This window comes from Numida meleagris, chromosome 7, assembly GCF_002078875.1.
Source record: "Numida meleagris isolate 19003 breed g44 Domestic line chromosome 7, NumMel1.0, whole genome shotgun sequence".
NCBI classification, from domain to species: Eukaryota; Metazoa; Chordata; class Aves; order Galliformes; family Numididae; genus Numida; species Numida meleagris.
In genome coordinates, this window is record NC_034415.1 from 29,779,728 (window position 1) to 29,847,736 (window position 68,009).

At 46.7% G+C, this 68,009-nt stretch overlaps 1 protein-coding gene and 2 long non-coding RNA genes across 3 annotated transcripts in view; 2 read left to right on the plus strand and 1 right to left on the minus strand.

The window, feature by feature from the left end:
- On the minus strand, window positions 19,829–25,413 carry LOC110402964. Its single transcript, XR_002441424.1, has 3 exons — window positions 24,438–25,413; window positions 22,065–22,165; window positions 19,829–20,320 (listed from the first exon to the last, which is right to left on the minus strand). It is a non-coding gene; the product is annotated as an uncharacterized LOC110402964 (long non-coding RNA).
- Window positions 21,237–23,743, plus strand: LOC110402963. Its single transcript, XR_002441423.1, has 2 exons — window positions 21,237–21,287; window positions 22,411–23,743. It is a non-coding gene; the product is annotated as an uncharacterized LOC110402963 (long non-coding RNA).
- The window catches only part of FPGT (fucose-1-phosphate guanylyltransferase), a 6,650-nt gene continuing 4,499 nt past the window's right edge, over window positions 65,859–68,009 (plus strand). The window contains exon 1 of the mRNA XM_021405041.1: window positions 65,859–65,927. Within this exon, the coding sequence (XP_021260716.1) occupies window positions 65,859–65,927 (69 nt within the window). The remainder of the gene's footprint in view (window positions 65,928–68,009) is intronic.

Genomic DNA, 68,009 nt, shown 5'->3' on the forward strand with positions numbered 1-68,009 from the left:
TGGGGTGGGATAGGACAAAAAGGGACAGGACATGACAGAATGGGATGGGATGTGTCAGGATGGGGTGGGTCAGGATGGAATAGGCTCACAGTGGGGAGCCACATGGGTGGGACTGGGGACCTCCTGGCAGATTTCTTCATTTGGAAATGTCATGGCTTCCATTCTTCTCGCTTCTTCTGCGTGGTTGGTATTTCCACCACCTCGTAAGATAAAAGAGAACTACAAAATCTCATTGTTCCGAGAGATATGGGTATATTGTGCCTTTCATATGGTCCTCCTTAAGAGCTAGCCCCTATTTAGCAAGCCTTTTTGGTTATCCCATGTCATTTAAGACTTTCTGGTTCCATTTTGTGTGCCATATCTTTATCCTAGCTGTTTGCAAGAGAAGAAAATGCATTCAGTGTCTAGGCCTCAGGTGTGATTTAAAAGCAATTCTGAAGCATGCAATGAGTCATTAATATTAAGGAAAATGTTTTTCCTCTCAGAGGTATGGTTTGTGCATGCATATCTCAAATATTTATCCCATGTTTATTTGATAATCTCTTGACTTCATAAATTGCAGATGAGGCAGTTGGTTCTATTGCAGTTTTGTTCTTTAATCATGACAAATTTGGCTTCTTTTCTAACAATATTATCATTCTCTTGTCATTATTTCAGTGTCTTCTCTCTCTGCTGCTGATAAATGAAACTTAATTGAACTAATATTGTAAACTGTAACAGCAAGCCCATTAGCTTGCCTGAACTACTTGAACTGTGTTCACTGGTAAAAATTAACCAACCAGATAACAAAGATGTTTAGAGCTTAGCTGCTGACTCAGTAGACTGAGACCAAGGTCTCATCCACATTTTTTTAGCCACCTCCAGCTGCAGGATATGAAGTTGTCAATGCTGGAATTTTATCCGTGTAATAAATTGAGCCCTGTCACTGTAAGCAAATAAAGAAATCTTATTATTCACCGTTAATGAGATATTTTGTTTCCTGTTGTCAAGCACTAAAGTGCCATGAAGATTTCTGCAGACTGATGAATAGGTATGAAGCAAAAGGGACGTGATGAGTTTGGATTTTGTGCAATTGCTGGGACATAAACCTTCTGCTCCAGGTGCACGTTACCTTTGCCTGGGAGATCAAGTTTTCAAGAGGGTGGAGACAGGGAATCTATTTCCAGCTTTGCCCACAGTACTTGCAGTCTGCAACGTCTCCACGGAGAAGCTGGAGCTGCTGTGATGCACGGAAACTGAAGATCTGCTAATTTTTTTAGACGGAGAGTCTCTTTTGAAATGTTATCTTGAAAGGAGTCCGCTCCTGCTTGAAAACAAGGCTTTTGATTTCTGCTTTTATTCATGAGTTGGACAGTGTTGGCACATACTGGGGTACTTCACAGTAAAATCCTACGGAAGGAGCACTGTTTCTTGCAAGTCATGCTCAGTCTCAATTAGAATAGAATTTGGGTGGAGTGTTTTGCATGTGAAATTTCAAGGGAGGAGAAAAAGGTGTTGAAATACAGAGCTAAAGTGTGTTTGGTCTTCCAGCATAAATTACACAGTTGCTTAATATTATTTACCAGCGTAAAAAAATGTGCTTATAACATTCAGGCAAATAGAGCAAACATCGAAATGCACATATTTGATAGATCTCACTGAGAAAACAAGGTATGTACTGGTATCCAAGACAACAAAGCCACCGAGATGCACGGGTATAGGAGAAAGATACCATTTAGGATTATGTCAATTTTACAGCAACTGATACTGTTAAAGGCAGAGCTTTACATGCCTGTGTATTACGTTTACTACTCATCCCCACCTGGTGTCTCGGTGGCCAAGCTCTGGGAGCACCATCAGAGCAGAGGGCTCTGCAGAGCACAGCAAGCCCCGGGGACGCCCATGGGAATCAGCTCTGGCTCCAGCCCCTGCCCACACCAGGGGCTCATATTCACAAGTACTAAGGGAGCTCTTCAGGCATAACGGCTGCAAGAAAAACTCTACAGGAGTTTCTCAGCCCTCCTGTGAAGCTGTCCCTGTCAAAAAGTGGCTTTCAAAAAGACACAACGCTGTGGATGTTTTCTTTGCTTGCTGCAGAGGAGGATGGCCAGCTGACACAGCCGAGCGGTGGCCAGCTGTGAAAGTGGAGATGGCATCTGGCAGGAGCAGCCCTGTCCAGTGCCAGAGCAGCATGAAGAGATCTGCTTGTCTGAGTGCAAGGTGCGTGTCTGGGCCCTGTAAGGAAAGATGGGTCTACAAGCCGGGTGGTCTCAGAAGAGTCACACTCAGTATAAATCCAGCCTCATTATGCTGGTGTTCATGTCCTGTTCTGTGAGGCTGACATCCAGTATAACCGCTTAAGGAAAAGCACATTCAGGTTTTCTTCCCCGACTTCAGCAGGAAGAACCCTCGTGTGTGCAGGCAGCGAGGGCAGCAGTGACTGCAGAGCCCCAGCACCGTGCCACCAGTGGCAGGGCCATCCCCAGCACCACGCAGCAGCAGCCGTACTCTGTGCTCCACACCAGGCTCTGCTGGAGCAGCCTGGGATAGACGGGATGGGATGGGATGGGATGGGATGGGATGGGATGGGATGGGATGGGATGGGATGGCATGGCATGGCATGGCATGGCATGGCATGGCATGGCATGGCATGGCATGGCATGGCATGGCATGGCATGGCATGGCATGGGGTGGAATGGCATGGCATGGCATGGGGTGGGGTGGGGTGGGAAGGCATGGCATGGCATGGGGTGGGAAGGCATGGGATGGCAAAGGATGGCACAGGATGGCATGGGATGAGATGGCACAGGATGGGAAACATGAAATCCCACAGTGCCTGCACACAGAGTACAGCTGCAGGAAAGTTGATGTCAACCTCAGCCAACGCCTGGACATGCTCTGCATCAGCCAGGGGAAGGCTCAACAGGCAGGGTGCATGCCATCTGTTGCTCAACCACGGGAGTTTAAATGCTGCAGAATTTATTTTTAGAGTAAACAGGTCACCTTATTGCCTCAGTTTCATAGCTCTTCATTTCTGACATAGCTAATTCTCCGGAGCAAAAGTGAGTAGAAAATGGGTAACTCTGGGGCTGGAATTATGATGAGGGTCACTAGATAATGCACATGACGTGGCCATGATTCCAGTTTCTCTCTGAAAGGTTTTGGTGTTTTTTTATTTCCTGAGAAGCAGGCTGTGTGAACCCAGAGTTCCCACTGAACAATCTGCTGCTATATTTATGAGCTCTACAAGTGGCCACATTCTGTGACACGGGTAGCAATTTAGCGAAGGAACAAAAGGAAAACAATTTATGCCCGGGTGAAAACCATGCACGCAAAATGTCAGCTCGGGGCAACTTTTCACAGATAATATATAGTAATTATAACTCCCGAAAACAAACAAGTTCATAATGGAACCACTGGCACGACCTCAGCAGCAGCGATACCAGCGAGGCTCGGCCGTGGCTGCTGTGCGTGCCCAAGGGGCTGGGGAGCGGGGTGCAGCACAAGCCCGGTCCCGGTTGCACCTTTCTCCCAGCGCACTGTGCTCACCAGGATTCAGTTCTCGTGCATATTTCTTCTTCTGTCGTTGTGCGGCGAGCGAGGTAAATCAGCCGCCCTGCAGACTTGCACTGGTTCAGCTCGCACACCCTTTTCTTTTGTATCAAGTGGGGCTGGAAATTTTCAGCGCGGCATAAATTAATGTAGCCTGCAGTAGTAAAGTGTATGACGGCGATGATTATATTCCTGTACTAAAGTGTATGCACCTTAATAAAAAAAAAACACAACCAAACTGCGTACGGAAAGGGTAACGCTGTAGATTTATCTTTCTTTCTGCATTCCTTTATAGCCTCCATTTGCTTTTGTTCTCTTTTTGTACCCTTCTTGCTTTTATGTTTGCAAGTGATAAATTTTTCCATGTTTTACATTTTATATTTAGTTTATCTCTTTATTTGGTACTCATTTTGCATTGAAAATGGAATGAGTCTTTAGAATAATACAGCTGATATTGAATTTTTTAAATTGCTGTTGGGTATATACCGCATAAGGTGGTTATCTGATCTCTAACTTAATCATGTGAAAATATTGCTATGGGGAATGCTGGCTCGGTAACAATGAGACCCCTATGCTTTCATAAAATTTATTTAACTATAAACCCATTATAAAGCATTAATATAGAATTCTCTTACTTTCTGTCACATTCAGGTCAGATTTATCGTACACCATTGCTGAATTCACACAAAAATTGAATTCACAAACTTCCAGGCTCTATGCCGTACGCTCCTTAAGCTTATCAAGATACACTACTGTGCTGAGGATTTCCTAGCTACAAAAGTCTGTAAAAATAAACAAAATGGAGGGGTTTTGTAGTTCAAAAGTCGAGATTCAGGGGTGACACAGAGCGTTATGTATTTATTCTACCAGGGCTAGCAGCTGGCTACAGCATGTGGAAAAAAGGCAGATTAACACCCTGACCACTTCCATCGCCTTGGAAAGCAATTCACACAGCACTGGAATTTACCAGTGCCACAATCACATCTCATGCGTGTCTACCATAGCTGGGAACATAACAGCACTTTTCCCAGCAATCACCTAATGCCAGGACACCGTTAGGATGGTTTCAGTGCTCCGTGTAAATTCTGGTTGCGTGTTCTGTAACGGTCTCACGTTCTTTGTGGCAATACTGCAACGTTAATTTAACTCAGCACTGTGCCGTGTGTGGTCTCCCTTGGCAAAGCCAGCACTCCTGCAGATGGGGACATTCCACTCGGCATCAGCCTGTGCAGAGCAGCCCAGCCCAGGCCAGCACAGCACAGCACAGCACAGCACAGCACAGCACAGCACAACACAGCACAGCACAGCACAGCACAGCACAGCACAACACAGCCCAGCACAGCCCAGCTCAGCCCAGCCCAGCACAGTACAGCCCAGCCCAGCCCAGCCCAGCACAGCCCAGCACAGCACAGGAGCAGCACAGCATTGCGGCTGCAGTGTGCTGCTCTGCCAGCAGCCCTCCTTGCTGCCACAGCCCGGCCAGGTTCCTCCAGTGCTGGATCTGAAACCCAAGTGCTGAGCGGTGACTGGCATGAGGGAAATCCAGAGCAACTCTGCTGGTGATTTGGCATTAATCTGTGCTCACATGGGGTGACTGGACACAGCACTTTGTCCTGTCAGCTGAACTCACACTCCCCCAGTTTGGCCACAGTTGGAGCTCATGGGAGCACTGGGTCTGTCACGGTGCATCCGAGCACAGCTCCGCTCTGCCCTTGCCTTAACGCACAACACGGCCATGTGGAATCACACGCCGTGGATTTGGCACCTGTCGCTCACCCAGACTGGCTGCCTGCTCGAGATTTGATGTCAGCAGGACTGCATTTCCCTGTATCACTTTAGCCATCTGATAGCGATGGCAAGACTTGATGAGGCACGTTGCCCTTGCTGAGCATCTGCAGGTGTGGGCATTTCACGGGAGGCTTGAAAGCTGCATCCTTGTAAAGTTCCCTGTAACACAAATGGATTTTTATTGCTACTTTAATTCAAACCGTTCAGGGCTTCTAAGTGAAATTATTTCTCCCAGAATTTTTACTAAACGTAGTATTGAAGATAATGTAGAATGATCACAGTGTCGAATTGTAATCTCCATAACAGGTGACCCTTGGAGTAACATCCAGGTCGTACTGTCTGCAGAGGATCCTGCCAAAACCAAAACCTGGTGACTTTGGCCTCGTCTGGCTCCAGTGAAAGTGGAAGAAATGCAACCGCTTCTATTGGTGAGCCCCCGGGTGGACCAACCCAACTGCGTACACAAACAGAGGAAAGGAGAGGTAGCGTGAAAGTAAAGTCTCTTTTGAGATATTATGTTGATTTCTCTTTACATTATTTAATGTGAGACATTATGCCCTAAAGATGCTACATACGAAGTTAGAGAATAACATTAAAATAATGTGAATCTAGAAAGTGCGTTTTCCCATTCTTAGCCCACCCCGAAATGAGTTTTAGAGGCATTTATGTAGGACTGTGAAGCAAACAGGGAATCTTTATTTTCTGTGCAACCTAATCACTCTATTTTTAGCAAGTTTATCTCCACAGGACCATCAGAATTTCTATGCTGTATAAGCAAGTCCAATGCATCTGCTGCAGCTCCCCTTCCTCAGAAGGCCAACATCAGAGGTTTTCCAAGGAAGATGATAAAACCTCTAAGCTGATAGTTAACAAATACAAGTCACACAGCAGAGCTTCTGTCATGCAATAATTCTGCTCCGAAGCTTCTAGATCATAGAATTAAATATTAAATATTTTCTGTATTTTCCACAGCAACACTATGTGGACGTTCTTGCTATTTATTGGTAATACTGGCTGTAGATCACGACTCAAACAGCAGCTTTCAGCACTGAATCAATGGTTATTTATTCTTGAAGTGAAGTAGGAGTGGTTTTAAGTAGGTTACCTTCTCATTCATGCAGTGTAAACTTGTGATAGACCCCAGCTTGAATCCTTGCAGCTATTACCCTAACTAAAGGGAAGGTGGAAACTTCTCTTCCATCTGATATTTGCGGTCATTACATTTGCCAGCACAAGTTGTTATACCTCTGAAACCAAAGTCAACCACAGCATAAATCAGTGGGTGGATCTGGACCATTAGTTTCTTCATGTATCAAGGGGGAGTAGATATCATGTTTGATTTTTCATGTGGTTGATTTCAGAGGCATTTCTCTGGTGTAAAAGCAGGCTAACAGAGCAGAGAATTAGTCTGAATACAGCATAGCTTTCAGTATACTGATGTGGAGTACAACTGTTTCAGAAGAGAGCAAAGGGTTAAAATGGTAAGATGTTGAAGAAAGTAAGATGAACACTTAAACAAGAAGCAAGTATAGCAGAATACCTTGAATGTTAACTTCCTTTTTAGTGTATTTTATCTTCCATTATGGAAATGGTTAATATAAAAGCATTTCTTGTCTGTTTTTCCAAAAAAAATTTGCTTCAAGAACATTGCATATTCCCTACAGAGAAAAGCAATATCATACAATTGATGGAAGCACTGCACGTTGATGAAAGCGTGGCTTATTCAAGTCTCTGCAATTGTGATACATATTAGGATTTTCTGCATCTTATTTCCCTGTGTGACGTGAGATATGAAGCTGAAGTTAGCCACTGAATTCCTAGCTGGCAGTGAGCTGAGCTAGTTGTACTGATCATAGCTACTATAGCCAGCTGTACTTGAAACTGTATTAGATCTTAAAGTTTGCACCTTCAGCCTGTATCCAGTGCAGCTGATTTCCCTTAGCACTACAGGAGGATTTGGTCCTTCTTATTAATTGTAAAGTGGTAGTTCCCAGTTGAGTGGTAAGGATCATCAAGTCATTCTTGAGGGGTACAGTCATGAAATCCAAAACCACATGATCAGGAATCTCAGTCAGAACTGAAGACATCTATCTAACACTCACATACCTGAACTTTAAAATAATATCTATGTATTGACTCGATCTCCTGTTTACTTCATCTCCAGAGTTTACTGGGATTTCAAACAGTAGGCCACTCAACACAAGGTAGTATTGTCATTCATCAGAAGAAACACAATTCCTCAAAGCCCTGACTCGTGGCTTTGGAAAGCACGTGTGTTCCCCTCGATAACAGCAGTCTGAAGTGCAGGTGCAGCAAGTACTGACAGCTTCCATTGCCATCTGAAATGCTGCCTGCCTGTACAGTTTCTTAAAAATCAAGAATTATTTATTTTTAAAAGTGCATCTTAACTGTTGATGGGATAGAAGGAAAGAACTTCCCCAATTTTCAGTCAACTTAAAACTTAGGACTTTGATACAGATCTCATGGCCCAGCTCAGAGAAGAGGAGGCTGAGGGGAGGCTTCATATTGGCCCTACAGCTCCTCATGGCCCTACAGCTCCTCATGGCAGCCCTACAGCTCCTCGTGTTGGCCATACAGCTCCTCGTGTTGTCCATACAACTCCTCATGTTGGCCCTACAGCTCTCTGCAGCAGCCCTGCAGCTCCTCATGGCCCCACAGCTCCTCATGTTGGCCCCACAGCTCCTCATGTTGGCCCCACAGCTCCTCATGTTGGCCCTACAGCTCCTCATGGCAGCCCACAGCTCCTCATGGCAGTGTGGGGCCGGGGTTTGGACTCGATGGTCCTTGTGCACCCCCTCCAACTCAGGATATTTTGTGGTCCTATGATTCTAGCCCACCCAAGCCCAGCCATGCTCTCAGCAGCCTTGAAGCATCACAGCAGGACTCCAGCCCGGCCCCACATTCACTGTGAGGTCCTGCTCTGCCACCACACCGAGCACCCAGCTGCTGACCAGAAGGCTCCCTGCAGGCCCTTAGTGCCTGCTCTGGAGTCTGAGCATTGTCGCCTGGATGCTAGCACGTGGATCCTGTCCAGCTGTATGCACGGGGTCATCTCTTAGAGGCTGGCTATGCTATGGGCAGACACTGATGCACTGCTTCTGCCCCGCTCCGTGGGACGGATCTAAGGGCAGCCACACCTCTAGCTGAGGAGGGATAGGGATTTCTCAGAGCCTGCGGTCAGATGTCTTGAAGTAAATCACACGAGGCTGGAATTATGTGCTTTATGTCAATGAATCTAGTGAGATGCAAATTGAAACATAAGATTTTTCTCTGTAATGTACAATAAAAATTCAATGGTTAGCAGCTGATACAAAGCATATAAATATGTTTTCAAATAAGTACAACAGCTATGAAATCAGGAATCAGTAAGTCATCATGCATTTCAGCACAATGCTGATGAACCCATTTTTCTGGCACATATGAAATAACTAGCTCATTTTAATTCTTCATAAATAGCAGATAACAGCTTGAGAGGCATGCTCCATGCAATTCATTTTTATGACTGTCTCCTCCGCACTCGATGCTCCCATGACACTGGGGTCGGGAGGAGAGGGCGTGTTATTCATTCTTGCTTGCTTTCCTTCTCTTCATTGCTTTGTCATGGGGCTATCTTCCAATAAATAAATAAATAAAAAGAAAGAATGAAACGAGAAAAAGCAGCAGTTTAGCGCATCGGGATACCACTTGACTGAGGTGGGCCGAGATCATGTCGTTAGTAACTTTTTCTGTCATTTATTTCATTTATCCATGCTTCATATCTGTGCTGTTGCTTTCTAATCATCGCTCCCACCAGGCATTGTTTTCCTATCAAGGCAGCAACTAAATGAGCTGCGAATTAGATCTATATTACATCAGCAGTGGGCATTGCAGATATTACCCACGCATTTAGAGAGAAATTCAAATGAAACAAACAAGAACGTGTTCTTTCCTATTTCCGAAATTGATCCTGATCCCACACTTTGGTGGCTGAAAAGCGTTCCGGAGAAAAAGATGATTTTTGTCACAAGCGAGCTATTAGATGAGATCATTAACTGAAACAAGATTACTGCTACTCTGTAATTTCATTCTTCTTTGTTCTTAGAAGATTGACTAGAATAGAAAAGGAGTGATCCTCTGCAGTGGTAACAGTCCAAGGCTCTAAAGTTTAAAAGTCTGTTTTACCAAGGGATTACACTTCTGCATATAAGGAAGGCCAGCAAACAAAACCGGAGCCCCGCAGCTGATGGAGACGGTCAGTGTTTGCCTGGAGCCAAAACGCCGCGTGTGCCCCAGCCATCGCTGGGCAGCGTGCAGGATGCAGCCATCCTCCAGCCCCATGGGAAGGCAACAGAGCACAGGGGAGTCAGCGCCAAGCGGCCTGAAGACATCCACGTTGGCACTTCTGTGTTTTCCTCCGTTGCATACCACCAACACATCGTGGCCTTCCGCCCAGCCTGCGGTGCAATGGCATTTTTCAGAAAGGCCGTATTCCTGCAGAATCCTTTCTCCACAACCAAAGGAGCAGAACCACGTGGCTGCAGTTAAACCCGGTGCCCCGCACCTCCTTCGGCTCGCTGCCGCCAGCTGACGGCGTGCCCGTGCTCCATCACTGTAATTCTGGAAATGTGGAAGGGCTGCAAACCAAAATCCCTGCAAATATTTGTTTTAATGTTTAATGAATTTGCTTCAGCTGTGTTTACCCTGCTTTTGTGCTCGCTTTCTCCCAACATTCATGCATGGAAATCTTGCAAATATGATCCAAGGCTGAAGAAGAAGGCTCACTATGGTTCCTGCAGCTCACAAACAGGAACACTTGGTGCACATGTCCCTGCATAGGAAGAGGAGAGGAGGCACGGGGTGGCTGCTGGTGGCATTGCCAGGCATGCCGTCCCAAGGGCTGCAGAGCAGCCGCTGCTTGCAGAGCAAGTTCCTGTGCATTGGTGTCATCGCCGTGGGATGGGGACAGGCAGGTACCACAGCCTGCATTGCCTACCCTGCGCTGAGCTCCCTGCTCACTGCACCCATCCCGAGGGCTCACAGCATCCTCCCAACACGTGCTAACCCACGAGGCACTGAACTACGTGGATAACACAGTCTGTGTCACAATTAATCCGACTTCATGTTACAAAAGAATCTCTTCTGAAGTAAGAGGTCAAATGCATATTTCTTGTGTGAATGGCAGCACCGGGAGTAAAGTTGTCTGAAGCGGGTGTTTCACCTGCTCCATATATTTCTTTCAGGAGAGAATTAAATGGAACAACATTCTTAACTCTAGGGATGCAAAAAAAATGTATGCACGTATGGTGTGGATTGGTACGTCGGGACGAAATAGAAATCAATGACTTTCCAGGTATATTCAAGAACAAATGTGTCTCATTACAACAAAGATGTCTGCTATTCTTCCAGAAAGAGATGACTGCAGCTCCGTTGCCGTGTTTCTGGGAACGATGGAGACATGCTGTATATTACTTTTATTCACCTTTACTTTCTCCTACCCCCTATAATCAGTGTTAAAATTCAAATCAGTAGCACTGTTTATACGCCTTGAGTTTTGTACATGAAGGTCATCCACGAATTAGGCTCTAGCAGTGTAATCATAACGCTTCAGGAACGAAATAAACGTTAAAGCAGAACCATCTGACCTCACCATGCTTGTTATAGCAAGCAATACTTGGTGTCTATGAACACTGTGAAGACAAAAATAAAGTCTGCCCATAACGGGATATTTGTATTCATTGTGCAGCTGGATCAAGACAGGGTATCTGTCAGTTTCTGTGGCCCAGATGAGCACGTACAAGGCACTCCCCTCCCCCTCAGTTCCTCGTACTTGGATCTCTTTGTTTTATACGCGATACTAAAAAGTTTGATCCATGCTTTCCCTTAGTGTTTATACATTATTTCTCTTAATAGAGGAAATAAAATGTGAGTGGGTACTGTGTCTTAAGATAGATTCATTGCCAAGTTAACATTAGATGTTATTTTAAAGTCTCATAACACTGACAAGTAGCATGGCCTGATGAGTTGTAATAAAGCAATTTTGTTTGCTTTGAACAGCAGTCAGAAGGAATGGTTATGTCTTCAGACTTACAGCAAAAAAATGTTTTTGATGTATTTTATAACTTGTACAAAGAGAGAGAACAGCAGTACATGGTGAGGCCAGCTGCCTGGAGAGTGAAGCCAGAATGCAGCAGTTCGGACTGGGGCTGGGTGGTTGTGTTTCAGTGAACACCTCATGTGCATGGGCAGGACTGAAAGCTTATTGCAAAGAAGGGGTGAAAGGTAAAACTGCCGTGTGAGACAGGCATGCTGGTGCTGAAGAAACACAAAAGGTGCCATGACGGGCACAGCGCTCACTGGGAAAGCTCTGCAGTTGAGCTCAATGCTGATAGTCGGCCGGTATTTTATGTAATGGGGGAAAAAGAAAACCTGACCTTCCCTTTGACTGCCTTCAGCTGGCCCGTCCTGGTGGTGCAGAACAGCTTCAGAGTGCTCAGCATCCCGCTGCACCCTGTGCTGCACACAGGCAGGAATTTGAAGCAAGGTTAACCTTCATGGCCAACGCTCTGTTTCATTAAAGGGGAGAGGCGGAGAAAAAATGCTAACAGCAGTCAGTTTCAAAGTATTTTTATCTATTTTAAAGCTAAGACAACACAGAATGGATGCGACCAACCTGCCCTCCAGAGCTCCACGCTCCTGCTGGCTGTGCAGGAGGCAGGTGCACAGCAAGGCAAGCTCCTACCAGCCACCACGCTGCTGCGGTCTGCAGGGTGGGAATAAAGCACGCGTGCACCTTCTTCAAATGTGAAATAAACACTGCTTCTGTTTTCTTTACAAAAGGAACTTTTCCTGTAAGTGCAATGCAATGAGGAACAGCAGTTCAGTCTCTGTGGTCCTGTGCCACATCCCTGGTGCCACTCCTGCCCATCCCCGCACCAGGGGCTGCACCCCGGGCATTAACACGCGGGGTGCTCTGAGGAACAGCCGCATATGTGCACTGAGGAACAGATGTACGCGTTTGTATGCAACTCGCATCTGACCGATGGGATGAAATACAGAAGAAAATGGAAATGCAGTGGGGAAAAGCACAGCTGAGCCTCGGTTCATGGCATGTACATCCCAGCTGCAGCAGAGAACAGAGCAGACACGAAGGCCTGTGAAGCTGAAAGCTGCTTTAGTAGCCTTTGTGCCGTATTTCAAGTGCAGGCAGCCCGCACACCAGCACTTCAAGGAAGAAACAATTCCTGCTCATAAGAGGAGGGAGGTCAGCATTTTACATTTGCAAGGGCAAACATAACAAGGAAAAAAACGCTCTTTGTGCAGCAGCTCTGTGGTCAGCTCTGAGCCGCCTGCCCCCGAGGTTGGGGGCAGGAGGGCAATGGCAGCGTGGGACCCATGTCCCCATCACCGCGCCGTGTCCGGCGCTGAGCAGCCGGTCTGCTGCGGGCTGCCTGCATGGAGGCACTGTGCCCCCACAGCCCCACTCCTCTGCTCTGCTTTGCCCCGAGAGGGCCCTCAGCGCGTGGGGAAGCACAGCACCGGGCCCAGCACAAACACGGCTCCGTGCTGGCGTCACTCCACGGGGAGGAACAGGGAGGGCCTTCCTGAGACAAGCGCTCACGGTGCGAAGCTGCGGTGGTTCCATGAAATAGAGTCAGAGAAACGCCGCCAAGTTTTGTGAGTGCGTGACAGAGCATTCAGGAGAGTGAGACAAGCATTTACATACGTTCTCTCCTTTACAGGGGTAATGCTTCCAACACCCAAGGCTTGAATGCGATTTTTGGTGTTTTGCGTGTGATTTTTTTGCAAAGACTTTGCCCAGTAGGTACCAGGGGGATCGCACGTGGACGGGACGTGGTCACTGCGTGGTTCGTGGACCCGCCGAGCCCTCCAAGCTGTGCCCCACTGTGCATCGTCACCCCCAGGCAGCTGGCAGGGTGCACACACACGCTCTTGCTTTTCAGATTAATTCCAGCAGCATCAGCATATTGCCGATCCAATTAGCTAATTTCTTACCGTCTTTGTTTTCTTTTAAAATATCGGCGGTCGCAGTTGTTAGCTCTGTAGTTATGAAAAATGCCAGAACCTATTTCAATTATTATTACTTTTAAAGCCCAAATGACACTTCTAATATCCTCCTGCATGCTTATTGCCATAGGAAATTGCCACGGAAATCCAGTAACATCTCTTTCTATAGCTGATATTTATGATCTGCTTTGGCCTCTCCCAGCACTCACACCCATCCCCCTGCTACAAGGCAATGACAAGAGCGAGGTTTTCCTACAGGACTGAGTGTGTGACAAACGGTGAAAAAACACTGGAAAGTTTTCAGGATGGAGGATGTTGATGAAGCCGTGGAGTAATGGCTGATGGGATCCAGAGCTGATCCCAGCTTCCCCTGGGCCACAAAGAGAGCGGCCCTTTTTCCCTCATTCCATCCTTCCTTCCTACCCTACGACACAGGGACTGAGGTGATTACTCTGGAAAGTTTGGTGATATAAATCCCCGCCTAATTCCTGCATATGTATCCAGATCCAGAAGCAGAACTCTGCATGCACTGAGCAGAACAGCAGAGAGAATCCTCCCCTCTGTTTTCTCCTTCAGGGTGGTGCTGAACACCAACTTTGGTGATATTGCCCAGAATTTCATTTCACATCGTCGGCAGTTCCTAGGAATTATGTGCCACAAACATGTGGAGCATGCAGCTGCCCACATCAAGGAAGGCAGCACGAGTGCCTTCCTGGAGGAGGTACCATGATTCTGAGCACGATGTGCCCATGGGTGCTGGGTTTGGAGAGCGATGATGAAAGGAGCAAAGGGTGTGGGCGCCTTGTATGAGGCCACTGCCACGAACCTGAGGTTCTGCACTGGCTTCTCCCAGAAGCATGGGGCTGGGGCAGCAGGGAACGCTCAGCAGCACCCCATCAGCACAGGTCTGACAGCTGGAGCACAGCCCTAGGGCAGGAGCTGAAAGCCAGACCCACAGCCAAGGTAAGAATAAAATACGAAATAACACACTGAAGAAAGGCATTAAAAAGACCCATTTACAAATGTACCTTTCCTATCTACATCTGCGTTGGCAGTGCTGGGCAGATAGCTGCTTGGCATTTTGGCCATTCATTTTGTGAACAGAAATGAGAAGAGTGGAGTTCAGTGCCCATGTTATGGATACGCTGCTCGTCCCGCATTTCTCACCTCACTTCCCAAATTGCTTTCTAAGGACCCAATCCAAAGCCTACTGAAATAAACAAGAGCTTTACAATTAGCTGCAGCAGAATTTGGATGGGGCCCTGCCTTCTGACTGAGTCACTGCTGCATAGGAACTGTGTCGTATCTTTATGCACTGGCTCAGTACTCTTCACAGTCTGAGACATCCAAGTGCTATGCACGGAAGATTATTTGTATGTGATTTTAACTATAAGCCTCAGCATCTATGGAAAGAAACGTCCTCCTTCTGCCCCATCCCACGGGCACACGTCCATCCCTCCTGTGATGCCAGAGGCAGCACCAGCTCGCACAGACTCATCTTCCCTGCTCCCCATTTATTGCCCCTCTGGCTGCTGGGGCCACATCTCGGTGTGCTCCGTGCAGTGTAGATCCAGAGGGACAAGCGCTGTGGTTCCCTTCCAGCAGCCCCCAGCCAGGGCTCTGGGGCCGTGGGCTGCAGCCATGGTGCCATGGCCCGCACAGCACTCACAGCACCCCTCTTGTTGTCTGTGGGAAATAGTGGATGTTTCGTCCGTTTTCCAGAAGCATTTTCCTTTGCCTGATCTTTGAATACAGCCCTGCCAGCAGAGCAGCTGGTGCGCATCAAGAAAAGTCAAAGCATTGTCGAGCTGAGCTCAATAATTAAACAAGTGAGACAGTGCAAAAAGAAACGCACTTTAAGCGGCACCAGCCTAGGTTCAGTGCCAGAATGCCAGTTTGAAAGCATAAGGCCAAAACCCGCATTCTAGAAGGCCTTACAGCATCAAGATGCCCCTCTGAATTCCTGCGGAGGGGATCAGCTTTCTACTTAAACTTCGTCACATCCTCCTCTCAGGAGAGCCTCTTTTAACTTGCAGATGTCTCTGATTTCCACTGTAAATTACTGCAACTGCACAGCCCAAAGCAGTGCGCAGTGCCGGGCTCTGGCACTGCAAATCCTTGCACCAGGCACTGGCAGCGCTCACTCCTCTGGCTGAGTACGCTGAGTGCGTTCATCACAAAATTAATTGTGCAGATAAACAGCAACCAGAGCTGCTACCTGACTGTGGGATGTATTGGCAGGCCAGTGTAATGCAGTCAGCTTCATAGGCTGCAATCCATGGCATCCATCTGAATCCCAGCAGCCGTGCATGTGCAGAAGGACACCCACTGCTCCCAGGTCAGTTGTCCTTAGTGAGTCTCTTTGTGAGGCCAAGTGGAAAGCTCCCGGTTAAGTATGCAACAACGATGAGGTGGGAGCAAGAAGGAAAAAGAGGCACCCCAATCTCACTCCGGAAAAACTGAAACTGCAAGAGAAATACTTAATCCCAGATAATTCGTATTTAACTAGGAGTTAGACTCATAAGAACAGACATTTCACTTGAGATTAGATGCAAACAAGCAGACAGCGAAAGGCTTGTCACAGCTTTCTCCTCAGTAAGGCAGAAAATTAGCTCCAGGTTTTGCTGTCCTTACGAAGGGTACTGTGCTGACTGCAGAGCTCACCTCACCCTGTGATGCTTTGGCTGTAAGCAACCCAAGCTCCATGCCCTCATGTGCTGCTGGGAGAGGCTCCAGCACCCTCCTCCTGTCCTGGGGACACCCCCCGTGGGCCTAGGGGCCCAGAAGGGTTCCATGAGAGGGGCTCTGGGGATGTGGCTTTCCGTCACCTCGATGGGTGGGCACCGTTAGCTTCCCATTTCCTGAGTTAGCAGCAAACCTCATGGTGAGAAAATCCTCCCCACGTGCCTTGTGGGAAGTCAAGAGCCGCCCTGCTCAGCCAGGGGACAGGTCCTCAGCATCCCATCTGTCACAGCTTCTCCCATTCTGCAGTGTCTTGGCAGAGACTAAAATAGCCAAAATCCATTACTTAATTGTCACTTTCTCCAGAAAATGGATGTTTGTTTGCATGAGTCATAGTAGTCACCATTCATTATGATGGTGTTCTTGTGCTTCTAACTTTAAATAAACAGCAATGTTTTGATAAAGTTTGCAAAAGCATAATTAGTCCTACGGGCACAATACTTTCAGACTTCAAATGCTCATTCTCCAGATGTACTCTTTGGGTTTATAGATTTTTAGATTTATAATTTCAAAGGATCTGATTGCAGTCTCTGCTGAAGCTCAGGATTTGGAGGTTTGGGGTTTACTCGCATTCAAGATTTCATTATAGTATATGCACACTGAGAGACGTGGTACACATTTCTCCATTTTCTTTGTTATATGCACCTGTCACAATCCAAAAACATGAAAAAGAAGTCTGTCCTCAGCGCTAATTCCGCTGGGATTCAGCAGCACACAATCTTTTGCATATTCATACGTCTCTTATTCCTTTGGTGTGCCAGAACACAGCCAAAGGAGTGAGCATCTCTCTAAAAAGCTGAAAGCATTGCAGTGAGGTGACGGGGCAGCACAGGAGGAGGTGCCCACACAGGTGCCTGGGCAGGCAGATCAGCTCCAGTGCTTGGGCATCCCATTCCCTGCCCGTCCCATGCCTGTCCCACGTCCATTGCATCGGGTGCACCGTGCAGGCTGGGTCTGCTGCGTCCAGCACCGACCGCATGGGAGCCAGGGGCTGTCTGCTCAGACAGTGGTGCCTGGACACCCCGTGATCCCAGTTCTCATCGGTCTGCTACAGAGAAATGGAGTGCTGCAGCGTGCCCCTCACCGACCAGTTCAGCATGCTGCTGGTTAGCCTGACTTTTAGGTTTATTTCCCGAGTGACTAGCTCTTAAGAGCTTTCCCTGCACTAGAGTGACCGCCGTTCTTCAACTTTAGGAGCAGCACACGTTCTGCTTGGGCTGCAGTGAAAGGCTGAGCATTTTTTTGTTTATTTTGCCCTCGGAAAATGTCAGGATGTAATACGGCCTCAGTGCCCACTGCTGGCCTCAGCTGGGTGATCCTTAGTCCGTGTGAGCTGCTGGTTTCCACAGCAAACAGTGGTCTGTGTTCTTCAGCATTTTGACCAGATTTTCTTCCTGTGAAGCTAGAGTAAACAGCAATTGCTTCTGAAAACCATGTATTTGCTTGTACTTGTATTTGCATGGGAAACCCACAGCCATTCTCTCCCTGCCCACCACCAGACCATGCCAAGGAGGTCAGTGCTCGGGGAAGGCAGAGATCCAGCCCATGGGCGCTGCACTTGGGCACCAGCAGCGTGTGCAGGAGGAGCAGAAGCAGCATGCGCTGCGGGGCAGCAGCACCCACACCTGGGAAGGAAGCAGTGCGGCACTGCAACCCACAGCAGCTCGGAGCAGGCAGCAGCCTCACAACATTGCCGTGAGCCAGAAGCTGAATGGGTGCAGGCTGGAAAACCCAGACGTTCTCTTCTTTAGGTTTCATCCACCCCAAAACTAAAACAAAGTAAATAAAATACAACATTACCGCTTTCTCCACAAATATCGCAGTCATGTGCTAATGTGCTGGTGAGGATGACATGGAAGACTTACTTGTTGTTTTTACTCATCATTAAGGTTTTACCTAACACATATCACCATTTCTGTGCTATGAATTCCAATAGTATGGGAGCAGTTTACCGAACTGCAGCAGAAATGGAGAGAATGAATGGCTCGGAACAAAAAGCCTTAACAAACCACACAGATTCCAAAGCAGGCTGTGTTAGAGGTTAGTTACGCTCCTTCATTTGCTATAGCAACGGACAGTTTCGCTGCAGTGTGTACAGTGTCGCACCATTTGCAGCTGTTTTTTTCCTGTAACCTCTTGGATGGCCTGGAAGTCTGTAGGCATCTCCTAATAGACTCCTGTTACGAAAATCCCTTTGTGGGAAGTATCTAGAGATAAAAATCTTTCACGCAAGAAAAAAAAAAAAGAAAGGAATGGGCTTTCTCTGGTGCCATTGAAAAGAAATTTGGCATAAATTTCTCTGCAAGCAAGAAAACACTCTGTTCCTATTTATTTTTTTGACTAATGAAGAAGGATCTGGTATATGCATTCTGTAGTGCAAGCTTCTCAAAAAGCAAAACCATGCAAATATTTTAGCAGACATGGCAGAAAAAGCAAAGGTCATTGCGATGACTTTCATTTCCCCAGACGTGCTCTCCACAACAAGACGTGCTTATCTGGGGTTTGTGTTTTCACAAAGCTCTCACTGGGGCTCTCTGGGCCTTTTGGGGAGGCCACAAACCATGTCCCTGTGTGCCACCAGGGCCAGCCCTGCAGACAGAGGCTGGTGGCAGCAGGCAGTGCTCCCATTGGGTGGCATTGCTCTAGCACAGTGTGGGAGCCTTCCAATGCAGGCGGCCTGCAGAGGGACTGTGCTTCCCAGTACCAATGGGCGATGCTGCTGAGAAACACCAACAGCATCAGCTGCTGTAAAACAGCTGCTGGAGAGGAGAAGGCTCCGGGGAGACCTCATTGTGGTACTTGAGAGGAGCTGATAAACAGAAGGGAGAGTGACTTACACAGGCAGGTGGTGATAGGACAAGGGGAATGGCTTAAAGCTAAAAGAAGGGAGATCTAGGTTAGATGTGAGGAGGAAATTCTTCACCCAGAGGCAGTGAGGCCCTGGCACTGCTGCCCAGAGCTGTGGGTGCCCCATCCCTGAAGGTGCCCGAGGCGATGGGTGGGCCCTGGGCAGTCAGAGCTGGGGGGGGAAGGGGGCACACAGCCCACAGCAGGGTTGGGGCTGGGGGGGCCATGAGGTCCCTTCCAACACAACCATGCTGTGGTTCTATGAAATCCAGGGCGATGGCAGCATGCTCCACCCACACCACCAGCCAGTGCCTATGAAGCTCTGCTGACTCCTGTGCACCATTCAGCACTGCAGCAAGCCACTGGGATGCACAGGATGCAGAGCACAGCACTCCGGGGGACACAGAGCTCACGGGCTGCAGCTGCAGGAAGGGCAACGTGGGCACCAGCTGCACCCAGCACCATGCACTGGTATCCTGGCACAGGACCTGGCCATTAGCTTTTATGAGAATTGCCTTGTAAACGGGGGTTTGTTGAGCCACTTATTGGCAGCAATTATTTAAATGAAGGAATAAAGCTGGTAAACCTGGTTCTTCTGAAAATGCGTACTGAGTTGCAGCATTAATAGATACAAATACTGAATAGCCACTCAAATACAATTTGAAATTCCTTTTTCCCATTTTTCATTGTTCATTGGCTTGACATTCTTCTAAAACATAATTTGCAATATCGTGGAAAATCATTTTTTAACTTCCCTCCTCCTGACATCCATTCTATATAAACATATAAGGTTTAGACATGGAGACATATCATAGACTCCCAAATCAAGAGAAAGGAAGATAAAAAATGAGGTTCATAAAAACTGATTTTCAGGAGATCAAATTATCCGGCTGAATTGAAAAATATGTTTTAAAATGTGTAAGGTTGACTTGAAACAAAAGTACTCAGTATTGCCACCAAAGTAAAAATAATAGAGGGTACACTTGCTACAATTTAAATTGTGGGAAACTTCTGGAGATGACGTCTGAAAAACGAAAGCGTTGGAAGAAAAGTTCTGAGATTCTCTTGGTTTGTGAACGGCACACTTGATAGACAATCTGACAAAGCACACAGTTATTTGGGTTTAACTTTTAAAGCAGAAGAAATGCGGGTGGAAAAACTTTACCCGCCTCCATTGTGAGAGAGGCAGTGAGATACTGAACACTGCTGTCAGAAACACGTTGAAATCGCGCTGAAACGCTCCAAGCTGCACGGAGAAGATCTCCAAGAATAACTTGCATCTGGAAGGCTCCTTGCAGCAAGACACCCGGGGAGATCAGCGGCTTCCTGTGGCCTGAAACATGCTGAAGGTGATGGCAGAGGACTCCAAACTAGCGCACAAAGCAATCTGCACAGAAATGGTACAATTCTGAATAAGCCAAAATGGATATCTTTCTAGACAATATGTTCTTACTCAGTCACAAGGAAAAGGGCTTCAGGGAGGATTTACTGGTTTAATTTCAGATCTTCTGTGATTCAAGACGTCCAGCAAGGGGGTGACAATGGACATATTCACCCAGAGAAGTGCGAGTAGCCCATCCCTGGAAGTGTTTGAGGCCAGGGTGGATGGGGCCATGGGCAGCCCAAGCTGGCGCCTGATTTAGTGGCTGGCAACCCTGCCCATGGCAAGGGTTTGGAACTAGATGATCTTCAAAGTGCTTTCCAATCCGAGCCATTCTATCATTCTATGATTCTATGGTCAGCCACACAGTCACACAAGTGATGAGGTGACGGATGGCCCCATCCTCTGCTCAGACCTCAAGGGATGTCTTTATGCACCACTCACCTCGAAGCCTATGCTCCAACATGTCTGCAGTGCACATGGCAGCGCCAACATTGCACAAAACTGGAGTAGATCCAACAGAGGAAAGGCCTCAGGATGAGAAGTAAGCCCCTGCACCGGCATGCAAAAGGGAAACTATAGAGTAAATGTGCCACTTGTCCTTCCACCATCAGCTTGGCACAGAGCATTGCAAAAACAGCAGGATCCAGCCACATCGGTGCAGCTGCTGGAGAAGGGGCTGCAGGGCCTGTGCTGGAAGCAGCACAAAGAGGATCTGAACTCTTCAGTTTCACAGGCACTTAAGGAGTGTAGTGGAAATGTTAAGACATGGCTTGAACCAGTGATGGAGCACCTGGTGGGAAGGCAGGGCCAACCCAGGGGAGCTCAGCTGCATGCAGTGCACCTGAGCAACAGGAAAGGGTGGAGCCAGGATCCCCTCCTTCCCAGACCTAATTTAAGGGTTGGCAGTGGAGGTAAACATAGTTTACCTGGAGGTCTCTGCCTACATGAAGATCTTACAGGTCTTCCAAAGGTAAGCAGCTTTTTTTCCCCTTATTTCTGTGCCTACTGCTGTTGTGTCTGAGTGGATTCTCACTTGCTGTGGCTTGGGATCTTTCTGCTCTGCTGTCTTGTTGTGCTTTCCATTGTGTTACAAGGAGCTTAGAGGAAATTAAGGATGCTATAGAAATGTGTATTATAAAAGAAGTAATACAGGGTCTTTGCTCCATTATGCCCCGCAGTAATTTCATAACCCACAGCCTGGTTGTCCAGTAAGAAATGTATTTCTGAATGAATGGCAAATGAGTAAAGAGCAAAACATCTTGAATTTAGACTCACTGGGATGTGGTAGTTGAGCAGCCTGAATAATGAAGACAAATTTCTGGGCATATCAAAACATTTGTGGAAAGGAGTCAAAGAACTGAAAAATGCTCAGTGATTCCTCACACACTAGTAGCGAAGTTGAAGCTCATATTCCATCTGTAACATCTTGTTTCATTTCAGTTTCAATTACGAAACTTTATTCCTGCTATTAACTTCCACAGTCGTCATAAATCTAAGGATTTGATGTAGTAAAATTCAGTTGTGGTGGGAAATAAAAACTTCTCTACTGTTTGCTGTGTTCAATCAAGAAGCGCATGCTTCTACCCATTAAATCAATAGGAATTCTAGCAAGTATTGTACTAAGGCTACTAGAAATCGTAAAAATGCTTCTTCATATAAATAATGCAATGAGTTGGCCTTAGATGAACTCACCACTGCTGACTATTTACCACCATCTCTAAACAAACTTTTGCTGTGGCTGACTTACCCTCTCTGGGATGCTGGCCCATGCTGGAAAAGGTAGTAAGGGGCATCACCACTGTGCTGGGACTCTGTGCACTTGACATCAGTTTCTTTGTGCTCCCTTCCCTGCAAAACAGCAAATCTTGGAACTTCATGCCAGCAACAGCCAATCTGAGTGCGGGGGCTGTGTGGGTGAAGAAGACCTGAGGAGAGGTATTTACTGGGCTGCTTTCATGCTCACCTTCCTCACTAGGCTCCTGAAATCATTGTCAATATACAGCTAAATAAAACCAAAATCCTTAGATAAAAAGTGAGAAGAAATCAGAGCTCTTTCAAGTGTAGACCAGAATGAATGATAACTTTGGTTTCAGCTGTCTGCAAGAATCTTTGTGTTATGATCCATCTCTCCCTCTACTCCACCAACCAGCACCAGAACACACAGTTTGTCTTTCACATCGCCCCAGTGATGGTGCAGCACCCGCTGCCAGCTAAAGCTCTGCAAAGATAACTTTGTGCAGGACAGAAGAAATGAGCGACAGGTTGCACATCTGACTGGGGGGAGCACCAAGCTGTGGCTGAGCACCCCAGCTGCCTGGGCTTGCCATTCTGCACACTGGCCCCACTGCATTCCATTCTGCAGCTCCACAGCCTGCAGTTCCAGGCAGCAACAGCACATATGAAGAAGTGGAGAGTAGAGTCAGCTGAAGCTGGGTTCTGTTATTTATTGGATGAACTACTTGCTAAGCAAGGCAGATGGAAAACTTAGAACACTAATGAATATGCAGTTCTGCATTTTGTCAGTTTTCCCATTATGTCATCATGTGACATTAATAAGCAGTCACTTCTAATTGACTTTAAAATCCATTGCAAAGAGGCTTTGCAAAGCATGGGGAGCCGATCCCGCTGGCACTCATGTAGTGCCTGCCCCACATGGGCTAGAAATGCTGCACCAACTGCCAAGCAGACAAGAAGGGGCCATCCTATTCTGTCTGCTGAGGGCTGGAGCTGGGCTGGCATCAGTGCAGTGCTGGGTTCTGTGAAGCTCTGTTGGAGTTTCAGCATTTTCTGTGCACTGTGGGAATAGTCAAAGGCAGAGGGTTTGCAGGGTTGCACACCCTAAGCAGGAGTATGGCTGTACACCTCCATATATACCACAGGGTAGTCATTTTTAAAAACGCACCTTCCTCTCCAAAAATGCCCTCCAGCTTTCTATCCTGCACACCCAGCCCCATGTGGCCGTGAGCTCTGAGCTCAGGCTGCCCCAGCTCTGCTCCGTTCCCCATCTACCAGCAGTGCAGCACTTGGCAGGAAGGTGGCTGCAGGCCTGTACTGCCACACTGCTCCCTACCCACACTGCTCACATGAATGGATCATATTTGCTGTGAGCGTGAAATTATTTTTTATACTCGTGAAAAGAGCATGAATAGAAGGGCTCTATTTCATTTTTGTGTGGCCGTTCCCAGGACAGCACTGTGAACACTGTGGCACTTCTCCAGGGCCCAGCCCACTGAGTGCAAATGACAAAAGTGGGACATGGGGAGAGGGGAAGGAAGAGGCTGACAGCAGGAATCATCTCTAATTGGGTTTTAACAAAGTTATCAGTTTAGTGTTCAAGCCACTAAAGACACAATACTGACAACAGCTCAAATGAATTGTAAGTCTGCAACACAAACAGTCCTGAAAATTTTGTATTTACATGGCAACCAGCTTATTATATTTACATGAACATCTGCTGCAGGTTCACAAAAATCTTTAAAACAGATGGACATGAAGGAAGAACCAGTAATTAACAAAGCTATATGTTGATTAAATCAGTGTGTGGTTAATTTTAATGATTACTGATCCTTATTGGGGTCCCTAAGACTTCTCAAAATCAAAACCACTTCAGCTGATGAACCACAGCCACAGAGCGCCATGCTGCTCGCTGTCCTGATCGTGCTCCAATGGAATTAATTGGAGCAAGTAATTGTGGGCCCGTGCCAGAAAGGGCTGTTGTGAGCATCCATTGTGCTTTGAATGCAGAAACTTTCCAGAACTGATTTCTTCCACGCTAGAGCAGCTCCTACAGAGAGCCCCAACCCAGTGTCCCTTAAGATGTTTTGGCCATGAGGAGCCTTTCGTTAGCTCTGGTAAGGAAGTTCCTGTCAATAGAGTACTCCCTCTGTACATAAATACCTCAGTTTCCAAATTTAGATCATCTTTATCCCTGCCTACTTTGAAAACTTGTCTGTTTTCAAAGTCCTGCTCTCTAGGTTTGCACTGAGACTGGAGCAAACCCTATCCCTTACTGCTGAGACTGGCTGCTTCCCTGACCTCTGCTCCCAAGGCCTTGCGTGCTCCCTTGCTCAGGGCCCTGTCCTGCTTCTATCAGTTGGTGCCTTGCAGACTGCTGGCTTACCCATGCTTTCCTCCTCTGCCGTGTTTGTCATCTCATTAAAAAATGTCAGTGTTAGCTAGTGGTCTTATTTTCCACACCCACAAGATGATTGACACTAATTAGAATACATTTCCTAATTACTCATTAGACAAGTCTTGCTGTTCTGGCGTGCTAACAGGCCCAGTGGTTCTGCTCTCCCAGCCATGGCTGGGCCTGCAGGGCCTGCTCAGTCCCAGTGCCTGCAGGCCGCAGCCCCTCACGTCTCCTGTCAGAGCTCAGCACTGCCCTTCTGCTCCCCTGTGCGGAATTGTAGGCTGTGATGAGGTCTTCTGTCAGCCTCCTCTTCTCTAGGCTGAACAAACCAAGGGACCTCAGCTGCTCTTCATACATCTTCCTCTCTAGACCCTTCGCTATCTTCGTAGCCATCCATCGGGCACTGTGAAGGCTGGGGTAGTTAATGATCGCAGATAATGCCATTGTGATGATCTCTAGCAACATACAACTACTCAGCAGTACTGAGCATCCCATCAGAACGAGGGACCAGCATCAGCTCTGCAAATGGGAGCTGCCAAGCTACCCACCCGTGTGCTGTTCCCAGCACCTCTCAGTCCACAGCCAATGCTGCTGGCCCCACCACAGGCAGTGTCCAGCAGGACTAGGTGCTGCTAGACCAGAAGTTGCAAAAAAAAAACACCAAACCCTTGTGATGTTTATGATTTCAAATGAATGAAGTATTAAAAGGGAAGGCCAGAATCGTAGGGTTAATTTACATCTGAGCAACTACGGTTTTTCTATGGAAAACAAAGCAGAATGGCACTCCCACACTGCCTGGATGCTCTCCAGAGCAGCAATCTGCTTTACCCCAGCACATTTTCCGGTAGGTCTGTTCATCAAGTCACATCCACAGGACACCGCGTGAGCGTGAGCTTCCTTTAATAATTGTTGGAAGAGTGCTGAAGAGCCATATAAGCGGTTCAGGATAAAGCATAAAAGAAAATTCTCTCAAGGCAATTTCTGGCACACAATGTCTCCAGATAGCATTGTAGGGCCTTCTGCACATCCCAAAGAAGATATGTAGAATAAAATTGTCCTATTCCTGGAGCAAAAAATAAGTGCATTAAGAAGACTGATTCTCTGTTTTGCAGTGAACAAGAAGTGAAATGGGAGGGAAGGAGCCCGCAGAGCTGGGTGCTGCCTGCCCTCCCTGCCCCACGGCAGCAGTGCATGCAGACAGGTGGCAGAGCAGGCAGGGCTTTGCCTCCTGCCCTGCAGTGACACAGAGCATTACTCAAGGTCACTCCAGTAAAGATGGAAAAGAATTTAAATAACCCAAGCAACATCAGTGCTTATATTTTAGATGTTTATGTTTGATATACTTGAAAGAGAACGGCTTAAACAGATTTGCAAATCCAGCCTGGTGTTACACTAATTACTCTAAATGAATTCAGCAAAGTGTGTAAACTGCTGAGTCTGTACTACAAAAACCTTCCATAAGTACTAGGCACTGGAATCCAAAACGCTTCATCTTGTCCTCAGCAGACAGGATTATCATAGCAACTCTCAGTGTGCTCACAGGGCATCCATAAAGAAGCATTTCAATATGACATTACTGTTGGTGTAACCACATGAGGCTTGGAACCATACTATTGCCACCACTGGGAATAGTCTTGCCTTAATCTAGCCATATACTTATTGTAGAAGCATTGTTCTCTTTGCAAACGGTTTAAACTAACAGCAATTTTTCTACTTCAACAAACAGAACATGTTTCTGGGTACTACACCATAGCAATGCCCTGTAATTTTGTAAATCAAGTTTGTTTCTACAAAAGTCCGTGGGAATAAAATGGGATTTTACAGTACATCTGAAAGCATAGTTCTATCAGAAAGAAAGCACACAAAAATGGCCTGACCTCTAAGCAGACAACTCTGATTAAAAGAAAATGGAGTAAAAAACTCTGAAATGCTAAACTCAGCCATCACAGATAAGAAATATGCAATATGCTGCCACGAAGCTTCGCTCTCATTCTGCAATCACAGGGATCAACAAAACATTGCTAGGAATTATTTCAGTTAGTAGGATGATACTGCAGAGATTACATTGATTAAACCAATAAATCTGAAGTGGGGATCAAAAGCATCCGATATGGAGAAAGAAAGCTGAGTAAAGGACAGGAAGCGCTGCCAGGAGGATGTGCAGTGGTCCCAGCAGGGCTGGAAGCCGCAGGCATGGAAGGAAAGTGGTGAGCCCAGAGAAGCGGGGCCAGTGCCAGGTGGGGATGCACACGTGGGTCTGACCTAGTGTGTGTCTTTGACCGCATTTTTCTGCCATTTTCAGATAAGTGGTACAGTCATCAGGAAGAGTGAACTGAAGAAATGGCATCAGGAATATTCAGAGGTATCAAAGAGAAGCATGAAGAGATGTCTTCCCTCTACCAGGCAGCTGCTTCCCAGAAATGGCAATGCAAAAGAGCTACCACTAAGACAAAGGTCAGTAACTCCAACAGATTTCAGAGAAAAGCCTTTTTCAGCAATATACTTAAAATAGTGGAGGGAAGATGGTTATTGTAATTCATTTCATATAGTGCCTTTCCCGCTGCTCTAAGGGAGGTGATATTTAGCATATTAATGACGATCACAGGCGGTATTGTCTTGGAAAATTAGCAAACCAGCAAAAAAGCAACATACTGGTATCATCAGAGGAAACACAAACGTAGGCAGAAATATCCTTCAAAATAAACTTGTGAAACTCATTACCAATTGATGTTACTGAGACTGAAAATACAACAGAATTCAGAAAAATACAGAGATGTATATGGATGCTGAGACAAAATGCTGTTATTTCAATGGGGTGCTATGGAAGAGGATATAAACCCTTTTACCTTAGCACAGGAAGGCACTATATATATTTCCTATGGACAAAGGTTTTCATAATTATCAGTTTTGGTGTTTTTCCCATTCCTTCTGAAGCATATGAACCTGGTAAAATGTACAAGAAAGAATATAAACACAGATGGATCACTGGTCTCATCTCATATATCAGTCACTAAATTTTTAGTAATAAGATGAGGCTCAACTGGAAATAAATGAAAACTATTAAGCAAGAGAGGAAAGCACAAACTGAATAGGAAATGGAAACCCAGAAAGGTAGTAAAAGCTAGAGACCTTGGGGCTGGATTGGACAGTAAATTAGAAATGAAAATGCAATAGAATTTGGCAGCAAAAAAGGTCAATGCGATTTGGGACTGCATGTGCCAAGTCTTTCCTTCACGGAGCAGAGAGGATAGAGCCTATTACCAATTTTCAGATTTAAGCAGCTTGAGTAAGTTTCAAATCAATATCCAAACATTTGGGTGCTTAACCAAGTCAAACCTGAAAACCCTTTTGGATTCCCACTTTGGTTCTTAACATCTTTATGCTTGGTCTCTTTTCTGAGAATTCAATCTGTTGTAAAAATGAATCTTTCAAGATAAGCATCTGCAGTTGCCAAGAGACTATTGTGATAAGCTGTGGAGGATGACTAGGCGCCTTCACAAACTGGGATTTGGGAATTAGAAAAAAATTGCTTTGCTTTTAGTAGATGCATTTCAGATGCCTGAGAACACAGCCTTTAGTTCACAGAACTGCTGTTTTACTTATTTCCAACCCAAACCACAGCCATTTTACTTGAACAACCCTTTCTTCTGATGCCCATTTCCCAGGCCGCTGGATAGCACACACCAATAAATAAAGAGAAGTCTCCAAATAAGACATAAAAGAGCTCTTCCACTTCCAAAGTCCCAGCAGCAACCTTCCCATTGCCAGAGCTCCATTAACTGCCATTTCCTAATCCGTAATGGAATGAGGAGCACGACCAAAGCTGCTTTTCCTCTGAAACACAAGGTCCTTACAGACTGGGTGGAGACTACGCTTCAGAGCCATCAGCTTCCTCTGAAAGTAAGTCTTACTAATACTTAAAGCCATAAGTACTTAGATATTATGGTGCAATGAATAACAAGATTTTGTCTTTGAATGCGTAGGTGTTGCACTCCTTTTATAAGCAAAATTACATCTTTCAGCTGTTCATTATAGTTTGATGTAACCGAATCTTCCGTGTCAAGGAAGGTAAAATCACTTCAGCCTAGACATTCATTAGAAATTTTCTCTGAAGAAGGTAGAAATTTATTTGGCTTGACCTAATGATTGAACTAAGTAGATTTTCTTCAATCCGTCTGCCAAGCTAGACATATTTGTGTGCTCTACAGTTGCATTAGAAATTTCCTCGTAAGTACAAATACCTAAGGAAGCTTTGAATGACCATGCATTGTTAAGATAAATCCAGTGCTAAAACCTTGCTGGTTTTTGAGAGCTGTCTTGAGCTGGGAGGGAGGAACTTCCCCATTATTTCTCTTGAAGGCTATAGAAACACATTTTTCCAGGCATTTCACTTAAAGGCTGAGAAGCAAAGGCACTCACACAGAAAATGTAATCATCAGTAAACAGCATACTTCCCAGCAGTATGGAGAAAACATTGAAAGCAGAATTGATTCGCAAGATTATTTATAAAATTTCCAGTTAGGAGCAGTAAGTGCAGTATCCACTTCACAAGGAACACAGATGCTGAAACGCAGAACAGTGGGAAGACTCAGCTGGGCCAGAGGCGTGGGGGTGCACAGCTTCCAGCCCTGTGCCTCTCACTCCCTCTCCTCCCACACTGGTGGTGCTGGGAGTGCTGGCAGTGGTGGGAGTATGGTATCATGCCAATGCAGCGCTGCTTCGTGCCAGTGCTGCCCTGGGGTACCTGCAGGAAACTGCGCTGAGGGTGAGGGCTCTGTCCTCAGCAGAGCCATCCAACGCCCACACCCCTGCCAAACTGTTTTACTGCTGCTCCAATACAGAGCGGCATTGCTCTATGCAAACAGCAAGGACAGCAGAGTTCAGAATGAGAACTGGGTTTGCCAGCAGGCATTTAATGGGAGGGAGAACTTGGACTGCCCTAAGAATAGGAGGGATGGGCATGACTACTCCTCACGTGTGGGAAGCCTGCAGGAATGATGTGGGGCTTCCCCTGATGGCCCAGCAGGCTTTGAACGTGTCTGATTCCACAGCTGTAGTTCTTGCTTTCTTTCATCCACTTTGTAAGAAACTCACAATTATTTTTTTGCTGGTCAAACTCTTTTAATTTTGCTGTTGCTCCTTTTGACCTGAACTTCAGGTTAACTGAGACCCAAATTACATCTGTTGGATGTAGCGGGTAGCGAGTAATCTTAAAAACAGGAGATTTTTTAAAGAGAGATCAGAAAGGCTTAGTGCTAGTTTTGCTCAGTTCCTTACACTCTCGGTAATCACACCAAGAAATTACCAGCTCAAATAAATGCACTCTTTTCTGGGTTCCTGGAAGATAGCAACAAAATCGTGAGAATGTACCCAATTGTCATGCTCAGCACAATGATACATGGAAATCCATACTTGACATTAAACTGCTGGAAGAGAAAATGATGCTGAAGGGTCTCTTGCTCAGCATTGCCCCAGAGTGTTCCCCTCCATTCCGCACTGGCTGCAGACAGATAATGGGAGTGCTGGAGTGTTTTGCTGACTGTTACAAAGAGTTTCGTGTACCTTAAACTGTCCCAAATGGCAGCAGTTGCACTGTAACGTAAACAGAGCAGCCAGAAATAAGGGAACTTTGCCGTGGAGCTGTTTGCAATAAAGCACAGAGGCTCAGGGGTAGCTCCCCATTTCTCTGGGAAAACAAAGCTGTGCTTCATTTCCTGCCCGCACCTTTGATTACTGCAGAGGTTCCTGCTCCCCGCGCTGCACACTGCTGAGTCTAATTACCGGCTGTTGCAAACTTGATCTTGGGAGCCTGTCCATTAAAGATTCCGTGTAAGTCTCAGTACCAAGCATTTAGTGGAAATCACAATGAAGATGCATTACGATGAGGACAACCATCTGAAAACCAAAATGTAATTAAAAAAAAAAGAAGTTGTCATATTGCGGGGAAGGCTGACTGAAGTGCATTACAAGTCAATTTTTAAAACAACTACAATAAAATAATGCCTCGGCTGCTGTACAGATCCCAGTGAGGCAGGCAGGAAATTGAAAAGGAAGGTTTGTACCTGAACCTGTCTCAGACTCATAAAGTGCCTCATCATCCTAACGTCAAACAAATGGGAGTCTGCTGGAGCGCAGGGTGGTGTAAATTAGGAGCACTTCCATTTGCTTCAGTGTAACGATACCGATTTACACCAACAGAGAAAGCACGGCTTGGAGTTTTCCTTCTCACACTTAAATCTTCTGGCTTTTGCTAAGCTATCAAAAGGCATTTTAACAAGAAATAATTCCTACTAATTTTACCAGCTGCTTCCAGAGGCTGGAAACATAGGGACCAATTCTTATCTCGGCCGAGCCGGCATAAAATCTGAGGCACTGACTGCTCTGGTGGCAATGGCCCCGTGTGACCCCAAGCAGCTGCGGTGATCTGCTGCCAGCCCATGTCCATGTACTGGCCAAGGGAAGTGCCACCCATCTCCTTCACACCAACCGTCCAAGCAGCCCTGCCCTGCATTCTAGAAGGATGACATTTTTTCCTCAAATCTTCACACTGGGGGTCAGACAGTATGCTGCAGCCATAACCAAACCTGTGCTCTTTGGATAAATCTCCGAATAGGGCTTTTGAAATCACACATTTATAACAGAGATAACTTGATATTATTGGGTTTTTTTTTTTTTGCACTTAAAATTCAAATCTGCCAGCCATTCATTTATTCATAACCCAAATTTATGTGCTCGTTATTTCTGCCACGTAAGCCCCTGAGTCACTGCGTAGCTCTTCAGAAAGAAGCTGAACACCCCGCTCACTTGGGGGCTGCTGTCCCAGGGCCACATGGAGCAGGAGGCGGTCAGCACGGCCTCTGCCTGCATCGCTGTGCTGCTGCCTCGCTCCGCTGATGACCCAGCACACAACAGGTCTGTAACGGCTCAGCAGAGCAGGGCTCCATGGTACAGCAGCAGTGACACAGTAGAAGATGGCATCAGAAAGGCAAGGAGTGACAGTACGGAACCGGAAAACCAGAGAACAGCGAGCATGCAAATATGATCTCAGAAGAGAGATTAATTACAATTTATATTAATTAGGGGAATCACAAACCTATTTAACCCATGCTCATCGTACACAAACGCAAAGTGCCATCTATTTTGTGGTTACACACCAGGACTCCTAGTGACGCTACAGAGACACAGCACTGCCATGCTGGAGGATGCCCATCTGCTCTGGTATGGAAATCTCATTGGAACACATGCTATGGAAATACAGCATATGGCTACCTTCAGTCATAAAAAAGAGCGATGTTATAAAGCAAGGAACTCCATCTATAGCCAGTGGAACACATTCAGAGACAAATCCACCATGGTCCCAGACTCCCTCCATTCAGTCAGAGGTTTCCAGAAGAGCAAAGCCGCAGGCACGTGCAGGGACACTGCAGCAGCAGGCAGGCACCGCGCCGTGTTGCCGGCGGTCAGTGCCGAGCACTGCAGAGCACAGTGAGCCCTGCAGTGCCAAGAGCTGCCTGGGCAGTGCAGGAGGGGCACGGACCCAGCTCTGGTCAGGAGGGTTCCTGCCCCTCCCAGGGTGTTTCATCCTCACCGGCTTCACTGCCACTCAAAGGCCAAGTTACCTGTGCATCTGTTGTTCATTGGCCATGCTCTGGTGATGGAATAAGGAGTGGCACCACTTTTTTACGGTTGCATTCCATGCCAGGCTTGCTTTGCTAAATATCAACACGTGTTACTGCAGCTCTGACTGCTCCTGTTTCTCTTCTGTACTTCTGTTCTTGAACCATGCTCATCGCATCCTGGTGACCACAGTCAAGCAATTCCTGAGACACACTTTATGTATCATTTTCTCTCAAAGAGTCCCGGTGGCTTTGTAAGCTAATTAAAATAGAACTTCAAAGGCTTTTTGTAATAGATTATAGTATCTTCAGTTTCATGACATCTGTTAAAATTTACAGCTAAGGATGTCATTTTTGGTGAAAAACATGTTCTTTTACATCCAGCCCATTTATTTATGTATTTATTTAGTGACAGAACATCTAATTTTTAAGACACAAGCGAAGGCAATCATTAATCATATATTTGTCATGGAGCAACTTCCCCAGCAGTTAGCTAAAATCTATGGACAGGCTGCTTGAATGCAGCTGTTCTGAAGGCAGTCACTGAAAACATGCAAATAAAGCTGATAGTCACCTTTTTTTCTTTCTTTTTTGTTCTTTTCTTTCCTTTTCTCTCCAAAGCCTGGCAGAGTTGTGGTAGGAGAAAGCAAAGTGAGGGCAAATCAGACACCAGAGTCATCTGGAGTTGTCTTGTTTGTTCAGACAGTCTTTGCACTCTGTTATCGGAATAGCTGCAGAGAAGGTTTCATGCTTTTGTGTATTATTGCTTTTAAAGAAATATGTTCTGCCATATTCTGTGCTGCAATCACAGTTTAAAATGCTGGCACAACGATTTAAAGCACAACACGTCTGTTCATTTGATTTGCAGTTTGCCTTGATGATCATTCCGTGCCATTGAAAAGGACTCTGGACATAAAGCAGTCCACGCGAATTAGTTGTGAGCAATCTGTGTAAGAGTTGATTTCAGTATCTCAAAGCACTCGATTCCTCTGTCTCTGTGGCTGTCAGTATGTTGGAAAATGACAGAGTTTCTCTCTTGCGGAAGAGCTCAGCCCTGCTCGGCAGTCCAGCCCCGTCCCCGCGGGCACTCAGCAGCCAGGAGCGCTGCACTGACCATGCACCCGCAGCTCTGCCTTGGGCCATGGTGCACCCAGCTGCAGGGACCTCTTTGCATGCAGGCACTGCTGCTCCCAGGGCTCCTTTCCTCCTGCAGACAGCTTCAGAGGGTACGCTGTCCTGCTTGCTACCTGTGCTGAGAATCAGCACGCTTTGGTGTGGATGAAATGGCTGGCTGAGATAGGGCATGGAAGTCATTATGTGTGCCAGTGATGAATGGATTAATATCTTTGCTGAGTTCTTCTCTATGCTTTAGTGAATATGCTTGGTATTTGGCATCAGCCTAGAGGGTATGCAGCTCAGCTTAGAAAACCTATCTTGCAAAAATCAATGAAAGACAAAAGGACCAATGTCCATTACCAGGAGGGTTAGATGCAGCGCATCATCTTCAAAACAGCACAGCAACACTAGCTTATAAAGCACAGTTTTGTTTCTACAGGTTGCTGCTTTTTAATAAACAACAGAAACCAACTTCACATCTGAGCTGTACTGCAGAAATGTAGAAATTGTCCTTGACAGTCGTTAATATAAAGGAAAAAGAACTTGAATAGCCTGAAATTCTCCATTACTATGTTATTTTTCTTAAACGTTAGGTCTCCATTTTGGAGAACGTAGAACAAAACCCAGCCAACTTGCAGAGGAGCTGGGTGTGGATGTAGAACAAAAACTGCAGGACAGTTCCAAAAGATAATTCTTCTAAAATGCGTGGTCAAAAGCAGCGAGTGATTTCAGTACCCTTAGGATCTTGAGTGAATGCTCTGGGGCTGGGAGCAAATCAAACTGCAGCCGGGGCCGGCTGTTTCAGGCACCTGGCCTTTCCCACTTGACATGGAGCTCTTGGTCAGTCCAGAGGAAGAAGCTATTTCCCCACTGGGATCTGTGGCAACCCCTGCAGCGGGGCTGTAGGAGCTGCGGGGAGAGAGCAACAGCAATGTCCCCTGTGAGAGCCCAGCCATGGGGCTGAGCCAGGCAGCAACCAGCGCAGCCTGGGATGGAGCTCAGCCTTCCTCGTGCTCTGGGGCTGACGCTGCCTTCACCACAGAATGCACCCACTCTGTGTGCAGCCACAGTTGCCACTCATTTTCATACAAAGCTAAAAATACTGACCACGTTACAAGTGAATCTCAGAAAAGTAGTAAAGATTCATGCTAGTGCTGTAAGAATGCCCTATGCTTTGCGTTTTAAAAGGCTGTCTTCAACCTCTCGCGCTCTGATTTTGGAGATCTGAGCTTTTTAATTACGTAGCAGTGAGAAAATGGCAAATGCCATCTTAAAAAGAAGGTTTAAAACTGAAAATAGGTTAGATCACTGATACTCTGAGGTACAAATATAGACAGAACCAGATTGCCTGGGCTACTTACACCACCTCCGTGCATCACAGAGCTCCGCTGGCTTCAAACTAGCCAGATAACTGGCTGAAAAACACTCTGAAAGCTCAACTTCTTGTAAGCAAATTTTTGCTAAACTGGCGGAGATATTCACAGTCTCAGATACTCATTGTAGGCAAGGGATGTTTTGCATTATGACATGGGGTGATATGATACAGAACTTTCCTTGACTGTCTTTCCACACTGTGCACAATGCTTCAAATGCAAGACAGCCAAGAAGTATGCAGCTACAGCAGCTTTTTGGAATCTCTTGTATACTACTGTGAAGTGAATTGCGGTATCTTTTGAAGTGAAACCCTCTTGCAGAAATAAAGCAGGCTCCTATAGCAGAAGAATGGTGGTATTACATTGCTTCAGCGTGGCACAGTACTTACTCTTTTCTAGAAAATGGCATTTAGCAAATCTTGTATTTGCTTTATCACATTAGGGAAGGCAGAAATCAAATAACATTCACACATTTTCATAATCTGTTGCAAAATGTATATATCTATGTGATATCAGCATGGGTTGGACACAGATATTTCAGCATCTGGAAGAGAGTTGGAAATGAACACTGCTGAATGTGAAAAAAGATGGCTGTCAAGCTACAGCAATAACATAGACCTTGATTCATCTTGATCTCAAACATGTCTATATCTTCATGTAAATGAGTATCCCAGCTCTGTAATGTCTTCATTAATCATTAGCATAAGGATGACAAAACAACAAAATGTATTTTGTGTAATTCTTACAAAACTCCCTCCCACTTGGTGCCTCCATGTGGCACATTGGATACAAAGACTGGAGGTGTAGCCATGGCCATTGCTCAGCCCCTCTACCATCAGCAACCTGCTTCAGTCCGACATACGCTGTATTCACCACGTAAAGTTTAACTTAAAACATGCTGTGCCCTTCACTTTTGGCATGTAACCAGAGTAAGGAATGAAGGAACAGGGCTTCATCTGTAGGGATCTTTGCTACTTCCTCCCCCATCTGCACTAATCAGAACCAGCGACCTTCCCTGCAGGACTGCTGATAGGTGCTCCCAAAGAGCCTCTCCAGTGATCAAACATGCCGTCAGAAGAATGACAAGCTCTCAACATGACTCAGCGAGGCAACGAACCTTGCTCAGTGCTCCAAGATTGATAGAAATCACAATAGCCTCTGCAGCATCACCCAAATGTGCATTATTTCTCAATTTATCCCCAGTAGATTCACCCCAAACTCAAATTATTGGGATTGAAGGGCTTTTGTTCCATTTTGTTTTAAGATTATTCTTTTCACACCTACAGGAGATGGCCCATACATTCATACATGCGGAAATATGTCATTGAGATTTGGGACACCTTGCTAAAAAGTTGGCCCTTAAGTGCGGGTGAACCACAAAGACCGAGGTACAAGGCCTGCCAGGACACTCTCACCTTCATCTTCCTCCATCAGAAAAGTGCCTCTGAGGTGGGGGGATCATTCATGCTGGGATGCTTTGTAGAATCAAATTGCCATTTATGCAGTCTAAGGCAAAACATATCTGAATCAAAGGGCATCTTAGTGATAATATCAAATATGACAAGGTGAGTATGAACTGGGTCTAATAACTAATGACTTTTTGACTTTTTAAGATGTTCAATTGAACATTTGAAAGGTTGAGTCTCATACCAGGTCTAGAAAGCACCCTGGGGGCAGGCTTAAGTAACTATGCCATTAGGCAGTGAGCTGCAAATTGCCTATTAAGTCTGACTGAAACTGTAAAATTGCCTTTCACAATGCAAATTAATGTAAATAAGAACAATTGGTTACACATATCACAGACTATCAAACTGAGGACAGATGATGCATGCTGGTTTGTTTTGTTTTTTTTTTTTCTCCCGAATTAGCATTACTTTAAAGTTAAATTTGGTGTGTGCTTAAGAGGTCTGGATATTCCTATGATAAATTCTATTAGTATGTTATAAACAACATGCACTTTGGGATGTGTATCCTCCATTGTCACATAAACCTCTTCCGATACAAGTTAGCGATGCTTTCTTTCAAGTCAAATGGAAACCCCACAAAACAAGCTACTTAGCAGCATACTCAGCTGTATCTTAACCTCATTCAGAAGTGTGAGATTATCAGTTACAAAGCCAGTAAGAAGGAAGGAAAAAAGCTGTGTGTTTCAAAAGCACCACCAAATGCTCAGAGCCCCCGTGCCAACCCGCCGGGCATCAGTTGCTCGCTGGAGGCAGCAGCTGTGTGCAGCAGCCAACGCTGCTGTTGCTGAGAGCAGGGCATCATTTGCTTCCATTTCTTTCACAGAGATGCTGCACAATGCAAATCAGAAAGGCCCTCTAGTTTGCATCGTCTCTGGTTGATGGAAGCGACTGTACTTAGGCACAATCAACCTGATTGCTTTGGGAGCGCAAGGTCTGCATCGGGCAATGGATTCTTTAGGTCTTGGTGGTCCACTTCCGTGTCACAACTTCAGCTTTCAGGGAAGTTTCACACTGGCAGCAAGGAGCGGATTTACTGCTGCAGTCACAGTGAGTTTTCCTATGTAGCGGTAAGGGGGTTGCTCTTAGCAGAGATATTTCTTATCGGGATTAACACACATTATCTGAAGTTTTACATCCCCATTAGCTACAGAAATATCTGCCATGTGTTTATTACAGACTCCTGCATAAATCAGATCTCCCGATAGCTCCTCCACCCCTCACCAAGGTGAAGGCTGAGATCTGCCTTCAGCCCCACGCCCCCCCTGCAGCCACAGGGAGAAAACAGGTGTCCGGGGACCTGTGAGCACCTGATGGACATTGCTGGAATCCCAAGCCGTAATCATCCCTTTCCCTTTGCTATGCTGCTGTGCTTTCAGCAGCTTCCCCCTTTCTTTTTCTGTCATTTTAATCGCTGTTTTAAAGAGCAGCATTTGGAAGGAGAGCTTGCTACAAGGGGCACGGGTCAAATAAACACCGTGTTTGCTTCTCTTTCAGAGTAATACATTTTAAGCGAAAAATAATTAGCCACAAGCTGGGATTGTTTTCTTTCAGCCTTGGGGACCTTTCAGTGGCAGTGAGCTTTCTCTGTCTTCCTCTCATTAACATATTGGTAGATACGGATTAATTAGACAAAGGAACTGACGCCGCACATGGAAACGTTGACCTATATTATAGGCTGGTTCTCCAGTGTCCTGCGGGGTTTGTTCAGGTCTTGCTGAACCTGGCTCTGCTGCATGCATTAGAATCCTTCTGTAGCACATCACTCACTACATGGGACACAACAGTAAAAGATTTTAATCCCCACATCAGCCAAGCCAGCCTTCTTTTCCTATAACATTATGGCATTTACTGAGATGTTACAGATGAAGGCTTCATTTAAATAAAGTACAGCTTGCAGACATTCAACAAGAAGATAAAGCGGTATCAGCTGTGCTGTATCCAGCAGCCCCCTTGCTCCTAAGTCTCTTGAAGCAGCTGGGAGATCCTTGGCCTCTGCCCGAGGGCAGTGATGATACCGTGCAGCTCTGCTGGGCCCCATGGGCTGCCCCGCCGAGTGCTGCCAGGGGCATGGGAAGAGCAGAGCCCATGGCTGCAAAACCTCCCTGCACCCCTCGGCAGCCGCCTGACACCGCCTGTGGCTGACAGGTCTCTGCTGTGCCTCCAGGAAGGCGTTCTGCTGCACGTCCAATGCTTCGATCACGGAGGAGCTGCATCTCCAGGGCCCGATCCATCGGGAGCTGCTCCTGCAGCTCAGGGAGCTCTGCTGAGGGTTGGAGCAGGGGGCTGTGTGCTGCAGTGTGGGCCGTGGGCATCAGCCCTTTCAGGTGCCCCAGCAGTGGCAGCGCTCCTGCTGCTAACGCAGCACTCGCGTCGGCTTCTGCAGTGCGTGGAAACTGTCTTCCCTCCCCTTGGGGTCATCCTGCATCACCAACACACATGGAAAAAAACATAGCCCTGAGTCTGAAAACTGCTGGATCCACAGCTTTCCCATTGCCCAGGTCTCAGCTGTGGTCTTTACAGACAAGAAACAATTTGATGGGAGCTGTTGTTGCACTCTCTATCTGAGTACAGTTCTTTGATAATAGTGTTCAGCATGTGCACACACTCACACGCTCTGAAAACCCATACTACTCGAAAAGAAAGTATAAAATGAATTCTGAGCACCAGGAAATTTGAATGTTAAAGGGCTGTTTTCTGAGCATCATGGCATTCCCTGTAAATCACTAATGATAAAATACAAGACTTTATGAGACTAACAGACACAGTTATTTATTTGGATTTTTGAAATGTTGGAAACAGCATCCCTATATACATAAAATCATACCACCTTATTTTAATGCATTCTGTAAGTAAATTCTTAACAGATGGATGGAGCACCAGGAGGGTAACACGAGGGAGTCAGCAGGTGGACATAGAAGCCAAGAATGGACTGGCACCGATCGGATTATCAAATCCAAATACCTTGAGACGAGCGCAAGCTGCCCACAAAATAGGCTGGCACTGACGAGATAAACAAGCAAAAATAGGATGGCCATGCGGAGCTTTCACAGCATCCTCCTCCACACCCCGGGATTCTTCCTGCAGGCAAAGGCGCTGCCACAGAGCTTTCCAGCAGCCTTCCTCCACCTGCCCAGGGCTGGGGAGGCCACGAGACAGGAGACCAAGTGCTGCTGATTCCCAGACCTGTGACAGGAGCTGGCTCCCTCGCACCCAGGCACAAACACGTGCCATCTCTTTGGTGCCATTCTAACAGAAGAGTTCTCAAAGCACATTATACTTTGGTCTGAAGGGCCGGCCAGGACGAGGTCCAGTGAGCTCTTTCTCTTCCTCTGGAGAGCTGACTATTGCAGTACATTCGTGGCCCACAGCCTCCTCTCAGAACTACCAACTTTAGATAAGGAACTTCCACAAGCACATTATCCCAGGGCACTTCACCAATTTTGTCGCTTTATCATCTCATTTCCCTACTGAGACGATAATTTTCGTCATCCCCACAGATTTATCTTCTTTAAAACAAAAAAAGAGAGAATTCTAACTCTGCCTCCAAACCAGCAGAGCTCTCACCTACCCATGTAGCTCTGTCGTAGATGCTGACCCATTGGATGAGGACATCCAACAAGTGTAAGGGACAGCAGTGGTCTTACGGAGAAACAAAGAAACAGCAGACTCTCGCAGCGATAAGCGCTCAGCACAAGGAGACTCAAAATCTGCAGAAGAAATCAATCCTTCTTGGTCTCTTTTCTGCTCTAAAGATCGTAGGTGTTGATGTAACAATTGCCAAGGAACCTTTTGATAAGAACTTTTAGTAAGCACATCAGTAACACCTTCTAGTGAGATCGCCCCAGGGGACAGTCAGTGTGCAGCATTCCCCTTTTAACTTTGCATCTCTGTGTGCATCCCTTGGCAGGACCTTCTGTATCAGAAAAGATTGTTTGTGATGTTTGGGGGCAAAAGAGCTTTAACGGCTAAATCAAAATTCATTCTCTTGTCCTTTAAAACAATTATTTACTCAAAACACATTTCCAGAGATGGTCTGCTGTACCCATGTTGCACGTCTGCTAAAAGTCAAGGAGTTATGCTTGTCAAAGGAGAGGTAAGAGCCTAGCGCACTAAACGCAGCCGAAGCAGCCCCATGCTATCTTATAAACATTGCCCGGATTAAACCTTGCCTCATCCCTTGCGGTTCTGAAAGCGGTTGCGCATGATTTAACAACATCTAGATGGGATTACTGTAATTCCTTGTTTGCGGCTCTGCCAGCATCCCCATTACAGAGCCTGCACTTTGTGCTCGGCCTCACAGCTGGAGCCGCCTGAAGCAGGCCTGTCACCAGGCTCTGCCGCCCGTCCTCGGCCGTGCCACGGCGTTCCTGCCAAGCACCACGTCCCAGAGAGGCTTCGGAATAGATCACTGACGAGAATTTTTAGCGGCACGCTCAGTTCATTAAGGTCTCATCCTGCAGTCCAGTGAGAACCATTAAATTCAAGTGAGGACAGCTAAAGACTGAGTGCTGGTTTCATTACCACTTAACTACTGTTCACCGTGATGCTCAAATGAGATATGTGGGGCCGTGTGCTTTACCCTTCTGCTCTGTAGATTTACTGCTTTCCCGTGGCTCCTTCTCCCACAGCTTCTATCCTGTGGCTGCTTTATTTTACTTTTTTTAAACAGAAAAACTTCTCAGCTGCCTAAAATGTAATTTTCAGCCGCAGTCTATTTAATACTTTAAGTGTAATTGTGGCAATGTCCTCTCAGAGGCTACACAAATAAATAAACCAACACCTCTTCATGGTTGCTGTGAGGACTGGTTTCTCCTCCTGCTTCAGCCTTACACTCGTTCATCTATTGACTGAATTCTCTGTGATCACAGCACACATTGGATTCTGGAAACACTATTGATATTGTGTAAGCTGAGATGTGCTAAGACAACAAAACGTTGCTGGCCAGGGTTTCCAGGAATCGCTGACAGCTCTGTGTGGTCAGCCTGCGATTTCTTCGGTCTAAGTTCTCTGTTTGTTTGCTTGTTTCCTTCCATTTTTGGCCGTGTTCTTTGTGAAAGCAGTGTTCCTGCAAAGCACGAGACCTGAGACACGGCAGCGTTACCGCCAGAGGCACAGGGAACAAACTGCAATACTGGACACGGTGAAGCTGTGAGGACAAGCAGGACCTGAGCATCCAGGTCACAGCTGCAGAGCTGCAGTGCACCACACACAGCACCAGCAGCCTCGGCAGTGCTGCACAGCAGTCATCCTGGTGACAGGGTTAAAGGGCGGCAAGGTTTGCAGGGAGGAGGAACAGATTTTAATGACTTGATGAACAGTTGACTGGTATAGTTGGAGAGAGGGCCCACATCTTAAAGCTCAAGCAAAAGTCATAAACGTTATTCATTATGAGCATTTATGAGAGAAATGGAGGCTCTAAGGAAGACCTGCAAGTCGGACTCACCCTGCCTTCTGCTGCATTAGTGGTGCCTAAGAGCTTTAACAGCAATCAGCTGAAGCATTCAAGTTGATGTCCAAACACCGGGTGTTTTGTTGCCTGAAGTTCCAGCAGTGAACTCAGGTTCAACCTACTGCAAAGCCTGAGGCGCAGGGCAGGTCGCCACAGGCACAGATCCTGCTGCGTGGGCTTGCCACTGCGGCCATGCTACCCCTATTGCTGAGCAGCCACACATCCACCGTACCAAATTACACGGCCACTGTGCCCAGGCCTGAGGTTATCCACACCGCCTAACTGCATGCTGAGGTTTTGTTCCTGGCTCACACCCACCGAGGTCAACACAGCTAGCATCTGGCCAGAGAGCACACGTGAGCAGCAGTGGGGAAACGACACGTCAGGCAGTGTGGCCACACTGCTGATCTCTTTGGACAAGATCCCCAGTTTCCTTCCGTGACTGGTGAAAATGACCACAAAATGCAATGGATTCTGCTTGCGTAAATAAATCTGTCATCAGCGAGATCTTCCTGTTCAAGTTTAGTTTACATTTCTTTGAAAATGCCCGAAGAGGGAGATCCTTGGCAGCTGTTGTCACTGCCACAGCACAGAGGAAGCCAGGCACCTGGCTGAGCACTCATTAACAACGAGTGGGGGTCACCACAGCTGTGCTGCACCCACTCTGGACACAGGACTCGGCTCTGGGTCCCGCTCTGCCATGCAGCATCTCAGGAAGGGACGTGGAGGGGGGTGACAGGGCGAGGTGGGGGGGGAGGTGATGGGGTCTGAGATGCGCGACCCAAAGCAGCAATCTGCAAGCAGGGCGAGCTGCCGTGCTGAGGCTGCAGAGTCAGTTTCTCTCTGGCCCAATTAATAAGTCATGTTTTATAGACAAACAGAAGTTTTGTAGCTCTATGAACATGAACATGTAATTACAGCCTTGGTGTGAAATAAAAAGCTAAGCCCAGGTTTCCCTCATCTCCAAGGCAGCTCAGCAGAAAGCTGGCCCTGGTTGTCCTCCTTGCTCTGAGCTTCCCAAGGTCTCATTAAGGCAGCTGAAGCCAATCTCACACACCCAGGCAGCACGGAGGGGATTCTCGCTTCCCAGCAGCCTCACAGAACGCTCTGGCTGTGCTCCCAAGCTCTGTTAAGCCCCTGTTTAATTTGCAGCCTGGCGTGTCATGGGTGGCAGTGGGGAGTCCTAAGCACAGGTCTGGCTCTCTGTCTGCAGTGCTCCTGTCCTAAGGCAGCAGCAGGGTGACAGCTCCTAACCCCACACTGCAGATCCGGTGACAATGCTGTGACAAATGCTACGGACAGGGCGGGCTCCTGCACCTGAGGAGCCCAGCTCCCTCTGGAGCAGCTTGTCACCTGGACAAAGCAGATAACAGTCCTGTGTTTGATCTTAGCCCTTCAAAAGCAATCAGTGTGCACTTTGGTGTCCTGCTGAGCCCTTCCCAGCCCCGTCTGTGCAGCTCCAGGCTTGTGTCTTGCAACGTGCGGGTAAAACAGCTTCTTCTGCTTGGGCTCATAAACAGCAGCAGAAAATACGTTCAGCTTGTGAGCCGCACAGTGAAGCTGGATGGCAGAAAGTAAAAGTGAATCAGCTGGGCTAGATAAGATGCCAAGAGAAAAGTTCAGCCCATATGCTGGACCTGCAGCGGAGCAAGGAACACCTACAGGAGGGCTTGGATCCACGTCTTGGGAATGACAGGGCGTCACTGCAGAGGGCTCTGGTGGGAGTGCAGCCAGGGACGCCATTAAGGGATTACAGAAAAATGTGCAAACAATGAGCACTCTGGGGAACCACTCCCACCAAAAAGTAAAGAAAATAAAAGAAGAAATGTCTGTAACCACTGCTATGGGCCCAAAAGTCAGCATGAAGGCAATTTCCACACGTGCTGCTGCTGTAGTCCTATGTATTTTGCAATAGAGCATTTAAAAGGTCAAATAAAGAGCCTTTGCTTGCAGCGTGAAAGTCAGCGACTCTAAAACCTGTTACACATGGACCTGTAGGCACAAGGCGCTGCCTCATTGGAATGGCCTCACCACACAGCTGCAGTGCAATGCAGAGCACACGGGTGGGAAGAGCGTGCCAGGCAGGGGCAGCCTGCAGGAGGAGCACTGCCCAGGGAGGGGTCTCATGGCACAGGGACACCGGTGGCCGCCAGCAGCAGGTGACCACAACTACAGGGGCCTTAAATGCGGCTTCCACCAGGACGCTCAATAACCATCGTGCCAAGCAGCAGCCTGACGGCTGTCTCTGCAGAAAGCCAGAAGCCACCCCTTCATCCCAGTACCTCAGGGATCCCTGCAGCTGGTGGAAGTGGGGCATCTTTACACGTGCCTTTGCAGCCACGTGCATGCACGGAGGATGCTGGATGCTGCAGCAGGGGAGCGCACCTCCCAGCCTTGCCACTGCAGAGCCAGCGCCCAGCAGCACCCTGGGCAGACTCTGCATCAGATAGCAGCCCAGGCTTTGGCTATGACAGCTGTTTGTGTTTCTTCTCCCTATTTCTCTGTGTTTCTGCCACAATAGCCATTAGTCTGCCACAGCATTCTACAGATCCCAAGGAAATATTATGCCCAGTTAGCTCAGCCTTGCAGAGTGCCTTTATTCAGGTAGAACAGGAGCAGTGCAGCTCAGTGGGCCAGCTGAGGTTGCACACAAGCCATGAGCAGCTGAACCCCCCGGCCTCCTGGCTGCTCTCCTTTCCCAACACCCAATTGTTCATGTGTGGTAGGGAGCGCCTCAACACAACACCAAAACCCAGACGAGAGAAATACACCTGCTAGCTCAGTCACCGTCACGTTCCTCAGATAGCAGTATCAGATAATATCTTAGCATAATTCACCAATTTGTGACAAAGATTGAATAACGTGTGTGTACAAATGAGACCAGTAAAATAAAATAAAAGTTAACAAGCCACCTGCTCCACGACACAAAGTTTCATAAATGTCATGAAATTTTATGCTGCCATAAAATAGCGCGATGGAAAAAAACTTCCATTATTTCACTGCAAGGGGCAAAAGCATTCATGGTGCTTGCCGAGACTTGTTCAACGAAACACCAAAATAAGCACACAGAAACATCCAGTAGGACCAGGTAGTAAAACTCCCCAGAAAGTGGGCTGATAATTGAGGCTTACCAGCATGTCTTTGCATGACGGTGCTCCCATATCACAGCTTTTGATTGAAAGACTTCTAGGACATGGATTGTGCCGTCCTCCCTCCCAGAAATGAGGCACATTGCCTACCAACAGATTTATCCCAGCCTGAGCAAGAGTCGTGAATCACACCTGTACGGGAGACAAAAACAACACTAATGCATTACTTTCTCAGGTAGAGAAACTGAAGCCAAGTTGTGGATGGATGGAAAACCACTCAATGGCCCACGCCATCCCAGTAATAATGTCATAGTGTCACTGTATTGAAACACACTTAATTTAAACAGGTGAACGTGATGTATTGGCTCCACTGCAGCCTGGATTCGTCGCCTCCTTTTCTCTCCATTGGTCTGCACGTTGCTGTGCATGTTTGTGGGTAGCATCACGCTCCTCAAAATCCTTCTGTGAACTTTGTGATTTAGGAGCACGTGCCTCCAACATTTGGCCACGTTCCACACACCCAAACAGGGAAGCAGATGAGTCGCTAATGCACTGTCCTCAGACAATGGTGCTGAGTGTCAGATGTTACGTATTATTGAAATCCCAGCTCCCAGGCTGGCATCCTGGATCAGCAACAATGGCTAAAACTGTCAAAAGTCATTAAAGAACTTACTCATCAGTCTATCTGCTTCCCATTACGCAGAGACAAATTAAGCAAGTTAAAACAGTTCCCAGCGAACTTCTACTGAAATGACTCAAAATTAATGATAAACAAAATGGAGTTCCCACTGTGGCTGATTTTTCTTCCGTCTGTGCCCACAAACATACCATCATTACTTGCTAGTCCAAATTGGCTTTGCAGTACATTCCCATCCTCTCACAGCATCTCCTCAGTAGCCTTCTTACCAAGGGGGGTTGCTAACCGAAGCGCTCTCCTCCCCAGCTGTGCATGTTCACTCGCCCACTCGCAGAGCGCAGGGCCCACCCACGCCGGGTGCCTCAGCCAACAGAGCTGCACCTGCGTGCCCGCTCCTGCAGAGTGGGAGCTTTGCGTCGGAGCTGAGCACGTCCTCCTGCATCACCACCAGAGGGACATGGGGGTGTGGAGCATTAAGGATGCAAGGGCAGGAGACAACTTCGAAGAGGCACTGCTGCTGTGCTCCTTCTTCCAGGCGATCCTTCCCACTCCAGTGCAAATCACATGTGACGCAGTGCAGATGGCCCGGCAGGCACCGAGGCAGCAGGCATGCCTCTCACTGCCCAGGCAGGACCTAGCACACAGGTGCTGGGTTTCGCACTTGCCAGCTAGCTGGCTGCAGCCAAGACTTTTTTTTTTTTTTTTAAATGGGAAGTAGTAAAATCCCAATACTAGACCCACAGAGAAAGTGTTGGTAACCATCCACATTGCCTGCTCAGATGCTAATTGGTACATTGGAGATATGGATGTAGTACACCATCTGGGCAGATCTCCAGAGTCGTTCTCAAGAAAGGTATGTTCAGCACTGCGTGTACCGGGCAGGGCTCTTCCTCTGGCACAGTGCTACCAGCACCATTCCACGCAGCACACAGCATGTTCCGTGCATTGGCTGGTGCCTGAGTGGATAACCATGATCTTTATTTCCCCCAGAGGCAGCTATCTCCAGACGTCAGTAAATTAGAGTGTCTCCTTGACACTGATAGACAAGTTGTCATGGAGCTGTTCTTCCCTGTAACAGAGCTGCAGAGAGCTCTGCCTGCATCTCCCATTCATGATAAATGGCTCCAGGTATTCATTTGCTCGCTTGCTTATTACATTGTCCACTAATGTCTTTGCTCCGAGTGCTCACGTTACTCTCGCTGCACAGTGCCGATTTCCTGAACTCCCCACGGACAGACGCTGTTCTGACAGTAAGAAATTCTAAAGGGCACTAAAATGTGAAGGTCTTCTTCAACAGCTTCTGGGTCTAGCAGGCAGCTGCACCAGCAGCATTGCCCTGTCCAGGAGGACCCTCTCACCAGGCAACGCAGCAGCTTCCTCCTCCACCTGGGGCTCTCAGACTTCCACCACCGCATCCTGACCGTGTGTCCCAGCTCTGAATGCAGTGTGCGCAGCCAGACCTTATCACTGGCTGAGGCTGAAAGGTGAGATAAACAGCCCACGTGGGAATGTGCCATTGTAATTTGCCACAGTGGTATTTAGAAGCCAGACTTCTGATGGCCTTTAGGCATAAAACATGGTCATAACCACTCCAATTTTCAAACTATCTAGAGACACAGAATCTCAGAATGGCTGAAGTTGGCGGGGCCACGCAGGGTCCCTCTGCTCCAGCCCTTGCCCCAGCAGAGGCCCCCGGAGCAGGGTGCCCAGCACCACATCCAGGCAGCTTTACAGCATCTCCATGGAGGAGATCCTAGCACCTTGCTGGTCGCTGTGCCAGAGCTCCATCCCTGCATGGCACAGCACGCTGCCTGTGGGCAGGGGCAGCTCCTGGGCTGCAGGTTGCACCCAATGCTTCTGTCCTGGCACCGGCACTGCTGAGCAGAGCCTGGCTCCATCTCCTTGCACCTCCCTGCAGGGATTTAGACACTGACAATGTCCCCCTCAGCCTCCTCTGCTCCAAGCTACAGTCCTCATAGGAGAGGGAAGAGAGAGCCTAAAAAGGAGAGCTGAGATTTAAGTTGACAAAAATACTGACATTAATAAGAATTAAGCATATTTCCAAAATAATTAAGTTTTTAGGAAACCTGGTAGGCATCTAGCTGCATCTTTACAAGCACAAATCTCTTAAATAATGGCTTTCAGTGACCAGAAATGTCTGCCTTCATTTAACAAACCCATGCACAGGCTCAGATAAAATTCCACAGGAGATGGCCCAGGGAAGCGTGGCACTCAGAATTGAGGTCCTTTAGTGAATGCAAGCAAATGAACTCAGGAGGTGAGTGGCGGGCCTTGGCTGGCAGCCCGCAGCCCGGCCTGGGAGCAGTGGCTGTGAGCAGCCCTGGCACTGCACAGAGCAACTCACAAATGTCAGCCAGAGCTCCCCTCTGCTGACCGAGATGTATTTATTGTGCCCATAGACCCATAAATTGGGAATCGTAGGGTTGGTTGTTGCCAAAACCAGGTCATTTGGTTCCCCTACCTATTATAGAATTTTTGCATTTCCATTTTAATAACAGTTTTTACTTCCCTTTCGTGTTTTACATGTGCAGATGGATTTGACAAGTGCTACAAAATGCTTTTCGTGAATGTAGGTTTTTAGGCGTTTTTTTCTTCAAAAAAGAAAGCTGTTCTATGAAATCTAATGCATGAGTTGTCCGTTCTCCAGCTCCACCAGTGCCAAGTTTCCAAGCAGGAGCCATTAGGAAGCACTCAACCAACTCAAGACAGAGCTGTTACATATGGAATGAAGGGGGGGAAAGCCACCAGTGCCCCACGATCAACAAGGAGAGGGGAGTCTGCAGGTACAGCCAACAGCTTTGGCATCAGGAGTACCTGGCTGCTGAGCAGGAGGTGAGGAAGTGCAGGAGCCTGAAGCACAAATGGCAACGGTGCAGCAGGGCCAGGGTGAACCAGAGGGGAACAGCTCTGGTGAGAGCAAACTCAGAGCTTCACTTCATTGTGGAAGAGATGTTGTTCTACTGGCTGAGCACAGACCCACCCCAGAGGTCCTGCTCAAACAACAGGTTTCACAGCAGAGGTCTCCCCATGGAAGCAACCTGCTTCCAGCACCTTGGCATCTGAACCTACACATTACCACTATCAGGTATTGTCTTACCTCAACAAACATGGCAATTCGCACAGGCTCCTAGGCACCCATGCATAAATGCACCACTGGACTGATGCTCACCTTACACCAAGCTGAGCTCACACTTTTGGTTCCTGAGAGAACGTAGAGAAAATTCAATTATTATTATTCTTTTTTAAACCATCATTGCTCTGAAGAACTTTCTCAAAATCCATTATTAATATCCAGATAACAATTAGCCAAAAGAAGGCCACGTCCTGGATGACTGCTAACTCCAAGCACACGGACTGTCAGACTCAAAACATACAAAGAACGGTGTGCTGGAGCCCTTGCATGGCCTCACTTAACAAACAGGATTCAAGAAAATGAAAACAAATAGATTATTTTCTTCTCTTCTACTGCTAGCACACTGCTAGACTGATTCTTGCTGCTGGTTGTTCTGTATCCTCCTCCTCTTCCTACTTCTTTCATGTCCAAGGAGATATATTACCTCACCTCCAACACATCTCACAAGAGCTTAAAAATATTTGCCCAAATATTTGATTAAGCTATTCAGAAAAACATGCGTTAGGAACAATTTTTCTCCAGTTTCATCTAGCATACACTTTTCGGCCTTCTCGATGGAAATGCAGGAGTTGCAAACAGACCAGCTCAGCTCCAGCACGGCCCAGAAGCCAACCCACCCACCGGAGAACGGGAGCCAGGGATGTGATCCCTGTGGCCATCCCAGTGGGATGAAACGGGCAGCCATGACGTTTCTGTAGCCACTACTTTTGACGATTAAAAAAAGTTAATTAGAACTTCTGAAACAATGAGACATCCAATTTTTCAAGTATGATTCATCCTGTGTCTGAACTAGTCTCCTGAGGGTCATTTTCATGGTAAATTAATCTTTCAAATGTCAGGCTTAAATTATCAGCAGTGACACCCACGACCACGGTGTCAGAGCAGCGATGGCCTTGCTGCAGATAGGCGTGGTGGTGACACTGATGATATTGAGTCTGACAATATAAAAAATTAGCTCACAATTAAAATAACTCTGATGACATCAAACACAGCAGAGGTTCATCCAGACCTTGGACATGTATGCCTCTAGCTGAGAGCTCTGTTGCTGTGATTTTCCCATCTGGAAGTGATGGGGTGACGCTGCTGGCCACCTTTGTGCAGTATTGTTGGGAAGGGCTGGACAAATGGATGGAAAACTACAACTGCTCGCCGCCGTGGAGCGACAGGAGTTGCAGTGAGCACTGCCAGCACCCTGGGGGGGGGAGCAGGCGTACAGGGAACCAGCCAGCCCCCACGCCCCTGCTGGACACACACTGCTCACAGCGCCTTCTAATCACTCAGCCACGGAAGACATGAGTGTCGATACCGCTAACATTAACGAGCTCCTGGGTTGTGTTCAGCTGTGAAGTTCTAAGGAGTCACAATGTGCATTGCAAGCCACGTAAATAAACTGTAGAAAATAACTGTTCAAAAGACTATGCCTGAGAGACCACAGCTTGCTTTTATGTAGTATTTATTTTTTAGTCACGCATTAATACATCCCAGAAATAATTGTCTACTGCCTGTTTGCAAGCAAGTCAGATTATGTTTCATATTTCTCTTGGCAAGATAAACCTTTGAAATGGGTTCTAGCAAATATATTCTGGAATCTAAACCCTCATTTTGTATGCCATCAAAATTTTACAACATTTGACCAAAATTTTCTTTTTTTTGGCAAGTACTCTTGCCAAGAAATTCATTAGCTAGAAATTGCAAAAAGGGAAGGAAAAATCAAAATCGATATTAGCACTGGCAGAGCAAATTCTTTTGCTAATTCATGCAGGTGTTGCTAGCATTTTTCTTTTGCAGTCTCAGTTATCATTGGCCACACGGAGGATGTGGCAACCATTTAACCACGTAACCTTTCGTGTCACTGATAAACTAGACTTAAATCATGGCCAGGTTCCAAATGTGATTAAGCCTGGAAGGGCACATTGCTGAAGAATCCAATCATAACCCTCATTAGAAAAACACGTCTTGAAAAGAAGGCAGGTGACGTTTTCCTGATGCACTCCACACGTGACAGACTTTGGATTTCTCTGCTTCCCACAGGCGCTCTCCCTCCTCGCTCCGTGCCCGGGCTCTCCCAGCACAGCTCCGCACACCTGTGCAGTTTGGCACCTCCTTTGTGGCTCTGGAAGCAGCAGGGGCAGCTTTCGGTTTGCTGGTAATTCAACTCTGACATTTGAGATATTAATTTATGAACCCCCGGTCGGTCAGTGGGTGAGGACGGTGGTGGGCTGGAAGGCACAGGTTCTGAGCAGCACACTTGCTGGGTGCTCGTGCAGCAGGAGCCAGCGGTGCAGCCAGTCGGTGATACCACGTCTGCTCTGGAAGAGCCCTCCTCCAGAAAACATATGTTCTGAACAGGCAGTGCCACAAAGAGATGGGAAGATGGGCACCGCAGTCACACGCATGCAGATATTGCAGAGAGCCACGTTCAGCAGCGGCATCGTCCTCATGGCAGCAAATGCTCTGCGGGCAGAGCAGGAGCAACACTTCCCCAAGTAAATGTGCTCCCTCTCAAGAAGGCACCGAGCAAAGCTGATCTAAATTAACAACAGCTGTGAATCTAAAGCAGATTACTTAAACCTCATTATAACTTTCTGTGGACAGTATTATTCAGAAGTAAAACTACCCTGATTGCCTTGAATTAAGTTCTAGTACAAAAAGCATTATGTTCAAACAGCAGCTCTCAGCCCTCTTGTGAGCCATGGAGGTGCAGAGCTGGCTGGGGCACTGCAGAGCTCCACAGAGCAGCCAACCACCCACGCTGCTCCAGGCCCTGGCGTGCAAGCAAACCCCAGGGCTCCCTGAAACAGGGACAGAAAAAGTGGGGGGAAAGCCAAATTTATTCCGCTCTGAAAGCTTATGCATTGAGTAATCTATGCTAGTGTTAATTAGGACCATGTTCCCTCAGTACTCCCCCCAGACAAACGACTGGTAACATCGGCTGGCTCTTCATACAGAACTGATAGACCTATAGACAAGTATATTGTGAACTTCAGAAAAGCTTTGCAATTTACATTTTGTTACTTAAAAGAAAAACTCCCAGACAAGCAATTTAATACTACATTCATAAATCTCATGTACAATTAAGAGGCACATTTAAGCCCTGTAGATTAGAAGTCAATACACGAAGTATAGCACTGATAAGTCATTCTGTCATAGCCGTACTGAGCGCAGTTTTGGTAGGAAAAAACACACACCATCTCTGCCGCTGTAATTGTCACAGTTGTGCTAACAATTTAAAGAATAATCTAAATGAAGAATCATTAAGATTGGAAAAGACTCTTCAGCAGTGGGGAGTGTAGAAGAGGCAACAGAGAGGTGCCAAGAGCTGGTACGCACCTCCAGATAGTAACGTAGCTCCGGTGTGGGGTGGGCTGTGTACCTGCAGCCCACGGGGCAGTGAGTGCTACTGCCCCACAGGCAGTTCTGCACTGTGACAAGGCAGTGCTGACTGCTGGCCTTGGGTGAAGGAGCAACCCACGCAACTATCAGACCTGCTTGGAGATACACCACCTGCAGCGGGCATGCGAGGGTCGGGAACAGACGGCTCAGCACCTGCAAAGCATCAGCAGGAGCACAGCAGAGCGAGGGGCGTGGGCAAAACCACGGCCACCAGCAGCCTGCAGACCCCAAGAGGTGATGGTGACTGCAATGGCCAGGGAGCCAGAGAGGGACAGCAGGGAGTGACACCAGGGAGCTGTCGGTCAGAACTGGTGCTCCAGGCACCGCTCATTTGGTAAGGTTTGTTCCTCCTGAAGGGTTTACTTCAGGGAGATCTTTCATTATAAGGCAGGATTACCCGTGCTTCCTGGATTCTGCCAAGTACAAAGCACAGTGTATGAATTATTGAACTCTTCATTTTCTGTGTGCACTCTGGTAACGGCAAGGCTGTGCGTTAAGAGGACAACCTGCCGATTATTCAATTTTTATGTGCTTTATTAACGTGGCATATCAAGTATACACACATCAACAGCACACTAAAGAAAGTTTGCTTTAGACTCAAGTATTATGCAAAGCAAATAAATTATTACAAAAAAGGTTTCTCCCCCAATTTTTTAGCAGGTTCAATTATCGTGCCACTTAACCTGACTATTTTAATGTTCATCTCCTTCTCACTCCATGTGGAAGCTTTATTACCAACAGTATAATCATTCAAAAATACGCTAACGCCTCAGACTGCTGAAGAGTTTTGGTTTTAGAGCTTAATTCAAGGTACATTGCAAGAATTACTGATTCAGAAGAAAGCCAGCGCATACTGTGCCTGCTGTTGGATACATCACTGATATCATTGCCAGGAACAAAGAAAACCATCTCCCATTTTAATTAAAGGCAAAATTATGGATATAGCTTGTCTGATGCCAGCATGAAACAGAGAGCTTCAGCAGTTACCTGTGTTCCCTACACCAAGCAGACAAATTAGTATTACTTTTTTTTTTTTTTTGCCTCTATCAACCATGCATATCTGCAAGGGTAGTAGAAAATATGACTAAATCTAATTTCTCTCTAGATATCAAACAGAAATTTTCACGCACTCTTTGAGTTACTTACTCAGCAAGAAGCTAGACTGTGTTGAAGTCAACTACACTGCAGCAACATGCAACCCGTAAGCAATAGCACGCAGCAGGCTTCTCTGCTTGCCCTCCAGGAGCCACTGCCAGCTGTCTGTACAGAATGACCAGCCCGTGGTTGTGTTTTTATTATCAGATATAGTTTGATAATTTAAAAAATTGGATAGCAGGAACTGGTTTGGAATGACCGCTATGGTTAGGGTTTACATAAAACAACTTCACAAAAGATCTTTATGAAACTTGTTAAAGTAAAACCAAAATTTAAGTACAATTGTGTGACGTTTTTGCTGTTTGATTCTCTCATTGACCTGATTTTTCTAAGCATTTAAACAGGCACGTAAACGAAGTTTATTCAACGAAAACAATCATAGAAACATTTAGGTTGGAAAAGACCTTCAAGATAATCAAATCCAAGCACCAACTTCTCCTGCCGCATTCCATCACTAAACCATGTCCCTTAGTGCCACGTCCACACATCTCTTAAGTATCTCCAGGCATGGGAACTCCACCGCTTCCCTGGGCAGCCCGTTCTGATGCTTGAACACTCTCTCTTCCCAATACCCAGTCTAAGCCTCTCCTGGCACAACTTGAGATCTATCCTTGAGAAAAGAGATCAGCACCCTCCCTGCTGCAGAGGGAGCTGTAGAGGGTGGTGTGGTCTCCCCTCAGCCTCCTCCTCTTCAGACTAGACCACCACAATTCCCTCAGCCACTCCTCATAACACTTGTTTTCTAGTCTACTCTTCACCAGCTTAGCTGCTCTTCTCTGCACACACTTGAGCAACACAACATCCTTCCACCAGCAAGGGGCTCAAAGCAAACACAGCACTGGAGGTGCAGTCCCACACTGCCATACACAAGGGGATTGCCATTCCCCTGCTCCTCCTGGCTACGCTAGTTCTGATGCAGGCCAGGATGCCATTGGTCTTCTTGGCCACGAGGGCACGTTGCTGGCATATGTTCAGCTGGCTGTTGACCAGCACCCTCAGGTCCTTGTCTGCCAGGCACATTTCCAGCCACTCTTCCACAGGCCTGTACCACTGCATGGAGTTCATATGGCCTGAGTGCAAAACTCAGCATGTACACTTGTCCAACTTCATACAATTGGACTCAGCTCACTGATCCAGCCTAATCAGATCCCTCTGCAAAGTCTTCCTATCCTCAAGCAGATTGACAGTCCCCACCTAAGCTGGTATCACCTGCAGACTGAGGGTGCACTCAATCCCTTCATCCAGATCATTGATAGAAACGTCAAATAAAACTGGCTCCTGTACTTAGCCCTGGGGGAAGCCTCTGGTGAGTGGCCAGCAATTGGATTTCCACCGCCCTCGCTGTGACTTGGAGCCCAGGCAGCTCTTCACCCAGCAAACTCTGCACCTGCCCAAACCACCATTTCTCCAGGAGAACAGCGTGGGAAATCAGGGAAGTACTGAAGGGCACAACTAATTTTCAACTCATAGATACTGTAGACAGATATGGGATTACTCGTGTACACGTTGATCGTGCCAGTAGGAATGAATACACTGTGAAACCCAGCTGTACAAATCAGGTGTGTGCCAAGAATTCTTCTGATAAAAGACCTGCTCTAGCATCTGCTAAATTCTAACGAGGCACTGCAAGCTTTGTTGAAATAAGGCCTGTGTGAGATGGATGAAAACTTCTTCTAAAATTTGAAAGGAAAATGTATTTAATCAAATATTTAAAGATGACATCGGGAGTTAGTAAAAAGATTCATATAAAATAAAATTATTCAGTATGCTTATTTAATCATATTCTGCCATTTATCTGTCTTTACATATGTAGAAGAGGAAGATCTACTTCTATTTCCTAGATGCTTAGCTGTTTGAAAGAGTAACATAATAAGTGAATTGATAAGTAATGAAAGCATTAACTGTCATATAAAGATTATGACTCTGGTGCTCGGTGGTGCAATTAAATTTAATGTTTGTTTCTCTGTCTCTGTGAATAACGATAAGATTTCCCCTGTGACTATCTAAGCAGCTGACTTACAACGTTAGGACAACTGCTCTGAGTAGCCAGTGCAATTTGTTGCTAACCATGTCATTAAAACTAGGCTCTGCAATTACCATAAACGACTGTAAGTGGTAAGCAAGGTGACGGCATTTTAGTGTGATTACCTACACGAGATACCCGCATAAAACTATCCCCAAATCAGGTCACCCATTAAAAGAAAAAAAACCCACAAAAATACACATTTCAATAATAGTGAGATGTAAAGCAGCATCCATGTTTTGTTTTGTTTTCTGTTGAGCTCTAATACGAGTATCATCAGATCCAGATATCAATTTATAATACTCAGCTTTGAGTAAAACAACGATAAGGCATTAACAACAAGTGAAGATCAATCAAATTCAGGAATGGTTTGTGGAAAACAATAAAGGGGTACATTGAGAAACAGGAAACTTGACATTTACAACAAACAGTTCTTGAGAGGGAAACAGTTCTGAAATACATCAAACGTTACCTAATGAAATAAGGGAAAGCATTCTGGCTGCTAGCCTTCAAGAACCCTGAAAATCAGTTGTTCTTCGGGAGAGCTTCTTATTAATAATAGCAGTATCATTTAAATGTGCATGCTCTTGCAGAGAACTCAACATTATTCAATAAAATTCACCTAGAGACAAAGAACATCTCACAGTAGTGCAGAATTTAAATCTTAAGGATTGCACGGCTGGCCATTCAGTCATTCTGTGCGGATCATTTATCTAGCTCCCATCAGGGGAGGTTTTTTCCTGTGGCATGCATCACTGGCCATTTACTCCTGCTACCTGACCAGCCCCGGTGGGATCTCAGGTGCCTGAACAAAGCGATCCACCTTCAGTGACAATAGCAGTCATCACCCTGACCCCTGCTCATATAAACTAAGCTTCTCCATCTTGCACAGTAACATCAGGACTACCCTGGCTTCAGCTGCTGCTAATGAGAAATTAGTGATGCCCTGACAAGAAGCGAAAGCTGAATGCTTTTGATCAGGTCAGCTGTAATGGTGCTGGGCTGATCACGAGGATCCCTCTCCTATCTCAGTTTCCACCCTGCACCCCCACAGCCTTTTCTCTGCCACATGGACAAGGCTGCTGCTGCATTCTGCAGGCATGAGGCCCGGGCACGATGGGAAGCTTCTGGGAGTCAGATGACCATGGAGATGTGCCTTTCAGGTCTCTGAGTCCAAGCCTTTCCTTTCTGTTCATTCTCACCATTATGAACATCCCAGTTATCCAGGCATCGCAGCAGCAGAGCTCCCTGTCATTCAAAACAAAGTTCAGCCCCGCAACACCTACCAAATTTATTGAAAATTTCCTCAGTCACCAGAGTTCTTGGTGATCTGCACTTATTCAGTGCCCCCAGGAGATTCAGTTAGTCAAGGCTGTACAATGCATGATATACAGGATGTGACTGGTGTTAAATTGACTACAAGATAATTAGATGCTAATGTCACCATTGTGTCAGGATGACATGAATGTCACTAACGCAGCTGTGTAATTTCTGAGTGACTGCAGTGTCACCTTGAAGCTCGCTGAAGGCACCCTAATTGTGGTAATGACATGTTTGCAGTATTGCCCCATCTATAGGGTGTGCTGTTTGGGTGCAGGCAGACACTACAGTTACAGCTGCTTCCAAGCACATAACGCTCCTTCACCTATAGCTGTAGAAAAGCCTGCAGCCACAGAGAAGATAACACAACAAGAATGAACTGAAAAAGCTTCCTTCACCCTCAGCTCAACTCCACCTGAACTCGTCCTGCACCCGCGTTCACACACGAAAACACTCTTCTCCATTCTCTGCCTCTTAGATCTGCTAATCCTGAGCAAACAACCACAGTCCATGCAATACACAGAAGGCAGATGTAGAGCAGGCGAGTTTTGATGGCATTTCTCTTCCTGGGTTACCATGGAGAGCCCTGGAGGAGCACGCCGTCCTGTGCCAGTTAGAACACGAGCACGCAGTCCTCAAGTGGGGATCCTGGGTCATGCCTGGCTTCCTCCTGCAGCGTGTCTCTGTGCTGAGTGCTGGGCCAGGAGGGAGCCAGTCCCAAAACGCTCCCGGGGTGTGCACAGGGCGCAGTGCTTGGCACCAGCTCCTCAGCTCTGCAGGCCTGGACGTGGGTAACACAGTGTGCCAGCAGCACACCAGGCACCAGCAGGAGAACCGGGAGGAAAAATGGACAAAATCCTTCGAGCATACCACTCGGGAAGAATGAATTAACAGAAACTATGTCAATCCTGATTTTTTTTATTTTTATTTTTCGTGATTTGATGAATCATATTTTTTGACCAGGAAATTGGAGGATTTGGTACGGCAAGGGCAGCAAGAAAGAAGGTGCTCAAGGGCCATCAGGAAATAAGTGTTTCCTCTCTTGCACAATGTGTTAATGGATTAACGTAAAGAGCGGCACTTAGCAGTTATCTCCCCTCCCCCAGTTTTTCAGCTCAGTAATCAATATCTAATCAGGTATTAATCATGCTAGACATAGGATAATCCCTTTAAATGTATAGGATTCCTGCTTCTCATATTGAAGCAGTAAAACTTGCACCGATCCACAAAAGAAAAGTACTTGTGAAGTGCCAAACATCATTCATGTACCTGGAGTACTCAGAGCTCTCCTGGAAATCTTTCCCAGCTCCTTTTCTTTTGCTGTTTGCAGCCATGGATCTCTTCCTGCTCCTCATGTACTCCCTCTTTTTCCAGCCCCTTCTCTCCAGCCTTGTGGGGTCTGCAGGCATGTGCCTTGGATGGCCATGTTGTGATCCCCATATGGGTGAGGATATAAGCCCAGCACTGTGCATGCCAAGTGCGCCTTCACCTTTCAGCTACACACCAATCTGGAATCATTCTCTGCAATGCCTGTTTAAAAACTAAGGAAGCACAGAAACACAGTATGCAAAAAAAAAAAAAAAAAGCAAAAACAAAAACAAACAGAAGTAGGAAAAATTATGTAGCTCCATGATGAAATAGTGGGAGAGAAAGGAGACACAGACTCCCTGCTTGGGGCAGTCAGGTCTCCACCGCCAAGGCAGTGTTCTGAGCTGTGTTCTGAGCTGTCTCCGAGGGAGGACGAGGCAGGATGCTGGGCATTTTGCAGTGTGTGTTGTTTGTTGTTCCAGCAGCAACTTCTGCCAGGGCCTCTTCTCCAGGTGTCAGGGAATGACGTTGGTTTGCACGTACAGATCTCTCAGCACTGACCTGTCAGGACATGCAGGATGATGGGGGCCAGAGCACAGCAGGGAGGGAAAGAAGAAAAGCCCAGAGAGCAAAGTGTGAGAGAGAAGAGGATGTTTACAAGGAATTCCATGCCATCAGGGAGAAATTCACCTGGATAACTGCATCTCCAGGCTCAACTTCAGGGAAGGGTTTGTGACAAAACGCCCTCTGCCACCTGAGGGCTGAGAGCTTGCTTCCATTCCAGGCAACGCAGTGAGGGTAAATGGGACTTCAGCACCCACCACACAGACATCTCTTCTGCTTTCCTAGGATCGGATACATAAAACCTGTTCTCTTCTGCACCACAAAACAGAATTTGTTTTAATCCCAGCTTATCAGCCCTATTATCAGCTCTTTGACACAAGAATTAGACAATACTGATGAAATGAATACAGAAGAGAATATCTTTAAAGATATTATGAAATTTAAGTGCACAAATGTAACTCAGAAGTCCCCCCTTTGTTTTTCTAAAGCTGTTGCAGTCAGACATCCTGTTCAGAAACGCAATCTAGAAGAGCCCCATAGTCTACAATAAAACTATTCCTACCTATCCTAGCCTCAAATTTAATTAAAATGAAAAGACTAATATTGCCTTAATTACATTCCGAAGACTTCCTTCATTAGGGGGTATCTAGAAGTACAAGCGATCTAGGTCTTAAACAAATACATCTGTGGTTTGTGAGATCCAGGCACGTACCTTTGAAGCTTAAATGCTTTGTACTAGGAACTATATGGAAAACTCGATATTGAAAGTTAAGCTTATGAGGCACCAAATCACTGAATGCTAACCAGCAGATGTCAAGAAGATGAACTTGTCCGTGCTGCTATGGCAGCAGCGCCCTGTCCCGCCAGGCCCTGCAGGGTGACAGGGAGAGGAGCGAGCTGGGACAGCCCTGTCCTGCAGGAGATCCTGGAGGGAGGGGAGGGCAGAGCCAGACCTTCACCACCTGCCAGCTTCAGTCTGAACACCAACAACTCTGCAGGACCTGTCCTGTGCTGGTAAACAGTGTTTATGTATGCAAGTGGCCAGCTAGGTGCATAATTGCCCTGTTATGTTCATTCTCAGTTGGAACTCGTGAGTGTTGGGCACATTCAGAGACTTGGCGCCGAAACATGCAGAGCAGTGCATTAAGGCATCAAAAAGGGGAACGTAAAAGTCATTGCCATGGCGACATGACAACTTATTTTGCAGTATAATATGTTCTATGAAATATGTATGATCCTATTTTATATATACCATTTGTTTTTAGCATTTCATTTCTGATAATAGCCTTTTAATGATAATCACGGTCTTTTAATGATTGTAATAATTAGACTCTTATAAATCAAGATGTTTTATGTTAACTAAGCTGAAATCCTCTAAAAATATTTATTTTTCCTGCTCTTTAAAAGCAGCTTTGCTCTTTTGCACTGTCTGGAGTCTGTTCAGAGCAGCACTCAGAAGCATTCCTGCCCCAGCTGTGCAGGGCTCCCCGTACCTGTTTCTTCTTTCCTTAAGGTTGTGACAGGCAGGGTGAAATCAAGCACCCACTGTTTTCATAGGAAGAGCCATCAAAAAAATTCTCCATCTTTTTACTAACCACAAATTGTTGCAGGATGGAATGTTGGCAATGAACCTGAAACCAAAGGGCTCAGGACAACACCACCAAACACTTAGAAGCATCCAGAGCTGCAGGCACTGCCTGTTCTCCCCGGAGCAGTCAATAATCTTTCTTTATAGTCTTCACTTTTTTCTTCTGAAGCTAATATTCGATAGCGAGGTGACTTACAACTTTCCCATTCTTTGAAGAAAACATCTTTACTGACTTTCCAGTTAAAAAATATTGACAGCTTTCAGTAAGGTAACATATCCAGAGGGGAAATCTCGATTCATTTGATCTTGCAGTGCCCCATATTAAATAGGAAGGTTTAATTATACATCTAACAGTTACTTACCATTTTTGACATAGTTTCATTAGACTTTTATTGAAGACAGGGCTAAGAAAACAGAGCACCATTAATACTTCTATTTGTAATTCCATTCAGTTGGTTTTTTTTTCCAGGGAAAAGACTCAAGCTCCTAAATTCTAGGCACTTACTGAAGCTCGTTCCCATGCCAAGCAGGCTGCTGAGCTAGGACTCAGAGCACGCCCCAGCACATCCCATATCAGCAGGTTCATCGTCTGTCAAGATGTGCGGGCAGAGCAGAGCACCCTCCAGCCGTGTGCCTCAGATGTGACGGGGCACACTGGGCACCCCATGGAGACCCACAGCAACCCTGCGCTCCAGCTGTGTGAAGGCAGCAGAGGAGAGGCCGTTCTACTGCTCCACAGCAATTTTGGTGACAGTGAGTGGTGCTTCACTTTCCAAGGAGAGGTCTCAACTTCTTCAGTACTCGAAGACTCTGAAGGCAGAAGAAGATTTTCAAAGTCCTAACAAGAGCCAGGATAAATAAACACATCAAGTGACAGTTTGGCCCATTGCTTTTGTGCCTCTTTGCTCAAGCTTTCCCACTGTGGCTTCAGCAAAGCTGCAATTCCACTGACTTACCAGCGTGAGCTTCTCCTCTCTACTGCAACTCATCTTCATCCATCTCCTGCTCACACTTGTAACCGTGTTACAAGCTGGCACGGAGGCTGACGCCAGCCCTGCCCAGGTGGCAGGAAAGTTGTAAAGATCATTGTATTGGAAACAGGATACTAAACCACATCTGAAAGCCAATAGCACTCCATAGCATAATGGAGAGCTCAGATCAGGTCTGAGGTGACCACACCTCACATACATCGACTCAGCTGTGGCTCTGTAAAGCATCACAACAAAGCTGCAAAGTGCTGGTTCGATGGTAAGCAGCCAGCAGAGCTGAAATCACATTGCCCTCCGTAGCACAACACCAGCACATCTTCAGCCAGGTGATCGCTCAACCATGAGCAGATGGTGCTGCAGGAACAGTGCTTTTTCAGATATTTTACAGCAGCGTGAGCACGGTGCTTCTAGACAGATGTGGGAGAAGAGGTCAGCCAGTGCTGCTGGCCCACTGCTGGCCTGAGGAATAAGGCTGTCCCTCACAGGGACAGCAAACTTGCAGCTCTGCGTGCACACGGGGACGCAGCACTCTGCAGGCTGCCATGGTGCATCAGCACTCTCCTGTGCTTCTGCCCCCCCCCGGACCTGCACCCAGGTCCTGTCATGACCAAGATGGAAGGAGCGGTTCTGCCCGGCCTGAAAATGAATCCTCTGGGAGACGTATGAATCCATTATCATTCACCCAGATATTTTAACACTTTCAATGAAAGAAAACCTCAATTTAAGAAATAATTATAGTAGATCCCCTCTCTGTAGTAACAATGGAAAGAGAACATTATCGCTACCGCTTGTGGCAACAACTTGAACTGAAATGGGCTAAAGAGGAAAAAATAATTAGAATGAGACACACATGCCTGACTCTGAAAGAAAGATTGTTTGTGCCTAATACATTAGAGAAATTGCCCAAGAAGAGTTCAGCAAGATCCTGCCTTATCTGCTGCTCGCAGGACGCTGCATGCCAGCTCCGCGGGCTGCAGCAGCTGAGCAGGCTGGGACCAGCACCGGCTGCCAGCAGGAGGTCAGCAGCCCTGCAGGCAGGTGTGCAGGATACACTGCACAGCTTTATCTACAAGCGACTCTTGGGAAAAACAGAGATTGAGAAGAGCAAGAGCATCATCCCGCACACCACCTGCCCCAGGAGAACGGCCCCACGCTGTTCACCATTGTAAGAGGTAATGAAAGGCAGCATTGCTTATCAGGAGCCGGGCCACATGTCTCTGCATCCACACTGGCTGTGGGCACACCACATCATCCCTTTAACACTGTAATGGGCCGCTCTCATTCCGTTCATGCAGCAGTAAGGGGTCAGAGTGCAGCACTCTCTGCTCCTTCCAGGTGCAGAGCCAGCAGGATCCAACCAGGAGGACCTCAGGCTGGAGGGGAAGGCAGCGCATGGGGGGGGGGGGTGTACACACCCACACAGCCATGCATAACCAAGTATTACAGATAAATATTACAGATTTGCTTCGGTGTGCGTACATATCTGCTTCATTCACATGAACCATCTCAAAGCACCTCCAGCCAGCAGAGAACCCTCCTGCCCAGAGCTGTACTCTGCCCCTTGGCAGCAGAGGATGGAGGAGGAGCAAAAATGTTAAATCCATTAGGAGGTCTGTGGTAACGTCCATTGGTACTCCACTCCTCATCTGTGCTTGAATCCAGAGCGGGAGGAGCAGGTGGCATGAGGAGTCCACAGCCAGCCCTTCGCATCGGGGCCATTTGCTGCATGACATTCCCTGCCCATAGACACCACAGCCTCTGGACACCAGTGGAGTGAGGGCTGACAATTGCCCACACGTACCATTGTCAGATAAATGTGCACATGGATACCAGGATCATTTTAAGGACAGCTATTGGGGTTGTTCATGTAAGTATACGGTGCTCCCACAGAAATAAAACACTGCTTTTTTTCTTTTTTTTTCTTTTTTTTTTTGGTAACAGAGTAAGAAAAAAGTACTCATCTAGCTGTCCTGGTATCTGCCAACAGCTATAAAATAAAAGCAAACAATAAAGACACAAGCTGCCTCTAGCTCCCCAGGCCAGGTGTTAGCCAGCCACAGTACATCAGCCCTAACCACTGCATCTTGCCAGCACAGACATTAGTCCCTGCCTTGTTTCTCTATCCTCAAAATCTGAGCAAGCTGATATGCCCTGCGTATCCAAGGCCGAGATGTGAGAGGTATTTCAAAGCAGTGGGTGAAGAACTGAGGGTGCTTTGCTGGCAGCCTCCCCGCCTGCAGCCTGGCCTCTGCAGTGTAGGGGAAGAGGTGGATTTCCCAGCATGTAATCACACACGCTTGTATGTAAAAGCCCCTCTTCCCACAAGGCATGCTGCACCCACTGGCTCCGCTGTCCTGGCACTGCCTGGAAAGAGAATAGTAACCAACAAATTATAGTATTGAAACTACAGCCAAGAGTGGTACAAAATAATCATTTGTGCCTCCCCCATTAGCATCACTTTGAGCTGAGCATACACAAGGGACACGAGGTACCAACCTTCATTCCCTGGGGAGGGGGAACAGCCCAGCACTGCTTTTCTCATTCGCGGTGCAGGCCTGAAAGCACCCTGCAGTCAGAAGCAGAGCTCCTTCCAGTTCCTCCCCTGGCGCTTCTCTGCTGAGCTCCTGCTGCGTGCTTCTCCACAGGAATTTCTTTAAGTATTTATTAGCATTAAGATCAATAGTTATCAAATCTTTCCCGATTCTATCAAAAAATGATACTTGTAAACAACATTGTAAGAGTGTGTTTCCAACCTCCTAAGCATTTCCTTCATTAAAAAAAAAAAAATAAAAAAAAATCTGAACTCTTTAGAAAGCCTGAATTCATGCTGCCATCTGCTGGAAAGAGAACTGCAGCAAAATGTAAACGTTTTCCCACGGAGAAGAGGGGATCCGCTTCACTTCCCTGCAGCTGCTCTGTGTAATTGAAGAGGACTAATTCTGCTGACTGACACCGAACATCTGCAGAAAGACTAGGCGCTAAGCAGAGAAAAATAAGCAGAAAAGGTAAGAAAAAATCTTAATACTTCTTAAGGGTTTGCTCTCGGAGCAGAGGCACAACTCACAGTAGGAGCTTCCCCCTGCACCTCTGCCAGTTTGTAAATGTTTCATTGAAGCCAATAAGCCAATTACACCACTCCTCAGTATTTTCTCTTTCAGATTAGGGGAGGCTGCAGCTGTCGGCGTGCTCCCATGCCAAGTGGGAACAGTTACACACAGCCCCTCGCTCGGACTCGGTCGCTCCGGGTATGGTGGGGCAGTCTCGGAGGGCCCAGAGAGAGCCTGGCTGCCCGCGTGCTGCAGGGCAGGGAGGGGAGGACGGCCTGCAGCAACCACACTGCCACACACATCATGGGGCTGCAGAGGGAAAAGGTTTTATTAGAGCTAGAGAAAGAGAGTCATAGATGGCAATAAGGTCTAGAAAGGAACCACATTTTAAAAATGCAAGACTTATGCTAGTAAGAAGCAGTCACAGAACTAAGAGCTCTCTACAGATTCATTTTAAATTCAATATCTGTTCAAGGACAGCACCAGGGAAGAAATAGAATTACATCTGCTAAATACGTTCGGGAAGGAAACAGCGGAGGATGAGGTACTCTGATACAAATGTACAAAGAGGTAAATGAAGTCCTTCACATGAGTATTCATTGCTGAGTAACCACATCTAGATGATTACAGAGTGAAATATCCGTGTTGTGAAGGCATCTAGGAGAGTTAGGCATGGAGCTCGATAGGGTGGCAGAAGGGGCATGCAGTGACCAGCAAACAGCACCCAGCTTATAGCATCCAGCAGACAGCACCCAGCAGACAGCACCCAGCAGACAGCACCCAGCAGACAGCACCCAGCTTATAGCAGCCAGAAAACAGCACCCAGCAAACAGCAATGCCTCGTGGTGCCCAGCACCAGGAGCTGTTGTTGCGCCATGCTCAGCTCAGCACAGAGATGAGAACCAGCAGCAAGGAAATTTCTGGGCCACCAAATCCACTTGTGCTGAGGAACAGCAACAGGCAGAACAACATGGACTGATGCAAGCCGGGTCTTTGCGGTCACTTGGCCTAATGCACTTTCAGAAGGGAGTTACTTTTTGTAACACTTGTAACAGCTAGAACAAATTAAGCCTGATTTAGCCTAATATTGTTACCATGTAACTTGTTTTACCAAGAAGAGGAAAACAAACTGTTGTCTGAACAATCCAAGGAAAAATATGACCAAGAAAACTGCCACAAGCAAGTAGCTGCTAACTGGCAAAGCACAGGCACCAGTCAGGGCCCTGCCTGCATATGCTCCTGGGAAACATCAGAGCCAGCCCTACTTTCAGCCTTGAATCACTTAACAGTGTGTTTTAGCCATGTATTCATGTGTACTGAGACACTTTCCTTGTGTTGTTTTTTATTATTATTATTATTATTATTATTTAAAAGAGGTAATACTGTGTGTTTAAACATTTTGCCTATGGGAGTATTAGCAGCTTAACAAAGCACATGGCTAAAAATACTCCATGGATTAAAAAGACAGAATTTTAGAGCACAAAAAACAATCTGTATGGAGGATGGAAGGTGTCAGGGAATGGCCGGAGCACATCAAACAGTGAAAACACTGCTGGAGACGGGCCATTTAAGTATTAAAGGAGTAGCCAGAATTTCTGTAAATGCTAAACAAGAGATATGATGGAATGTTATTTTCCCTAATCTGTTCACACTGTAATTATGGACTCTATTCTCCAGTTAAAAAGATCATTTATCTTAAGCTGAGTATTTCAACTGCTTTTTCTCCAATAAATTACAGATATTACCTTCAAATGGTAACTAAAAACAGCGAAGAATTTTCAAGTACAGCTGATGTGCCTGTAAAATATTTAACATTTGCCTCGCATATGGCTTTAATAAAACGCTTTATGTCCATTTTTGCAGAAGCTTTTTCTAACTGAATTAAGTATGGCTAACAAATTAATTGATTCTGCGCAGAAAAACTAATCGGGGGGAGGGGAGGCTATTTGCAGGCAAATGTTCTCAGCTGGGTTCCCTTTTTTCTAATAGCACAGTGGTGTTAATATCAATACACAGTTTATTATTCTCCGATCTGATCTGGGGCCTAGAGGAGGATTTCTGCATACGGGTGTATTTCCACAGCAACACAGACACACAAAGAATGTACGCAAAGCAAAGCAGAATGAACTGCATGTACAAAAACAGACAAGGACCAAAACCAAAGCAGAAGATGTGCCCGTGGCAGCCGCAGGTGGGAGCTGCCCATGGCACAGCCAGGCCTCCTGCAAGCAGGCAGAATTCCCTCCTTTGTGGCTCAGATCTGCGCTACCGATCTTCTCGATGTTTTATAAATTCTAAGAATGAGTGCTTTTAAGGAATATTGCATCTTTGCAATTAAGCCTATACGAGAGCTCTGTTCAAATTATGAAATGACACCAGCAGACAGACCAGCAGACACCAGCATTGCCATAAATACTCACAGCTTGAAGATTTTAATTGAGGCAACAGTGTGATTACACGTCTTCTGCTGGAATCATGTAAGAGTGCTGTTCCTGGACAAAATACACACTTTGATAGGATTTATTTTTATTTTGATTATGTGAAACAGCCATGCTCAGAAATGAATGTGCTTGTTTTTAACATTATATTCTAGTGCAGGAGCTAGTGAGGTAACGCATGTTGAGAGAGAAGTCTAGCAGTGGGAAAAATCTGGCCAAAGGAATTGCTCTTCAGAGCTGCAGCTTCAATACATTCAGAATCATACCCGCTGGCATTTAGGACAACAATAAGTATTTACTGATTTACAGCTAGACAGAGACATTGTCATTATCTAGTCTGACCTTCCAGATAAGACAGCTCGTCTTCATTCAGTATTCCTATCTGAAGCCCATAATTTCTGGCTGACTAGAGCAGAGACATGCAATTTGATTTAGTGACTTCAAGAGATCGACCAGATCTCTAAGTGGGCTGTTCCTACGGCGAATTACACTAGCTGTTAAATAATTGCTCCTTATTTATTCTCCACATGTGTCTACCGCATCAGCCTGCAGTCACAGGATGAATCCCTCACAAGGGTCGCACAGATGCTGACCGCATCACCGCCTCCTGTCTCCGGGACAAACAGATACACCCAGCCAATTCACATGGCTCTGTGTCATCGATTTATCTTCTGCAACACCGGTACTGGTTTTTATCCCACATAGCCTGAAGAATAAAGAGCTGAAGGGGAGTGAGCTGAACTCAATTGCGTTTTGTGCATGATCTATTAATTTACTGTTGATCACAAGTGTAAATCAAAAGAACACAACTGATGAGCTTTGGAGTCACTGAGGTCGCCAAGGGCGGCTCCACACCCTGCAGCACGGCCACAGACAGCGTGGGATGGATTCTCCCTCAGATCCAAAAAACGTGAAACATCACCAGCAGTTTTCTTTCCATGCCAAAAAATCGAAACAAACGATGAAAAAAATCACTTCCAGATATGATGCAATAATGTATGGCGATTTTAAAAAGTAGCTGCATTTTGAACTACAGCTCTTAAGTCAAACCCTTTTCATTGCCCAAGGCCTTGAATTACCATGTAACCGTTGTCACCCCCTCTCCCCAGCTACGGGAGTGCAGAGCTTGCACGAAGCTCCCAGGCGTGAGAGCAGGGCTGCCCTGGGAAACAACCGGCCTTAGCACCAAAGGCAACAATTCCGCAGGGCTGGGCTGTAGCCGGAACTGTCCCTCACTGATGTTAATTAGGTCAATGAACATTTAGCACAAAGGAGAAAAGCAGAGCTATGGTTTCAAGAGGATGCACGGTGCTCCTCACCGGAGAAAGCCGACAGCGTGAGCAGTGCTCAGACGGACTGCGGCCACATTGCACTGGTTAGGGCTGTGCAACAGAAATCCCACACCCGTAAAACAGCAGAGAAGCATACATTGTCCTGTCTGTAATCTTGTGTTTACAGATATGAAAAACAATGGATTTTTGGTAGTATTTCTTTTTAACTTCTTAAATTATTTGCGGTAGCTGCTTTTTACGAGCTCCTATAGTGCTTGTCGAGCTACTTTTGCTGTAAGATTTATGCACGGTGAGATTCGGAAGCAGACAAATCCTCCTCTGCTCCCATCTGCTGCTATAGGGTATCTGCATCCTCCGCAGACTCAGGAAGACGGACGAGGCCCACACGTACAAGACCGCAGTTCCGAGGCAGAGCACAGCCACGGCGCGCTCACGGCAGCACGGCCCCGGAGCCCTCACTGCTCCAGCACCCGCGCACCGCGCCGCCCGCGTCCGCCCCCAGCCCGGCCCGGCGCTTCCGGGTAGGCCGCGCCCGGTCGTGAC